General features: G+C 40.2%; 2 protein-coding genes and 3 long non-coding RNA genes across 10 annotated transcripts; 4 read left to right on the forward strand and 1 right to left on the reverse strand.

Moving 5' to 3' along the window:
• The first annotated feature begins 423 nt into the window (after positions 1-423).
• LOC131002815 (histone H3.2-like) lies at positions 424-955 on the forward strand. The gene has a single exon (XM_057929282.1). It carries the CDS (start codon positions 476-478, stop codon positions 884-886), a length of 411 nt encoding a protein of 136 aa, XP_057785265.1. The 5' UTR covers positions 424-475; the 3' UTR covers positions 887-955.
• Positions 956-23,003: 22,048 nt separating this feature from the next.
• LOC131002831 (uncharacterized) lies at positions 23,004-24,608 on the forward strand. Its single transcript, XR_009094434.1, has 3 exons — positions 23,004-23,679; positions 24,393-24,462; positions 24,547-24,608. It is a non-coding gene; the product is annotated as an uncharacterized LOC131002831 (long non-coding RNA).
• A 264-nt stretch (positions 24,609-24,872) lies between these two features.
• On the forward strand, positions 24,873-26,668 carry LOC131002813 (uncharacterized). Of its 3 annotated transcripts, none has more exons than XR_009094419.1 (3): positions 24,873-25,170; positions 26,220-26,426; positions 26,506-26,668. It is a non-coding gene; the product is annotated as an uncharacterized LOC131002813 (long non-coding RNA). The 3 variants fall into 3 exon arrangements; XR_009094418.1 differs by having other exon boundaries at positions 26,251-26,426; positions 26,506-26,665; XR_009094420.1 differs by having other exon boundaries at positions 26,258-26,426; positions 26,506-26,664.
• Positions 26,669-40,355: 13,687 nt separating this feature from the next.
• Positions 40,356-42,836, reverse strand: LOC131002818 (probable calcium-binding protein CML21). Of its 4 annotated transcripts, none has more exons than XM_057929287.1 (6): positions 42,598-42,836; positions 41,804-42,027; positions 41,289-41,491; positions 40,914-40,935; positions 40,770-40,808; positions 40,356-40,623 (listed from the first exon to the last, which is right to left on the reverse strand). In XM_057929287.1, the coding sequence occupies exons 2-6, from the start codon at positions 41,997-41,999 to the stop codon at positions 40,487-40,489; spliced, it is 597 nt and encodes a 198-aa protein (XP_057785270.1). In that variant the 5' UTR covers positions 42,000-42,027; positions 42,598-42,836; the 3' UTR covers positions 40,356-40,486. The 4 variants fall into 4 exon arrangements, with proteins under 4 accessions (XP_057785270.1, XP_057785269.1, XP_057785268.1 ...); XM_057929286.1 differs by having other exon boundaries at positions 40,914-40,944; XM_057929285.1 differs by having other exon boundaries at positions 40,770-40,935; positions 42,598-42,835.
• A 24,258-nt stretch (positions 42,837-67,094) lies between these two features.
• LOC131002821 (uncharacterized) lies at positions 67,095-70,112 on the forward strand. The gene is made up of 2 exons (XR_009094425.1): positions 67,095-69,361; positions 69,874-70,112. It is a non-coding gene; the product is annotated as an uncharacterized LOC131002821 (long non-coding RNA).
• Positions 70,113-72,089: the final 1,977 nt, after the last annotated feature.

A 72,089-nucleotide genomic window follows, 5' to 3' on the forward strand; every position in this document is an offset into this window, starting at 1 on the left:
GAATGATCGTATGACCTGAATGACCTAGTTGGTCTTGATTTATATTGGGGTTAAGTATCAATTTGGCCCCTAACGTAGAGGCCCATATAGCTATTAACACCCTATGGGCAGGGATGTGTAAACTAAGCCCCTGAAGTACCTAATTTCCGCCCCTCCGACTTAACGGACGGTTAACACAGTTAACAATTTTAATTTTTTAAATTTTTTTATTTTATTGGTGGTGGGACCCACACCATCTTCTTCACCAAGCTCGCCGGAAACCTAATCCACCCCTTCCCCGAAACTCCGGCGTCGCAGCCGTTACTAAAATTTCAAAATCCGAGCGCTCCAATTTTCCCTCCGTCCCGCCACTTTAAATTTTGAAGAATCCTTGCTATAAATCTCCACTGAGAATCCATCATTCTTCATCCACTAAATCAAATCTCAAATCCTTCCAAAGCAGTCGCGCAACTTCCCTCTCTCAGAAACCCTAGAAATGGCACGCACAAAGCAGACAGCCAGCAAGTTCACCTGTGGCAAGGCGCCCCGCAAGCAGCTGGCCACCAAGGCCGCCAGGAAATCGGCTCCGGCCACCGGTGGAGTGAAGAAGCCTCACCATTTTCGTCCCGGCATCGTCGCTCTCCGTGAGATTCGCAAGTACCAGAAGTCCACGGAGCTGCTGATCCGCAAACTTCCGTTTCAGAGGCTTGTTCGGGAGATTGCGCAGGACTTTAAGACCGATCTAAGGTTCCGGAGCTCCGTTGTCGCGGCGCTGCAGGAGGCGGCGAAGGCGTACCTTGTTGGACTCTTTAAGGATACGAATCTGTGCGCTATTCACGCTAAGAGGGTTACAATTATGCCCAAGGATATCCAGTTGGCTAGGAGGATTAGGGGTGAGAGGGCATAATTCTAATTTGAGGATTTTGTTGCTGTGATGGTGCTAGAGTGATGATTAGGCTAGTTAGTTTAGTTTGATGTTATTGTTGTTGAATCTATGGTTAGTTAGTTTAGTTTGATGTTATTGTTGTTGTGAGAGGGCATAATTCTAAACAAAGCTACTATATATGCATCTCTACTCAGTACTAACATATCAATACCATATCCACCCATGACCTCTACCACCATCTCTGCTACCCTCGTCGCTCTCATCCCCCATAGCATCATCACCGTCATCCTCTCGAGCATCACCCAAACGAGGTGTACGAGGCACGCCGTCTCACTGTCAGAGTCGGCACGGCGGAATGGGTCGAAGGCGGCTCTCTCTCGAATCGGATCCCCTCAGGGAACATCTGTCTCGAAGGCTAGACCCATGCTATGAAGGTCTAAGGGCTGTGAGGTGAGAGTCCCAACAATCGGGACTGCTCCAGTATCGACCTCTGTGTCTCTAGCCATCTCGCGGGGTCGTGAAGGCCCTGGCGCGAATGGATCAACATCAGTCACAACAATCTCACCCTCCCCAACAGTAGGGAGAGGAGGAACAGGGAGGGTATCACGGATGGGGCTCATCAAATGCTCAGTAGTATCGATGGCCTCAGTAGTGTCGATGGTCATCGAAGTAACAAAGGATAAATATCCGAAAGTCGGGGAGTACATCCCGGGAGAATACATGGGGTAATGGGGGTCCAAGACATCAATAGAAGGAAACTCCTCTTCGGGCAGAGCGCCCTGAGGAAGTGAAGAAAGAGGGTCAGAAATCGGCTGGGAGCTAAAGAGGTCTAGTCCCAATGCCACAAAAGGATCCTCAGTCTCAGGAAGACCCTGAGGCTGACTCTCTGCCTCACCCTCTCGGGTGTCACTCTCTGTCAGATAATAGTATGGCGGGTTTGCATTAACCATGAAACGGCTCATCAAAATGGCTACGTACTCTGGAAATCGCACCTCGAAACCTCCTGTCGCCAACGGGTCATAGAAGTCAGGGGCTATGAAATGACACCAAGCCTGCCAGTGGGATGGCATCCTATGTGGCAGGATCTGCATGGCCTGCTGAGCAGTGACGCCGTGCTCTACGGCATCAATCCACCTGTGGTGGAAGCGAGCCAAGAACTCTCCTATAGTCTCGTGGTGCTCCAAACTACAGTCATAGAAGGCCTGCACTATGGCGAATCCGTCTGCCATGCTATAAACAAAAATAACAACTCGTGTTACTCAAACTAAGTCAAGAATGACTTACTCGTTTATTACTCAATAACATACTCGTTTGTCGGTGTTCCTCTAGGATTCTCGTAATGCATTGGTATCAACATTGATTCCAACAAAAATTCCACCATCTCACTTATCCAATGAACCAAAACAAGATATCAATAAAATTGCATTATGCACTAATCATGCTTCTTTCTCAACTTATAAATATTGCTTTCTTGTCAACTTAATCAATTGCATGTAAATAACTCATGCTCATAAGTAACTTCAAACTTTAACTTTTGCTTACCTCATCAAGCTGGCGGAGATGGGGTGTTGGCTCTTGTCAGTGACATAACTCTTTTAGTCTAAGACTCTAGCTTAGACTCAATCAAAAAGAGACTCTATAAGAGATTATACTCAGAGCAGACGAGCTGCTCTGATACCACTCTGTCGCAGCCCGATATAGCCAGTGATAGCATATACCAAGTATCGTACGACTAATAAAAGAAATAGTGAAAGAAATAGAAATACATCTTGTTTTAGCGGAAGCAATTTCAAACTTTACTCATTTTAAAGAAGGATTTCAAGACTAAAATATTTTCTTACTTGGGTAAAACATAAATAAGCAATTGTAGACTTAGCAAGGGTTTGAACAGTATTTTCCCTTATGGGATATTACAGGCATAAGCAAATTAAATAAAGAGTTTCATCAGAGTTATGCAGCGAGATACGTTACTATATGTGTGAAGACATATAGCAGGGAGTTCAAATTCTTATAGAGTCAAAGCTTATAAAGATAAGTGTGAGACATAGGGAAGACACAACCAACTGACAATTCCAACAGCCTTCACCCATCCTCGCGCCTAGCTAGACCTGCACATTTAGAAATACATGCAGGGCTGAGTACCAAAAAGCACTCAGTGGACTCATGCCGGAAATAATTGAAATGTTGCTCTTAGAGCTATATGTCAATCTTGCCCTTTTCAATGCATCAACAGGATTTAGTGAGATTAAAAATACCTGTTCATGTTTTTCTGTCATAAACTCATTTGCATCATCATAATAATATCATTAGTCTGCAGACATTATATTCAGGGTATGTGCCAACTATGAGAACTCATATAACATATATATACTAGGTGAAGAGAAGGAGGCCTCCTTCAAACCACCGTGACCGGCCGACTAGAGACGGCTCACGTTCACCTCTGCGCACAAAACCTTTACTGTCATATAAATCAGTTAAAGGTCGATATCTTGCATCATGATCATAGTCATGTCTTTCATAGAGGCAACATACCACATCTCATTCTCATCAATAATAAATATGGCAAGTTGACAATTTTCATAATACTCATAAATAATACTTCAACATGCTTCATTTTCATAAGATTTTGCATTTGCACTCATTATCATGGTAGCTAGCCATAATAGAGTTAGAATAAAGCCCACCTGTCTCAAGGGTCGATGACGTAACGCTCAGAGTCGTACTAACGCCGGCCGTCACTCGAACCTTTGGTGGCGCACGTGGTTTAGATTGCCATGTGACAAAATAAACTCTTGTCAGTGACATAACTCTCAATCCTAGGTAAATAGCATTCATATAAATCACATAGTCATTCATACTTCAAATTAATCAATTTTCCACATAATACATTTTCACAATTTATCACAAAAGTCAAATGACTTGAAAATCATTCTCAAATATTCATGTAAGCTACGGAATATATATAAAATTTTCTAGTAGTATTTTCATGACATAACATGGTGTATTGCTCCACCAAAACTTAAAAATCCTTAATACAAAATCAAAGTAGAATTTTCGGACACCTACAGCTTACCACTCTGCTCTGCCTCAACTTTAAAGAATAAACTGTTTTAACTCAGAAATCTCCTGGATTCGTGACTTACACCTTTGAAAACCTCTTTGAGTCTAGTTTTGTTTAAAAAAAAGTAGAGTGAAAAAATCCACTTGGTTTAAGAGATATGGGTGTTTTCCCACAGTCTACCAGATTCGGCAGTTTTGCACGACTGAAAGCTAGGATTTTTAAGAATTAGTAAACGTTGGCCAAATGGTTTGAAATTTGACGTGCATCTGTATAACACATGTATATGTCTACCATAAAAATTTGAGAGGCTGAATGTTTTGGAAAGTTACTGAAAAGTGTGACTCTAAAGACTGTCCTTCCAAATTTCCGGTGGAATTTCGCAGTAGAAGTTTTATATTTTAAAAAGGTAGTAAAAGAAGTCCAAATGACTTGAAATTTTATCAGAATTTTCAAGACACGTATATCTACACACCATAAACATTTGAAGATTTTTAGACGAGGGAAACCTCATCAACTCATCAGTCCAGAACGTAAGAAAATTTTCCAAAATGGTTGAAATTATAACCTTTACACATATCATCTTAGATCTACAATTTCACCACCATTCTCATGCTTTTTCACACTAAGAACTCATCATTCTTCAATTATCATAACATATAACCCTTTTAAGGGTTTTCAAGAAATATATCTTCCCTTCTCATGCATCTAACATGTAGAGGTGTATAAGCATATGAAAAGTAGTGAAAGTTTGAAGGAGTTCATAGTACTCTCTTTCACAAAATTTTCGAAAATCACATAAGTAGAGAAGGAACTATCATGCTTCAATATGCTTCAATATACATGCTTATTCATCATGAAAATATATACATAACATAAGAGGAGGATTTGAAGGTTACTACCAACAAGATCAAAGGAGGTGGAGTAGAGGATGGTGCTTAGGATTCTCGAAGCTTGAACTTGAAGATTGGAGTCTCTTGATGGCCTTAGTGTGAATGTAGAACACTTTTGGCTTCCTTAACTCTTTCTATAAATGGTGAAACAAAAGAAGAAGTGTGGTGGAGTGAGGAGGGGAGGGGCTGCCGAAAATAAAGAAGAAGAAGAAGGGGGAGTTTGTCTTGAAGTGAGGTGATGTGAGGGTGTGATCTTTCCCCATTAATGCATATCTTGTAGGTAGTATAGGGAGTTAATGTGTGAGTATGTCATGAACTTAAGTGTGCAGGAGAGTGAGAAGAGAGAGAGAGATCGAGCAAGGGGGGGGAGGGGGGGAGGGAGAGAAGGGTGTGCATGTGCATGTGTGAGCTTGAAATGGGGAGTGTGTTGGCTAGATAGGTTAGGCTTTTTAGAGGCTTCTTAATGTGTGCATGTGGGTTTCATTTAAGGGGGAGAAAGAGAAGGAATGTGGGAGAGGGGAGGGAAGCCGGTGGAAGTAAGAGAGGGAGAGAGAGTGAGAGAGAGCGAGAGAGATCGATAGGGAGAGAGTGAGAGAGATCGAAATATATATATATATATATACTTGAATAATTATATCACTTATTTTGTGTGTAGGAATATTTTATCTCAATTATGATATTACTAATATCATAATAACAATGCATCAATAAATCATATGTGAATATTCTACTAAGTAAAATATTTATATCACATAGATATTTCAATAAAAATATAGGGCGAAGATAGGTTTCTCTATAATAGAATTTATAAGACTCGAGAAAATAATATCGCCTCTTATTAAACTCTCAAAATTTCTTATCTCATTTATTCGCCCACGTGCATAATTACTCTAGCTACTAATTAATAACTTAATTTAAGTTCGAGCTAGGGCACAAATAGCTTCTCAAAATACGGGGTGTCACAATCATATTCAAGAAGGGACTCCTGATGGGGAGTTGTACATTGTACTTGAAATGATATCTAAGCAGCGACCACAATTTAACCTTGAGTATTAAATTCTTGAAATTGGCATACTCACTAGGACCATACCGCTTCCAATTTAACCTCTTGGTTATCTTATTTAAAATCCATCCTCTAAAGTACTTATGAAAATCATACGAGTAAGCCACGATAGGGTGGACGTTTACCGCATAACTCTCACTACTTAAATGGATTTAAATATTTTTAATAGAAATCTCAACTTAACAAACTTGTGAAATCAAATATGAGGTAAGCCACGATAGGGTGAACGTTTACCATATTCTCAACCACTTTGTCTTGAGACCGCATGTGGAGGTTTAAAAATAATTTTTAAAAACATAAAAATTATTAAAACAGCTTAGTCTTTTTTATTCAAAAGGTTTGTTCATGCTCAAGCACATAGTCCTAAACATGCTCTTCTAGAACGCAACATGTAAAACATGCTCAAGAAAACGATAAACCTACTATCATGCTTGTCTAAGCGCAGTTAATAAAAATATATTAACAAGCAAAGACAAAGAAAAGCAGGTAAAGAGCATAAGGGATAAACACCACGACATGCAAAGAACAGAATTAAAAACAATAAAGTTCTTCGTGACCCATTCGTGGAACCCCATAATTCTAATCTATTACAAATAACAGAAAAGAAAAGCCCAAAAAAAAACTAAACACTTGGCCCGAACAGCTCCATCAGGCCCGTATTTGGAAATTAGGGTTTGGGCCCCCTAGGGTTTGAGGAAACAGCCACCTAGGGTTTGGAAACCCTAGGCACCGCCGCCCCCTTTCTTTACAGCCGCTGCACAGCGCCGTCGCCGCAGATCCCGGCGTGCGCCGCAGCAGCAGCCCGGCACGGGCAGCTCAGCGGCAGCAGCCTCGGCGCGTCGGCAGCAGCATCCTCGGCGTCCAGCAGCAGGTCCCGGCGTAGGCAGCAACAGCGGCAGCGCGTCGCCCGCTGGGCGCGCAGCGCGCAGGCGCGGCCCCGGGCGCGCACAGCCCCCGCCGCCCACCTAACCTTGCTCGCCTGACCCGCAGCCACCAGCAGCGTGAGCAGCAGCAGCCTCGCATCGGCGCCTGACCAGGCGTGCGGCGCACAGCGCGCAAGCGCTCGTGCGCGCGCTGCCCTCGGCGCCGATAGCCTTGCTCGCTCCGCACCCGGCACGCCTCAGGTACTCCAACTCCAAACTCTGTTCATCCGTTGTTGATTCGTCGTCGTCCTCATCTCGTTCCACAGTTTTACGGATTACAAAGGAAAAGCAAATACAAATTGAAATCCTAATCTAACCACGGATTTTCTCGCGGTGAAAAACGATTACAACGTCAAAACGACGTATTCCACGAATCAACAGACCACGAAGAACAACAACAATAAATTCAACGCACATTATTAATCGTACATAAATTAATAATAGAGCCAAGAAATTAATCCTGAGCTCTGATACCAATTGAAGGAATATTAAACTAAATTAATGCTCCGTTTGCCCGATGATCGTTTCTTGGATTATTATTAATTTATCATACAATGATTAATCCTAACATGCTCCTATGAATTAACAGCTGCACATTGGTGTTAGGAATACTTACTTGAAAAGTGTATGCAGAGACTGTCGATGATCGAATCGAATGACTCCAGTTCTGATATTCTGAACTGTATCCCGCTCAGATTTCACCGTTGGATGGACAACGAACTGTGAAAGTCTCAAGGCAGAAAGCTCCCACACATTTTTCTGCGCCTCTCTGCTCTCTCAAAAACCTAAATGATTAGTGTGTATATTTCCTGAGAGCAGACAGCTGTATTTAAATAATTAAATACGTGTAAGGGGCACAGAATAGGTGTAAGGGGCGACTTCTGCTCCTTCTAGGGCTAGGAGACTTTTGGGCCAGTCCAGAGACCAAATACAAGGAATAAAGATGGGCCTCAAATAAATTAATTATCCATGGTCAGCCCAGACCATAATTAATTTATAAATATTAGTTCATTCCACTAGAGAACCAATATTGACTTACCCCTTTATTGCCGGTGATGAGTCGGGGCTTGTATTTAGACTTATTAAATCCCCGTATTTAAAATATCCGACATCCATTAATTAATTAGAGCTCTGACAGCTTAAATTAATTAATCTCTTTGTAATCCTTAAGCAGTATCACTCAAACCTTATTATTGCGCCTGAACTTAATCAACCAGCAGGGGATGTCATTATCCTATATCGGATATGGGTACTAATACAGATAATCAAATATCATATATTAACCGCTATCACCCAAGATACGGAGTACTCAAGTTACTATATAACTCTCACTCATAGTAAATCAAAGTGATATACGAATTAACATATATATATGAAATCTTATTAGTATTAAGATCTTATAAGTCACCGAGTATTTGATTCTTCACTTAAGTCAGATAGAAGAATACATCTCACTGTGGTCCTATCAATACGTTATGACGTACCAGTATAGACAAGTAGTCAAGACAAACTACTTCCATCCATACCGCAGCCTAAACCGATGACTCATCCTAAGGTCATCTCGGCTGTGATCATATTATATCTCTTAAGGTTATTCCAATTATATGGTCTTCTGTGATCTACAACACACCATATAATCTACTTATATAGAGATAGAGAACATACATATGCAATCATGAACACAAACAAATAGGAGATTAAAACAGTGAACATAGGAATCATTGTATACAAGCATAAAAGGTTCTTGCTTTCAGTATACAAATCCAACAGTGAGTACATAATACTCAGTGGGCAAACGCCGAAAAACAAGAAAGGCGCTCTTAGCGCTATAGGTTTGAAACTTGCCACATCTCAGCAATACACAGGAATAAATTTAGCGTAAATGAACCTGTGTAAGCAGTTTTAATAAACATCATAAAGAAATGAACGAATGACAGCTGTCAAAGATCTTAACATGCATGCACCACATCTACAACTCATCATCATCAAAGGTACTGAGAAGTAGGCCTCCTTCTCAAGTACCGTGACCGGCCGACCCGAAGACGGCTCACAATCACCTCTGTGTACACAACCCCGCTTGTAGCAGGATCCGAATTCGTCTCATCTCATCAGTAGAGGGTAACATACAAGCTCAACATCAAAAATTGGCAAGTCAAACAGTTCTCAAACATCATTTATCTCATAACATTTGATAAACTCATAACATCATCAAATCATTTTAGAAAGCTCGAATGATATATGTATACTCAAAATATTGTCCACCTGGAGTCCTTCGCTAATCTTGGAAAGAAATCAGACGACTTACTTCTTCGTCTCGCTCGGGCCTTCAAATATCATCATCATCGTCATCGAAGGTTCATGTGATAAAACAAACCTTAGTCAGAAACTCATTTACTAAAACCAATCTCATCTCAAACTATAACTTCTCACTCAACGTCTATTTACCCAATAAAACTCAATCCCTAAGTATATTTAACTTCTAAGGATTCACACGCCCTAATCTCGACTTAACTCTCAACTCGGATCAAACTCATAGCAATCAACCACATAAACAAGCATAAACACTTGAGCATATGAAATTCACACATAGACAAGTCAAAAACAACCTTCACACTGCACTGACTCGATTTCAAAATCTCACTAGACTCGGTACAGAACTCCACTGGAGTCGTAACCTATACCAAAAGAAACCTCTTTGAGTCTAGTTTCATTTAAAAAAACGTAGGATCAAAAACTCCAAGTATTTTAGGAGATATGACTGTTTTACTACAGTCTACCATATTCGGCAGTTTTTGGCAATCGAAAGCTTTGATTTTTGAAAAATAGTAAACGTTGTCAAAAATGTCTGAAATTTAGTGGGTACATAGCTAAGACACACATGTCTTAACAATAAAAATTTGGTTTAAAAAACGTTAGGGAAATATACTGGAAAAGGTGACTCGATTGGCTACTCACCGAACATTTCGGCAGAACGTAGCAGTTTTGGTTTTACATTTTATAAAAATAGTAAAAGAAGTCCAAATGACTTTTTACCGGCATGCTCAAAACTCTCAAATATACTTACCATAAAATTTTCATGGTGTTTAGGTAACAAAAACCCCTCGAAAACAGTAGGTCAGTGCATCACGAAAATGACTCCGAACTCAATCACACAAGCAAACATTCTCAACTCAACATTCTTTCAAAGCAAAATCATCAAAGCTCATTTTAAACACTTATAGAACTAAAAAACATTCAAGTACAATATAATACTCATCATACTCAATCTCAACTCTTCTCTTACATCTTAAACTCAAATCTCAAGGAAAACGTTTCAACGAACGCATCATTTCAATTCTCTTCTCATTTTCATGCTCAAAATTACTCAAATACTCAAACATGATCTCATACATCATGTAACTCATTATGCACACATAGATTCCCTTTTTATCATGCAACTAAACCCTAACAAAAACTCACGTATCAACGTAAATTCTTAATAAAGCATGACAAACGTTCATATAATGGTCATAAAGCAATTAGACCTCATTATATCATTCATCAACTTCTCAAAATATGAAAACTCAAAAACTCATATAAACTAAACTAAGTCAAAATTTTACTTAGCCAACAAAAGACCTAATCAAACACAATTAGACACTAATATCATGCTCAATTACATATATCCTAAAATTTGGAAAACAAAGGAGGGGGTGATTTCTTGCTTCAATCTTCCAAAAATACTCACATTAATGATCTTCAAGGATCTTCTTGGATTCAAGTAGATAGGAGGTGTTTAGGTAAGATTTTGAAGGAGATTTATGTGTTTGGCATAATTTTGTGAAGCTTCGAAGGTTTGATTAATGGTTGACAATGGTGGAAATGTGAGAGATGAGGGAGAGAGGTGGTGGTCGAAAATGGTGTGTAGGAGAAGTGAGAGAAAAATTTGCAAGATATGAAATGGATTTGGAGATCTTAGGGAATATTAGCAAATCTTAGCAAATATTTGGCATTAAATGCCTTGTTCTCTCTCTCTCTCTCTCTCTAATCTCTACACTCTCAATTAATCCACTTGGCAAGTGGGTAATTAGGCACATGCTCAAAGGAATAAAATAATAATGTGAGAAGGGTGATTGAATAATAACCATAATAATTATGGAAATGTTACTCATTAATAAAATATCATAGCATAATTATTCATGTGACCAAGTAAAATAATTATAGCACTAATATTAGTGCACTCGCTCAATTATAATATTCCTCTTCATAGGAAAAATAATTTAAAAATATTATGCTAGCAAAAATTTTCATAAACCGGCATCATTCGATTTCTCGGTAAAAATAAACCGCACTTGCTTTGGAAACTTAATCAAAATTCCAAGTGCTAAAGTCCTCAAATAAAAATCATAATAACTTGCTCATAAAGACACACGTAACAAAAATCACATAGTCAATCAGTCACGTAAATTCACATAATATCACGTCAAAGCAGTCGGCAAACACAGACAAACTAAACGTCTCTCTGACCGACTCTTTTCATCAAGGGTTCTCACTATTTCTTTCTCAACTCTATGTCAAACTCATTATTCCTATTTTCTTAATAGGACAGTCAATCTCTGATAACTCGGTATCCGGTAATTCTATTCTCGGTAGTCGGAAATAAAATAAAATCTCAACTCAATTCAATCAGCATCTCTAACTCAACTCAATTATCAAATCTCATCACTCTAACTCTATCATTGGTTTGTCCACTCGTATTTCTATTTAAAAGACAATCTGTCTTATCTGGTCATAAAAAAATAATAATCTCACATCTCGACATCCCAGTACTCTCAATAGTGTTAAGACACTATCTCACAACATAAGGAAAAGTACGGGGTGTTACATCCTACCCCCCTTAAAAAAAAATTCGTCCCGAAATTTGAGTTATTCACCTTCGGGAAAAAGCTCAGGATACTTCTCTTTCATCTTCTCTTCAAGTTCCCATGTTGATTCTTCTTGACCGTGATGTCTCCATTGGATTTTCACCAAAGGAATCGACTTGTTCCTCAATTGTTGGATCTTCCGGTCCAGAATAGCATCAGGTCTCTCTTCGTAGCTCAAATATGGTTCCAGGGACACTTCTTCTTGGTGGATGACGTGTTTTGGATCACACACCTACTTTCTCAGTTGAGAAACATGGAAAACGTCATGGACGTTCGCGAAGCTCGGAGGCAACGCTAGTTTATAGGCTACAGGGCCTACCTTCTCTAATATATCATAAGGTCCTATATATCTTGGTTTAAGTTTTCCTTTCACTCCAAAACGGTGAACTCCTCTAGATGGGGAAACTTTTAGAAAAACTTTGTCTCCCACTTCAAAATGAATCTCCGTCCTTCTGGTGTCTGCATAAGATTTCTGACGATCTTGTGCCTCTTTTATTCTCTGTCGAATCTGTCTCACAATCGCGTCAGGTCCAAGTACCTTTCTTTCTCCAACTTCATCCCAATACAGCGGAGATCTACACTTCATTCCATACAAGGCTTCGTATGGAGCCATGTTGATAGTCGACTGAAAACTGTTATTATAAGCAAATTCAATCAGGGGCAAAACTTGCTCCCACTGATTTCCTCTATCAAGCACAACAGTTCGGATCATGTCTTCCAAAACCTGAATAATCCTCTCGGACTGTCCATCTGTTTGCGGATGAAACACTGTACTAAAATTCAATTTAGTACCCAACTCTTTCTGCATGCTCATCCAAAATCGTGAAGTAAACTTCGAGTCCCGATCAGATGTGATCGTCATCAGTACTCCATGCAATCGCACTATCTCTCGGATCTAAATCTGAGCTAACTTGTCAGATCCATAAGTAATTTGAATCGGTATAAAATGTGCACTCTTCATCAATCGATCGATGATTACCCAAATAGCGGTATTTTCTCTTTTTGACTTTGGCAATCCTGTCACAAAGTCCATGGCTATATCACTCCATTTCCACTCTGGAATTTCCAATGGCTGTAACTTGCCATAGGGTCGTTGGTGTAACGCTTTCACTTCCTGACATGCTAAACATCTTTCAACGAAAGACGCTATCTCACGTTTCATTCCTTCCCACCAAAACTTCGTTTTCACGTCTTGGTACATCTTTGTACTTCCTGGGTGTGCAGTATAAGGGGTGTCATGAGCTTCACTCATGATTTCATTCTTCAGTTCTTCTTTATCAGGCACACACAGTCTCCCTTTAAACAAAATGGCATTATCTGCCGCTTCTTGATAATTCTCTACTTTTTCGGTTCGAATCTTCATTCGCAACCTTTCCATCTTCTCATCCTCTCTCTGAGCTATGACTACTCTCGATCGTAAGTCAAGTGTAATGCTCAGTGCAGAAATTACTATTTCTATCGTTTGTGGTGGTATTACTACCTCCAAATTCATCTTCTCGAACTCCTTGATCAGGTTTTCTTCTCGAGTAAGGAGAAATCCCAACTCTCCTTGATTCTTTCTGCTTAACGCGTCAGCTACTACGTTAGCCTTTCCGAGATGATAATTTATCCCGCAATCGTAATCCTTCACCAACTCTAGCCATCTTCTTTGTCGCATGTTCAGATCTTTTTGCTCAAAGAAATATTTGAGACTTTTATGATCGGTGTATATCTCACACCGTGCTCCATAGAGATGGTGTCTCCAGATCTTCAAAGCATGCACTACGGCTGCTAATTCTAAATCATGCGTTGGATAATTCATCTCATGCGGTCTCAGTTGTCGCGAAGCATACGCTATAACCTTTCCCTCTTGCATCAGCACACAACCTAGACCATGCTTCGATGCATCAGTGTACACTGCATACTCTTTATCCGCTTTCGGAACAGCTAACACTGGGGCAATAGTGAGCCTCTTTTTCAGCTCTTGAAAACTTCGCTCACATTCGTTCGTCCAAACGAACTTGACTTCTTTCTTTAGCAGGTGCGTCAATGGCTTAGAGATTTTTGAAAAGCCCTCAATAAAACGTCGATAATACCCTGCTAATCCCAGAAAACTACGAATCTCGTGCGGTGTGGTTGGCGATCTCCACTCCTGTACCGCTTGAACTTTCGCTGGGTCTACTTCAATTCCTCTCGCGGAAACGATATGGCCAAGAAAATTGATTTCTTTAAGCCAAAACTCGCATTTGCTAAACTTCGCATACAACTTTTCAGCTCGCAATCTCTCCAACACGATTCTTAAATGCTCTTCGTGTTCTTGTTTACTCTTCGAGTAAATCAGGATATCGTCTATGAAGACTAACAGGAACTTGTCCAAGTATTCATGAAAAACGCGATTCATGAGATCCATGAACACTGCCGGGGCATTCGTCAAACCGAAAGGCATTACTATAAACTCATAGTGTTCGTATCTCGTACAAAATGCCGTCTTCGGAATATCTTCCAATCGTATCTTCAGCTGATGGTATCCCGTTCTCAAGTCAATCTTTGAAAAAGTGCTCGCTCCTTGTAGTTGATCGAACAGATCATCGATTCGAGGTAACGAATACTTATTCTTTAACGTCACTTTGTTCAACTCTCGATAATCGATACACAACCTCAAGCTTCCATCCTTCTTTTTAACAAAAAGAACTGGTGCTCCCCACGGGAAAACACTGGGTCGAATGAAGCCCATATCTAGAAGTTCTTGGAGTTGCAGCTTCAACTCTTGCAACTCAGCAGGGGCCATTCTGTACGGCGCTTTCGACATCAGTGCTGCGCCGGGCTCTAAATCAATCGTAAACTCGAGCTGTCGATCTGGGGGTAATCCCGGTAAAGTCTCAGGAAAAACGTCTTTATACTCTCACATGACGGGTACGTCATCAACGTTAGCCTTGGATTCCTCCCTCTAGTTCAGATATACAACGTACGCGGTTGTATCTTTTCTTCGCAAGAGTTTTCTTTCTTGCAGTGCCGAGATGATCGGCGTCTTCTTTTATTTTCCCTCAATACCAATGAAGGAAGTAGGTTTTTGGCCAGGTGGCTGAAAAGATATCCGTCTCTCCTTGCATTATATCTTCGCACGATTCTCCTCTAACCAATCCATTCCCAAAATTATATCCAAGTGCCACATAGGCATCAATCTCAGGTTTCTAGCCTCGAGCTTAATCGATTCTAACTTAAATTCTAAGTTAGGGCACACGTGCGAAACCGTAGTAGTTCTGCCTATGGGTGTGGTTACTCTTAGAGATTGTGGAGTAGGCTCTACGTTCAATTATAAGGTATCGACACAAGTACGAGAGATAAAAGAATGCGAAGCTCCAGTGTCGAACAAAATTACTATGGGCACACCTTTCAACTCGCCTATACCTGTCAAATTTCCTTGATTCTTATCTGGTGCTTTCTGCTCAAGTGCGAACACTCTCTGGTGATGCGGTTGACTAGCCTGCGGGGCTGGTGGTTGCCTTCTTGACTGATGTAGTCGATAGGCTGGCTGTTGTCGCTGTGGTGGAGGTAGCGGTAGGATTCCCTCCATTGCTTTGAGTTGCGGCCGAAACTGACTCGGTCGTCCTCCGCTTCCACTTTGTTGGCGATTCAGACACTGGTTCGAGTAGTGCCCGACCTTTCCGCAGGTGTAACAGGTATTCTGTCCCATTTTACACTCTCCCAAATGTAGTTTATTGCACTTCGGGCAAGGCGGTAACCCTCGCGGTCCTTGAAAAACTGCTGCTGGGGCAGCTGGGCCAACATAAGGCCGTTTATCTCTGTTCTGATATTGCGGTGGCGCATTCTGGCTCTGCCACGGCTTCTTGGGACCTTGACTTCGGTCGTCCCATTTTCTCTTGCCCTTTTGGCCTTGTCCAGCAAAAGGATGATTTCCCGATTGAAAATTCGGGTTTGATTGTGGCATCGGGCCTTGACTCGGTCTCTCTGGCTGCATTGCCAGTTCCATGTCTAACGCTCGGTTTAAAGCCTCAGCGTAGGTTAGCACACTCTGACTCACTAAAACGACTCGTATCTCTTGCTTTAATCCGGAGCAAAATAGTTTCAACATCTTTTCATCTGTATCTACTCGATATGGAGCATATCGAGCCAAATCGCAAAACTGTCGGTCATACTCAGCTACCGTCTTATTCCCTTGCTTCAAATTTACAAACTCCATCTCTTTCCTCTTTCGATAGCTTCAGGGTATGTATTTCTCGCAAAGAGCTTCTTTGAACTGCTCCCAAGTAAGAGCTGCTATCTGCTCCTCATTCATCGTTTTCTGTTTCGCTTCCCACCAGAAATCTGCGGATCCCTTAAGTTGATACGACATACACATGAGACGCTCAGTGTCGTTACATCTAAGGAATCTGAAAATTCTTTCCATACTCCGAATCCACTCCTTAGTTTCAGCGGGATCTCCTGATCCATTGAATGTTGGTGGATTTTGTCGCAGAAAAAGTTCCTTTATCCTCCTCTCTTGATGTGGGGGAGGTGGTGGTGTGGGATCTCTCTGGTCTTCTTCTTCATCTTATTCTCGATCTATGTTCCTTCTGTTCCCTCTTCTTCTCGGAGGCATACTATACAGAAAAAAAAGAAACATATAACTATCGGCCTCGAAACTAGCCGTTCGTCATTTCAGAATACAAATTCTCTTTTTCTCATCTCACTTTTATATCTCATATGTGATCTCAAAATTCTCGTCTACTCTATTTCTCGTCTATCATCGTTCATAATTCTCATCAATCTCTATTTCTCATTTATCAATATGCATCAGCATCATCATTCTCAAAGCTCTGATAAGGAAAGTGAAACTCACTAATCATCAACATCTCTGTATATATATATATATATATATATATATATATATATATATATATATAAGGAAAATTGCCTCTCTCTCGAGGTCTTTTACAAAAGTAGGATCCTATGTACAAAGGTCCTAACACTAAAATGATGCTCTAGCTATACAAGCATCATAGGTACTAAGCACCTATAGATATATACTATCTACACATACACACTATACTATGCCTCTCTACCTATATATATACATATACCAACTATGCATCTATACATATGTACGAGCCTAGTGGATAACCGTGATCCCTAGCCATTGTCTCCTGAAATCCTGTTCGTCGCATCGTCGACCTCCATATCCTCACTCGGCTCCGTCTCCTCGCTCGGCTCTGACTCCTGACTCTCGTACTCGTCGATCAGTCGGTAGACGCTATCGTCGCTCGATTCATCCTCGACGTTGGTGTCCACCATCGGACCATAAACCGGCACCTCGGGAACAGGTACCCATGTCTCGACTCCGTCGGCAGTAGTATGTCGCTGCAATGGCTGGATCCGTCCGTAGCCGACCGTCATCTCTGGAGTCTCCTCATCCGGGTCCTCCTCATCACTGTCAAGGTGTGCTGGCCGAGATCCTCCCTCCTGGGCGTCTCGGGACGGTGGATATAAAATCGAGTGCATATACGTCTGAAAAGCCAAAGTGCCAGGCTCAGGCAACGGGGCAACCCTCAGATAAGGATCAAAGGAAATATGCTGTATCTGAGGCTCAGTAGAAACAATCGACTGCGCCGACTCAACGGGTGGCAATGGCAAAGATGCCGTCGCCGGTGTCAAATCCCAAGGTGGTAACTCAGCGCTGGGAAAAGGAATAAGTGATAGAAACGCAAACGGATCATGCTCTACCACTGGGGAGTACGTCTCAAAGACCATCGGCTCTGAAACAACAGGCTCCGATAAAACTGGCATCGGATCAGCTGGGGGTGGAGGTGCAATCGGAAACGGCTCCTCGGGAAGTGGGGGCACAACAACTTGTTGGATTTGTATACTGAAAGCAAGAACTTTATGCTTGTATACAATGATTCCTGTTATTCACTATTCTTATCTCCTATCTGATTGTGTTCATGATTGCATATGTATGTTCTTTATCTCTGTATAAGTAGATTATATGGTGTGTTGTAGATCACAGAAGACCATATAATTGGAATAACCTTAAGAGATATAATATGATCACAGCCGAAATAACTCTAGGACAAGTTATTGGTTTAGGCTGCAGTATAGATGGAAGTAGTTTGTCTTGGCTACTTGTCTATACTGGTACGTCATTACGTATTGATAGGACCAACAGTTGAGATATATTCTTCTATCTGACTTAAGTGAAGAATCAAGATCTCGGTGACTCATAAATCTTAATACTAATAAGTATTCAGATATATATGTTAATTCGTATATCACTTTGACTTACTATGGGCGAGAGTTAAATACTAACTCGAGTACTCTGTATCTTGGGTGATAGCGGTTAATATATGATATTTGATTATCTGTATTAGTACCCGTATCCGGTATAGGATAATGACATCCCCTTAAGGAGCTCAATAAGGTTTATTACGCTAAACCCTGCAGGTTGATTAAGTTCAGGCGTAATAATAAAGATTGAGTGGTACTGCTTAAGGAATTATTAAGAGATTAATTAATTTAAGCTGTCAGAGCTCTAATTAATTAATGGATGTCGAATATTTTAAATACGGAGATTTAATAAGTCTAAATACAAGCCCCGACTCATCACCGGCAATAAAGGGGTAAGTCAGTATCGGTTCTCTAGTGGAATGAACTGATATTTATAAATTAATTATGGTCTGGGCTGACCATAGATAAGTTAATTTATTTGAGGCCCATCTTTATTCCTTGTATCTGGTCCCTGGGCTGGCCCAATGTCTCCTAGCCCAAGAAGACAGATTTTCGGCCCTAGCACTTCAATTGGCGCCTCCTCTCTCTTTTCTGTATTATTAAATACAGCTGTCAGCTCTCAGGAAAAATACACTGATAAAATATTAGGGTTTTGAGAGCAGAGAGAGGCGCAGGAACGTGATTGGCCTTTCTGTCTTGGGAGTTCTCATAGCTCGTTGTCCATCCAACGTTGGGAATTGAGCGGGATACAGTCGAGAAGATCAGAGCTGGAGTCTGAATCATTCGACGCGATCATCAATCATCTGTGCATCCAATTCTCAAGTAAGTATTTCCTAACATCTAAGTGCAGCTGTTAAATTCATAGGAGCATGTTAGGAATTAATCGTTGTATGATGAATTAATAATAATCCAAGAAACGATCATCGGGCAATCGAGTATTAATTCAATTTAATATTCCTTCAATTGGTATCAGAGCCCAGGATTAATTTCTTGGCTCTATTATTAATTTGTGTACGATTAATAATGTGCGTTGTTTTTAACTGCTGTTGTTCTTCGTGATTCGTTGATTCGTGGAATACGTCGTTTTGATGTTGTAATCGTTTTCACCACGAGAAAATCCGTGGTTAGATTAGGATTTCAATTGTATTTGTTTTTCCGTTGTAAATCTGTAAAACCGAGGAACGAAACGAGGATGACGACGAATCAACGACGAGGAAGGTGTAAGGAGGGCGGGACTGCACGGCGCGACACGGGCTGCCGGCGCCGAGGGCGGCGCGCGCACGAGCGCTTGCGCGCTGTGCCGCGCGCGCCTGGTCGGGCTGCCGAGGAGCGCCGGGTGCCGCAGATGCCGAGGGCGGTTGCTGCTGCTGCTGTTGCGTGCGAGGCGTGGCGAGGCGAGGCAGACCGAGGCGGGCTCGGCTAGGGCTGGGCGAACGGCTGGAAGCAGCGGGCAGGGGCGGTGTGCGCCCGGGGCTGCGTCTGCGCGCTCTGCGCGCTGCGCGCCCGGCGGGCGGCGCGCTGCCGCTGCTGCCGCTGCTGTTGACGTCCGCTGGAGCAGCTGCCGCCGAGATCGCCGAGGGCCTGATGCTGCTGCCGCTGTGCGCGCGCTGGAGGCGCGCGGAGGCTGCTGCCGACTGTTGCTGTTCGCCCGGTGCCGCGCAGAGGCTGCTGCCGCTGGGCTGCTCGCTCGCCGGGCTGCTGGTGCGGCATACGCCGGTCTGCCGCGCGCACCGGGGCGGCTGTGCAGAGAGGCGGCGGCGCCTAGGGTTCCAAACCCTAGGTGGCTGCGTTTCAAACCCTAGGGGGCCCAAACCTAGCTTGACGGGCCCATGTGTTCGGGCCGAGTTTTATTTTCAGTTTTGGGCTTGTTTTTCTATTTTATTTTGTAATAGAATAGATGTTGGGTTTCCACGAATGGGTCACGAAGAATTTTAATTCTTTTATTACTGTTCTTTGCATGTCGTGGTTGTTAATCCCTTATGCTCTTTACCTGCCTTTTTGCACGTCTTTGCTTGTTAATATTTGTTTATTAATTGCGCTTAGACGAGCATGTTAGTAGGTTTGCCGTTTTCTTAAGCATGTTTTAGAATTCTGCGAGCATGATTTACATGTTGCGTTCTAGAGAAGCATGTTTAGGTTTATGTGCTTGAGCATAACAAACCTTTTGAAAGAAAAAGACTAAGCAGTTTAATAATTTTTATAGTAATTAAAAATTATTTTAGACCTCCACATGCGGTCTCTAGACAAAGTGATTAGCAATATGAGTAAACGTCCACCCAACGTGGCTTACTTCATATTTGTTTTTCATAAGTTTGTCAGAAGAGGTTTCTATAAAAAATATTTAAACCATTAAAGTAGTGGGAGTTATGCAGTAAACGTCCACCCAACGTGGCTTACTTGTGTAATTTTCACAAGTACTTTGGAGAATGGAATTAAATAAGATAACCAAGAAAATTAAATTGAAAGCGGCATGGTCCTAGTGAGTATGCTAATTTCGAGAATTTAATTTTCAAGGTTAAAATGTGGTCATTGCTTAGATATCATATCAAGTACAATGTACAACTCCCAAAGGAGTCCCTTCTTGATGATGATATGGTCTAGTTAAGGTGCCAACTATTAATTTCCTTTGTCGAAAGGTTAAGTTGACATGGATGGAAATTAAATGACTAGGTAAATAGTCTGGTTGAGGAGTTCATGTGTAAACGTCCACCCAACGTGGCTTGCACATGGGATTCTTTGAGCCGTTGGAGGTTTCATTAATATTGTTTTATCAAAAGGTTACAATATTACTGTTACGAACTATATGTTTTTTCATGTTCTTACATGTTTATTTGTTTACTTTCAGATATGTCTATGTCTCCGATTATTAACATTCTAGCAAACAATCCTCTCACCGGTCCAAATTACACCGAATGGAAACGCCATATTATGTATATTCTTGACGCTGATGAGCACAGTTTTGTGCTTACCACTCCACGTCCCGCGGCCTTAACTGATGAGTCGACTGATGCGGAACGTGAGGCGCATAAAAGGTGGCACAAGTCGAATAATATGGCCAAGTGCTATATTATGATGACTATGTCGCAAAATTTGCAACTCCAGCATCAGGTCATGGATGACGCAGCGACCATCATGTTAAACCTCAGCGAGGTTTATGGGGAGTCCGAGAGGTCTGCTCGTTTTAACTTGATGAGAGAAATCTTATCTTGTAAAATGAGCGAGGGCAGCTCGGTGCACGATCATGTCATGCATATGACAAATCTGTTTGACAGGCTTGATCTGCTAGGAGGGGGTATCGAAGGCGAAGCCAAGGTCGATATCATCCTCAATACTCTCCCCAAGACTTTTGAGCATTTCCGTCTCAATGTCGTTATGAGCAAGGCCAACTATACTCTTAATGAGTTATTGAATGCTCTAGTTTCGGCAGAGGGGGTCATGGGCACGCGCAATGGGAAAGAGGTCCTTGTTGCTGCCAAGGGATCTACTTCTTCGTCGAAAGGCGGGAAAAAGAAGTGGAAAGGTCCAAAGGGCAAGCATGACCATGAGGCTAGTGGGAGCGGTAAAGCCAAAGTTGATGGCCCTAGCGGCGGCGTGAACAAGCCGACAGCCAAGGGAAAGTGCTTCAAGTGCGGCAAGGTTGGGCATTGGAAGAAAGATTGTCCAGTGCTCAAGGCAAAGGGACAAGGTACGTCACAAGTTTTAGTAACAGAAACATGTTTAGCTTCGTTTTCTACTCATTCGTGGGTAGTGGATACGGGGGCAACTGACCATGTTTGTTACACCTTTCAGGGGTTCAACCCAACAAGGGAGCTGGCAAGTGATGAGATTACCATCTCCATGGGCAATGCGTCGAAGGTCGCAGCTGTTGCTATTGGAGATTTATCTTTATGTTTTGGTGATGGCATTTTAGTTTTGAGAGATATTTTATATGTGCCGGAGTTTCGGCGGAACATAATTTCTGTTTCAAAGTTGTTTTTGAATGGATATTCTGTTACTTTTGATGGGGGTGTCTCTATCATGAGAGATAACAAGATTATTTGTTCTGGAATTTTGAACAACTCTCTCTATACTATTACATGTCCAATGAATAACTCTGTCCATGTTGCATCTACATCACAAATTCTTCCAAATCCAAATAAGAGAAAATATTATTCTCATGAACAATATACACATACTTGGCACCTAAGATTAGGCCACATCAATCTAAATAGGATCCAAAGGCTCGTTTCAAATGGAATCTTGAAAGATTTTCAAGCTGTGCCATTTAGAACCTGCGAGTCCTGTATAGAGGGAAAGATGACGGCAAGGCCTTTTAAGGCAAAGGGGAATAAGGCCTCGGATGTGTTAGAATTGGTTCACTCTGACTTGTGTGGACCTATGTCCACTAGAGCTCGTGGAGGGTATGAGTACTTCGTTACTTTCATTGACGATTACTCAAGATATGGGTATATTTACCTACTTCAACGCAAGTCTGAATGCTTTGAGAAATTCAAAGAATTCAAGGCGGAAGTGGAGAAGAGAACGGGTAAATCTATCAAGTCATTGCGGTCTGATCGCGGTGGCGAATACCTCGGGAATGAGTTTCTGCAATACTTGTCAGATCTTGGGATTACATCCCAATTGACTGCACCGGGTACTCCCCAACAGAACGGTGTAGCAGAGAGAAGAAACAGGACTCTTATGGAAATGGTACGATCTATGATGAGCCACTACTACAAAATTACACATACATAACACTTCATACATAACGGTTTTTTTAGAAAACCGTTATGTATGAGCGCATTTTTTGAAAAGATAACGGTTTTGACAAAAAACCGTTATCTATGTACTGTTGTCCATGGAAATAGATAACGGTTTTAGTGAATCCGTTATGTATGAGCGTTATCTATTAGTTGCATACATAACGGTATTATCGAACCGTTAAGACAACTGTTATCTATTAGCGTCTTTTTATAACGGTTGTTTTAACCGTTATATATGAGCGCCTCAAAACTGTTATGTATTATTATTATTATTTTTAAATAGCACTTAAATAAATTAAAGTAAATAATTGTTGGTATAAATTTTTTCCTCTATTTCCCTCATCTTAAGCTCTCCCGCCCCTCTCACTCTCGTTCTTCCTTCTCAGGCAGTTTCGCCGGTTCTCACCGCCTCCGGCGCGGTGGTTACGTTCGTCTCTCTCTCCTATCACCTCTCTGCCCAGACCCCCTAGCCCCTACCCCTCGCCTCTCCCTCTCTCTCATCACCTTTTACCCTCTCACCCACCCCCAAATCTATAGCCCTAATTCGTCGCCGCCACCCTCGCTCCTCCAATCGCCGCCACCATGCGTCGGAGCCCTACAAGGCAGGCCAGCTCTCTCCCTCTGCACATCTCTCCCTCGTCATCTGCCTCTTATTGCCTTTCTCTTCGGCCCTGCTAGTCGTCTCCGCCGTGAATTGTCGTCTTCGGCCCAGCCTCCGCGTCCGCCGCAATTCATCGCCTACTCCACGATTCACCGGAGATCCCGTCCACTTCTAAGTCTCCGCCGCCGCCGCCGCCTAATTCTCCGCTAGACACCGTCGCTGCTAGATTTTCTGTATTTTTTTCTTTCTATTTTCTGTATTTTTTTCTACATCTCCAGATTTCTGCAACTAGCTCATCTTAATATTCCCACCGATTCCTTCCTCCGCTCTGCCACCGTCGCCGACTTCCATGCTGCCCGCTTCCGTGACCCCGCCTGTATTTCCTTTTCCCATTACCTTCTCAATTACAAGGGTTTCTTCGCTTGCCAGGTATCGATACTTTCTATATAACCAATTTAACCTGTCTGATTGTTGTCTGGCCCTTAATTGGTTGTTGATAGAAACTTCCAGCTGATAGGAATCGTCTTATTTGATTTCTTTGCTTAAAGATATTGAGTTGTGAGATTTGAAAGTTTGGTTTTTTGGTTAGTTACTGGATAATTTGTGGTGCTTTTGCAATGCATTAATGTCTACTTTTTGCTGATTTTTTCCCCCATTTCCCTAATTTATCTGAAGCTTATCTTGTTAGCTAAGTGGATAATAGTCGATGAAGCCTTTGCAAAGGTGGATATATTTCAATGAATGCTTGTGGGTAATGATTTTCCAATATGTGATGTGTGTTGGTTCAGTTTTCACTGTATTGAATTGATGATCATTGTGATTCTCATTGTGATTTGTACCTGATAAAATTGAATATAAAAATTGATGGTAATCAGGGAGTTTAGTTTGAAATTTCAGTTTATTGGCTTGCAGTTTAATTTGAAATTTCAGTCTGTTGGCTTTGCAGCTATCTTGTAAGTGATCATGTAAATAAGATTTTGCAGGGATCAATCAGTTAATCTTTATGCAGTTCACTAGAACATGATTCACTCTATGCATGCTCAAACAGGGGCTTGCAGTGAGCAACCTTGATATTTATCTGCATCTTCTGAACTTTACTTGTACATTTTAATTCTGCAACTTAATTGTGCTATTTTTGTTAGAGGGATTGTCCAAGAGAACATGAGTGTTGGACATCGTGATGCTTTACTTCTTTTCCTTACACTTTGTAAGGTTTGTGTTTCTATCATCTTATTATTTTGTAGTTCAGAGTTGTCTGTACCACCTGATTGACCAAATTATAAAAGGTGTTTGCAGATGGGTATGAGGGAGGATAATGATGAGCAAAACTCGCGTTCTATCTTTGGAGCTTCTGCAGGTCAGTTCTGCTAATCTTTCTGTACATTGATTATTGCATGCTTGTTCTGGTGGTTTGGAGAAAAGGAAAGGTCTTCTTGTTTTCACTCCATCTCAATGGTTGAGGATCTTGAATGATGCTAACTCTTTGAAACAATATTCTAGAGTACACACTAACAATTTGCCCTTGTTGACTATCCTCCACATAAAACAATGACTAATTACTCCACTATCTATAAAAGAAAAGAATAGGGCACTTAAGTGGTCAGAAGTGCCAAAGCATTTTTTTCACTTGTTGAGGGGTTGGTTTTATTTTTATAACGCTTAAGTTCTGAGTTTCACATCAGATGAATTTTTACAATGCTAATTGTTATGTTTATCAATTTTTTACGGTGCAGTTGTTACATATATCTCTATTCTATTATAATTTTGACTAAGCAGGTTATAATATTTATAAATTAAATGAATTAGGAAATGAACAATATACGACGCCTAACCCATACCAGTCACAACCCTCCCTTTAAGCCACTCAAGTTCGCACGCCGACGCTGGTCAGTGGAAAACAGCTAACATTTTCAGTTTCCGGTTAGTTTTTCATATTCATTTCCAATTGAATGTGTTCTCATCTATTTGTTTATTCACTGCTCTAAAAAATCTATCTATATATATAATCCTGAATCATGCATCATTATGTTCGATGCTATCTAACGCTGAAACTTGCTGAAATCTTTTACTCTAATCCTCCCACTTTAGTTGTTGCCTCATTTATGTTCTCCATAATTTATAGTTACTTGACTTCTGTATATTTCACATGCTTCGATTGTATTTGACAGCACCTACTCTGGATGAAATGCTGGCTGATGTTCTGTTTCCTTTGTTTAATATTGCAAAAAAACTTTTATAAACAACTTCTATACCTTCTTGGTTGGTGCATGTTTGTACATGCTGGGAAGGATATTCTTGGTTACCAAAAAGAGAAGTAGTGTACTTGAGTCATGGAGGGATAGTTGGATAATCCAGCATCTTATACTTCTAAATATTGGAAGCAGATTCTTGTGTTAAATAGACATGGAGGGATAGTTGGAACTGCCACTTGAGACATTTGAATGAACATCTGTTAAATAGACATGCAATTTTTGCTTTCTGCTTCTCTGTAGTTTTCATTTTGTAATAGTAGATTAGCATAGCATTGATTGAAACAATCGAAGTATTTAAGGTGAATGTTACCTTTGTGATCATATTGCCCTTTTCTTGGATTGTCTATTTTCTTCAAGCCAGGTTAGTCGAATAATTTTGGTTGTAATTTGTTTGGAGTCACTGGAAAGTTGTTGAGTTACTTTTTAAATTGTTAACTGAATGCATATGTATGTATATAACTGTGAATTCTTAGCTGAGTTAGATGTCGAAAGAGCTATTGTGTTGTGATTACCTCCATATATTGTATTTTTGAATTGTTGAATATACTATATAGAAGATTGTGTTATGACCTATAATAGCGTGTGCAAGTAAAATATGATGAAAACCATGATGAGGAAATAATACCTTCATTCTAAAAAAAATTATAGAATCGTATGTCTTACTCCGACCCTACTCGTATGTCTTACTCCGACCTTTGTGTTAATTGTTTATACAAGGTTTTATAGCAAATCGTATTGAACCGTGTAGTATCTAGATGGTACAGAGCTCCTGAGCTTCTGTTTGGCGCCAAACAATATGATCAAGATGGATGACCATGGCAATGAGACAAGGCAGGCAGCTGGGGAGAGGAGTGAGCACGCTCCAATGTCTTTGGATTTTTCAGTTTTTGGCATGAGGCCGCCAAATAGACCAACTATTAACAGGTAGGCTTTTTCTGTTTGCTTGATGACAATTCAGATTCCTTGAATGTTAAGTTGTTTGATTTTATGTTTTGGTATAAAGGAGCAGATGAGGGAGATATGCTCAAAAGTCATACCCACTATGTATGAAGGAGCAGCTGAAACTCATCAAAGTTGGAGCATGAAGGTGCTTCTGTGAAGTTTCTTTTTTTTTTTTTTTTTTTTTGAGTTAGGCTCAAAACATTATGTATGAAGGTTTTGGATGATAATGTATGAAGGTTTTGTGTTATATATAATTTATGTTATTGATGATTTTATCATTTTATTGTTTATAAATTATTTATTTATTTCTTGAGATAAATAACAGAAAATTGAAAAAAAATATTAAATATTAAATAATAAAGATAACGGTTAAAACCGTTATAAAAAGTACAAAAAACTGTTAACTATGATGAAAAAAAATAAATATATCTCTAATACATAACGGTAAAAATATTAAAACATAACGGTTCCTACCGTTATGTATTTCTTACAAAGATAACGGCTTAAATCGTTATAAAAAGTACAAAAAACTGTTAACTATGATGATAAAAAACAAAAAAAAAATTCTAATACATAACGGTAAAATCTTAATACATAACGGTGAAAAACCGTTATGTATAACTATTATAGATAACGGTTATGTACCGTTACGTATGAGCATCGTACCGTTATCTATACTATTATACATAACGGTAAAAAAACCGTTATGTATGACTGTATCATAGATATCACCACTATACTTATCGGTTTTTTGGGGTCATAGATAACGGATTTTATCCGTTATCTATGAGCGTTTTTGTAGTAGTGAGCTATGCATCATTGCCTATTTCGTTTTGGGGATATGCCTTGGAAACAACAGTTTATTTGCTGAATCGGGTACCGTCCAAATCGGTTCCTAAAACTCCTATTGAGTTATGGTCAGGGCGTAAGCCCAGCTTGAATCATATAAAGATATGGGGTTGTCCTGCATACGTGCTAGACAAGGAAGCGAGGAAATTGGAGCCGAGATGCGAACTAATGCTGTTTATAGGATACCCTAAGGAAACGAAAGGTGGTTACTTTTATAATCCAAAGGATCAGAAAGTGGTTGTTAGCACCAACGCACGATTCTTGGAACACGATTATGAAAGTAATCACAAGTCTAAGTCCGAGATTGTCCTTCAAGAAATCGAAGGCAATGGACAGGCGATTCCATCACCCCAGCCAAGTGTGCAAGTGAATGCACCACAAGACACTGCACAAACCATTGTCACAACTGTACCACCACAGCTTCGTCGTAGTGGGAGGGTTGTAGTTCAACCCGATCGATTTATGTTCTTGGGAGAATCTTCGGATCTTCTCCCTGTTGATGAACAAAAGGATATCGACCCTGACAACTTTAGACAAGCGATGAAAGATCAAGATGCAGATTCTTGGTACGAGGCCATGGTTTCTGAGATAGAATCCATGGGTGCTATGGATGTATACGAGAAGACCGAACTACCAGATGGCTTCTTAGCTATAGGTAGTAGGTGGGTATACAAGAGAAAGAGAGATTCGGATGGCGAAGTCGCAGCTTTTAAAGCTAGACTGGTGGCGAAAGGTTATACCCAGGAACAGGGTATAGATTATGATGAGACCTTCTCGCCGGTTGCCATGCTCAAATCTATCCGAATACTCCTTGCCATAGCAGCCCACATGAACCTTGAGATTTGGCAAATGGATGTCAAGACCGCTTTCCTAAACGGTTTCCTTGAAGAAGGAAGGGACATCTATATGCAGCAACCTGAAGGGTTTGTGAAGAAGGGCGAAGAGCATCTTGTGTGGAAGCTTAAGAAGTCCATTTATGGACTTAAGCAAGCTTCGAGGTCATGGAACAAACGTTTTGACGAGGTCATTAAATCCTACGGATTTACTCGTTGTGAGAACGAAAGTTGCGTGTACCGTTTAGACTGCCAATGGTGACGTGGTTTTCCTTGCACTTTATGTAGATGATATCCTCCTCATTGGCAACAATGTTGAGCTATTATCGGACATAAAGAAGTGGTTATCCGAACAGTTTCAAATGAAAGACTTAGGAGATGCAGCGTACATCCTGGGGATCAAGGTCGTTCGTGATCGCCAGAAAAGGATGTTGAGCTTATCTCAAGCGTCTTACATTGATACTAGTGATTGCTCGTTTTAGCATGCAAAATGCCAAGAAAGGCTTGCTACCTTTTAGACATGGCATTCCTCTGTCTAAGGACATGTGTCCTAAGACGCCTAGTGAGGTTGAGGAGATGAGGAAGATACCCTATGCTTCCGCCGTAGGTAGCCTCATGTATGCGATGCTATGCACGAGACCTGATATTTGCTATGTCGTTGGCATGGTTGCAAGATATCAGTCGAACCCTGGACCAGGACACTGGACTGCGGTAAAGCATATTCTCAAGTACCTGAAACGGACTCGAGATTATAGGCTAGTTTACCAGTCAGACAGTCTATTTCCTTTGGGTTACACCGATTCGGATTTCTAGGCTGACCGGGATGAGAAGAGATCTACCTCTGGTTATGTGTTTACCTTGGAAGGTGGAGCCGTATCGTGGCGGAGTGCAAAGCAGAAGTGCATTGCAGACTCCACCATGGAAGCCGAGTATATAGCTGCTTCGGAAGCTGCTAAGGAGGCTGTATGGTTCCGGAACTACCTCTTGGATCTAGGAGTGGTCCCTAATTTGCCTAAGAGTATCATAATTTATTGTGATAACTCGGGTGCAGTGGCAAATTCTAAGGAACCCAGGAGCCACAAGGCGTCAAAACACATAGAGAGAAAGTACCACATCATACGAGAAATCATAAACAGAGGAGATGTGCTAGTAGAAAAGATTGATACATTGGAGAACCTAGCTGATCCTTTCACGAAAAGCTTACCGCAAAAGACCTATAAGAAGCATGCTCGAGGGATGGGATTGCGGTTGATGCCACCCACTTAGAGAAAAACTTTCAGTATAAGTGGGAGAGATGAAGTGAAGTCTTGTAATAGCTAGTATTTAGACACATTGTATACTAAAAGTTTTGCTTTAGTATAAGTGGGAGATTGTTGGATTTGTATACTGAAAGCAAGAACTTTATGCTTGTATACAATGATTCCTGTTATTCACTATTCTTATCTCCTATCTGATTGTGTTCATGATTGCATATGTATGTTCTTTATCTCTGTATAAGTAGATTATATGGTGTGTTGTAGATCACAGAAGACCATATAATTGGAATAACCTTAAGAGATATAATATGATCACAGCCGAAATAACTCTAGGACAAGTTATTGGTTTAGGCTGCAGTATAGATGGAAGTAGTTTGTCTTGGCTACTTGTCTATACTGGTACGTCATTACGTATTGATAGGACCAACAGTTGAGATATATTCTTCTATCTGACTTAAGTGAAGAATCAAGATCTCGGTGACTCATAAATCTTAATACTAATAAGTATTCAGATATATATGTTAATTCGTATATCACTTTGACTTACTATGGGCGAGAGTTAAATACTAACTCGAGTACTCTGTATCTTGGGTGATAGCGGTTAATATATGATATTTGATTATCTGTATTAGTACCCGTATCCGGTATAGGATAATGACATCCCCTTAAGGAGCTCAATAAGGTTTATTACGCTAAACCCTGCAGGTTGATTAAGTTCAGGCGTAATAATAAAGATTGAGTGGTACTGCTTAAGGAATTATTAAGAGATTAATTAATTTAAGCTGTCAGATCTCTAATTAATTAATGGATGTCGGATATTTTAAATACGGAGATTTAATAAGTCTAAATACAAGCCCCGACTCATCACCGGCAATAAAGGGGTAAGTCAGTATCGGTTCTCTAGTGGAATGAACTGATATTTATAAATTAATTATGGTCTGGGCTGACCATAGATAAGTTAATTTATTTGAGGCCCATCTTTATTCCTTGTATCTGGTCCCTGGGCTGGCCCAATGTCTCCTAGCCCAAGAAGACAGATTTTCGGCCCTAGCACTTCAATTGGCGCCTCCTCTCTCTTTTCTGTATTATTAAATACAGCTGTCAGCTCTCAGGAAAAATACACTGATAAAATATTAGGGTTTTGAGAGCAGAGGGAGGCGCAGGAACGTGATTGGCCTTTCTGTCTTGGGAGTTCTCATAGCTCGTTGTCCATCCAACGTTGGGAATTGAGCGGGATACAGTCGAGAAGATCAGAGCTGGAGTCTGAATCATTCGACGCGATCATCAATCATCTGTGCATCCAATTCTCAAGTAAGTATTTCCTAACACCTAAGTGCAGCTGTTAAATTCATAGGAGCATGTTAGGAATTAATCGTTGTATGATGAATTAATAATAATCCAAGAAACGATCATCGGGCAATCGAGTATTAATTCAATTTAATATTCCTTCACAACTAGCTCCCTTCCCTGGGCGGGTCCCTCGGACTCTCCGTACGGCGGTGGAGGTGGTTCGTCAAAAGCAAAATAGCGGTGGCTCAAAGTCGCGATGAAGCTACGAAAATCGACGCTCACAAACCGCCCGAACTCTGTCCTCATGATATACTGCGGCACCAGCAAAGCCGCCCTAATCTTGCCACTCGGGTGGCAACTGTGGAATCAGGTGAGTGATAGCCTCAGCCTCATCTATCCCATGGACACTAGCCTCCAACCAACAACGGTGGTAGTGCGCTAGAAACTCCCCAAGAGTATCGCCCTCTCTCGGCCCAGTAGATCTGAACCAACGGCGCATCGCCTCTATATCGTCTCTGTATCGCTGCCTCTTCTCGACTCTGCATCCTATAATATAAAATATCATGTCCATTAGAAAATGGATACGAAACTTACTTGGTACATCTCAATCAACAACATACTCGCCCTCGTTTGGTACGGTGGGGCATTGGCTATACTAGCCTCAACATCTCTCCTCATATTCCACATTAACTGCCTCATATCAGAATCCATCATCTCAAACAATTCCATCATCAAAACAATACATAACTCATTAGTGAATCAAACTCAACTTTCAACAGGAAAGCAACAAGAAACAACATCAACCTCTTACCTCGTTAAGCCGGAGGAGATGGAGTGTTGGGGTTTCGTTTCGAACTGACTCTCTCAAACTAGCCTAAGAATTCAAGTTAGACTAGTGCTCAATTTTAAAAGAGTAGAAGCAATCAAAGGTTCAACTCAATCAGGCAATAGACTCAGAGCATATGACCTGCTCTGATACCACCCTGTCGCAGCCCGATCCCCGACGCTAGTGATAGCGTGGATCGAGTATCGATACGACTATTTTAAAAGAATAAAAGATAAGAAGAATAGATTGAACATCATGCGGAAGCTCGCATCAAAGTATGCTAAGGAAAATCATCATAAATTAACTCAAGGGTAAAAACGTCAACGTCATCATAACTTCATAAATATCAGGAATTTTACGAACAAAAACAAAACGGGTATAGCTCATTTTTCATAAGAAATAATAATATTCAGAGTATCGCAGCAAAAGGCGAACCGACTATATGTATGAAGACACATAACCATGAGTAAATTGCTTGATTTAAAAAAAAAGCAAAGTATCTCAATTGACAAGACTCTATTAACATAAAGGTAGTACGACAATATAACTACGTCGATTAAAACGTTCCCCCACCAGCACCAGACCAATCTCGCTCCCTACTTAGCCTGCACATTTATAAATATATGCAGGGCGTGAGTACATAATACTCAGTGGGCAAATGCCGAAAAACAAGAAAAGGCGCTCTTAGAGCTATAGGTTTGAAACTTGCCACATCTCGGCAATACACATGAATAAATTTAGCGTAAATGAACCTGTGTAAGCAGTTTTAATAAACATCATAAAGAAATGAACGAATGACAGCTGTCAAAGATCTTAACATGCATGCACCACATCTACAACTCATCATCATCAAAGGTACTGAGAAGTAGGCCTCCCTCTCAAGTACCGTGACCAGCCGACCTGAAGACGGCTCACAGTCACCTCTGTGTACACAACCCCGCTTGTAGCAGGATCCGAATTCGTCTCATCTCATCAGTAGAGGGTAACATACAAGCTCAACATCAAAAATTGGCAAGTCAAACAGTTCTCAAACATCATTTATCTCAAAACATTTGATAAACTCATAACATCATCAAATCATTTTAGAAAGCTCGAATGATATATGTATACTCAAAATATTGTCCACCTGGAGTCCTTCGCTAATCCTGGAAAGAAATCAGGCAACTTACTTCTTCGTCTCGCTCGGGCCTTCAGATATCATCATCATCGTCATCGAAGGTTCATGTGATAAAACAAACCTTAGTCAGAAACTCATTTACTAAAACCAATCTCATCTCAAACTATAACTTCTCACTCAACGTCTATTTACCCAATAAAACTCAATCCCTAGGTATACTTAACTTCTAAGGATTCACACGTCCTACTCTCGACTTAACTCTCAACTCGGATCAAACTCATAGCAATCAAGCACATAAACAAGCATAAACACTTAAGCATATGAAATTCACACATAGACAAGTCAAAAACAACCTTCACACTGCACTGACTCGATTTCAAAACCTCACCAGACTCGGTACAGAATTCCACTGGAGTCGTAACCTATACCAAAAGAAACCTCTTTGAGTCTAGTTTCATTTAAAAAAACGTAGGATCAAAAAATCCAAGTATTTTAGGAGATATGACTATTTTACTACAGTCTACCATATTCAGCAGTTTTTGGCAATCGAAAGCTTTGATTTTTGAAAAATAGTAAACGTTGTCAAAAATGTCTGAAATTTAGTGGGTACATAGCTAAGACACTCATGTATTAACAATAAAAATTTGGTTTCCAAAACGTTAGGGAAAGATACTGGAAAAGGTGACTCTATTGGCTACTCATTTATAAAATATTCCAAAACATTTTATAAAAATAGTAAAAGAAGTGCAAATGACTTGAAATTTTACCGGCATGCTCAAAACTCTCAAATATACTTACCATAATAGTTTCATGGTGTTTGGGTAATAAAAACCCCTCGAAAACAGTAGGTCAGTGCGTCACGAAATTGACTCCGAACTCAATCACACAAGCAAACATGCTCAACTCAACATTCCTTCAAAGCAAACTCATCAAAGCTCATTTTAAACACAACATAATACTCATCATACTCAATGTCAACTCTTCTCTTACATCTTAAACTCAAATCTCAAGGAAAACGTTTCAACGAACGCATCATTTCAATTCTCTTCTCATTTTCATGCTCAAAATTACTCAAATACTCAAACATGATCTCATACATCATATAACTCATTATGCACACATAGATTCCCTTTTTATCATGCAAACTAAACTCTAACAAAAACTCACGTATCAACGTAAATTCTTAATAAAGCATGACAAACGTTCACATAATGGTCATAAAGCAATTAGACCTCATTATATCATTCATCAACTTCTCAAAATATGAAAACTCAAAAACTCATATAAACTAAACTAAGTCAAAATTTTACTTAGCCAACAAAAGACCTAATCAAACACAATTAGACACTAATATCATGCTCAATTACATATATCCTAAACCAATTCACTTATTAACACATTGGCAAGAAAGTCCTAATTTTTATTAAACTAAACTCTTTGAAATTTTATAAACACACATGAAACCTTAATCTAATCATAGATCTATCAATTTTAACCATTTAATCTCACATATAAACCATCAATTTACAATTTAGGGCATAGATACACATATCCCTAATTTTATTAAACTAATTCACTTCAAATTCATCAATTAACATCATATACTCAATCTACTCCATCAATCATAATCATAAACATCTCATAGACTCATTCTCATCATCAATTCATCACTTAATACATCAACTCGCAAATTCCCAAATTTTGGGTAAACTAAACTCATCCAACTTTCACATCTCAGGGCATAGCCTTTCACAACACACATCAATCATCACCAAACATCACATAGATCTCATTTTTCACCCCAAATCAAGGAAAGAAAAAGAAATTTTTTTGAAGGGTTGAGACCCATTTTTTTCGAAAATTTGGAAAACAAAGGAGGTGGTGATTTCTTGCTTCAATCTTCCAAAAATACTCACATATAACATCATACAAGTTATATCTATGGATTTAAAGATCACTTACCCAAACTTACACCAAAACTCACACTTTCTCTTTCTAACTTTGAAACCAATCTTCAAGGATCTTCTTGGATTCAAGTAGATAGGAGGTGTTTAGGTAAGATTTTGAAGGTGATTTATGTGTTTGGCATAATTTTGTGAAGCTTCGAAGGTTTCATTAATGGTTGACAATGGTGGAAATGTGAGAGATGAGGGAGAGAGGTGGTGGTCGAAAATGGTGTGTAGGAGAAGTGAGAGAAAAATTTGCAAGATATGAAATGGATTTGGAGATCTTAGGGAATATTAGCAAATCTTAGCAAATATTTGGCATTAAATGCCTTGTTATCTCTCTCTCTAATCTCTACACTCTTAATTAATCCACTTGGCAAGTGGGTAATTAGGCACATTCTCAAAGGAATAAAATAATAATGTGAGAAGGGTGATTGAATAATAACCATAATAATTATGGAAATGTTACTCATTAATAAAATACCATAGCATAATTATTCATATGACCAAGTAAAATAATTATAGCACTAATATTAGTGCACTCGCTTAATTATAATATTCCTCTTCATAGGAAAAATAATTTGAAAATATTATGCTAGGAAAAATTTTCATAAACCGGCATCATTCGATTTCTCGGTAAAAATAAACCGCACTTGCTTTGGAAACTTAATCAAAATTCCAAGTGCTAAAGTCCTGTGATGCCCCGCTCTTTTAAATACATATTAGATTGAATATGTGCATTAGTTATAAAATTCTTTTAATTATTTATGGTGATTATTTTGTTCAGATAATATTATTTCAGCAAAAGTCTGCATAAGAGATACAGAGCTGCGATTTAATATTCAGTCATGAATGAAACCAATAATTAAATTTATTGGTTTAACTATACGTTTGAGACTTTGTTTTACCAGTTTATTGATTTAATCAATATTATTAGAAAATTTAGATTTATAACCGATTTTATAAATCGTGTTATTTAAATCAAATTGCTAGAATTATAACTTGAGATCATATGCATAATAATTCTATTATTTCGTGTTATATGTGTTAAGGTATTAAGTCGCGAATTAATTCCGACTTTCACGTATTAAATCTCAAGATTGAGGATTTAATTTATATAAATACGACGAGTATTTATTAAACGAGAATTGGAGAATTATTACAGGAACTGGGAGAAACTAGATCACGGCACTACACGTATGTCTCGATTTTTCATCCAACACATCAATTCCTACACTATTTCCTACACTATTCCCTACACTATTCCCTACACTATTCCACCTTCCCCTCCAACACCTCATTACTGCAACAATTTTTTTTTTAAAAGTTGCATTATCTTCATGCATGTGTAATTGCTCCATTTTACTCCATTTTCTTCCATCTTAAACTCTTCTGCAAAAAGTTCAGTTTATCACCAACTCTCTCCTACAACTATTCATCTTCAATTTTCAAAAGCTTCAGCACGCCGAGAAAGAAATTTCACGGCAAGATCACAATTGTCAAAGGATGCAAATTTCAACAATCAAATCTTCAAAAGTTGCAACTCCCGGTACCAAAATTTCCACCATTTTGATTCTGTTGTCTGCAGAAACTCCTCTATAAATTGAGGAGAGTTCTGCAGAAGGAAGAAGTGCAGCAAGAGGTATGAGGCAAGAGAGAGTTTAGGAGAATTTTTAAAATTTCTTACTTGCAAGAGCTCAAGTGAGCTCCCTTCACCGGGCCATTTCTTCGTCGACCGGCCACTAGGCTCTGAACCGAGAACGTGTACTCGTTCCTCCATCTTTAGGCTACCAAACCCAACAATCGAAAGGCCGAAACCTTCTCTATATTTTCCCGACCAAAGGCCACAATATCCTTCGGAGGCCAACGTCGAATTCCCGACTTAGCCACCGGCCAACTTACGGCCTTCGTTTCTCACTATCCTTACGACGAAAAAGGATCGAGAAACCACCGTTGTGTAGCCTGATCTATCTCGCACGAGGAAAACTAAGTCGTAGACCTTCGCGGCTAAACCCCATCGCGGAACGACGACCAGAAAAACCCCTGGCGAACAACTTCCATTAGTGCTCACTTGGACAAGGGTAAGTTGACGCCCTTATTTCGATGCATTCCCGTTTCTATTATATTATGGGAAATTTCTGGGGTATAGATGGGAGTGTGGTAAATATTCGTACAAAGTTTCATATCATTTGAACTTCGTTTACTACCCTTTTAAAATTCGAGAAGTCTACTGCCCGTATCTGCTAAAACTGTCGTGAGGCAGATGATTAGGTTAATTATTTCAGTAACCATATGTTGATATTTAGCTCTCAAATTTTTATTCTATGACTATATATGTGTTAGCTATCTACATATAAAATTTGAGCTCATTCAGGTAACGTTTGCTATTTTTCAAAAATCTGGACTTTCAGTTGGCAGAAACTGCCGAATCTGGTAGGCGATGGGAAAATCGCTATATCTCTTAAACTACTTGGAGTTTTTCAACATACTTTTTTTTTAATTAAACTAGACTCAAAGAGGTTTCGATTGATATAAAATTAGACTCCATACGAGTTCGGAGTAAAAGCAGTTTATTAGTTGAAGTTGAATATATACAGTTTTGTTGAGATGGAAATGATTCAAAATAATTCCTATTAAGGATTTTAAAGTTTTATTGTTGATAAAATATCACTTTTAGTTTATAAATGAGCTATTGAGATATATAAATATTTTGAGAAAGATTTCATGAGAACTTGTTGGTAAAATTATATTAGATGGAATAGTTGATAAATGAAATATTAAAGATTTATTAATTAAATGGTTAAAATATTAAAATTATTAGATCTTCTCGAAAATTTCTTTTATAGTTAACTCCTTTTATTATTTTAAAATATTTTTACAAATGTTCCTAAAATCTCACAATGAAATTTTCATCAGGAATTAATGTTTAGAATTTATTAATGACTTATTAGTTCTTTTAATAGTAGCAATATATATATATTGATTGGCATTATTAAATGGGGAAAAGGAAAATATTTTATGAATTATTCTTTATTTATAATGGATAAATAAATGAATAATATAAAATGGGCTTTCCTACATCCTCAAAGGTACATGAAGTATTTCGATAAAAGAAGAACGATTGTATATGAGTTAGATACAGTCGTTTAAGGAAATATGGGTAGTTAGAGAAATGAGTGAATAGTGATTCACTGCATTTGTTGTTATCTTTTCTATTATTCACTCGAACACATGTTTCGTGTTATCAAAGGTTCAAATAAACAAAAGCGCCTGAGTAACCTATCGCGCTAAGGAAAGAGAATCATTGTCTTAAGTAGCAAAACACTGCAATCAGGTAGGCATTACTTTCATATATATCAAATGAGTTTAACTGTTACGTTCAAGCAAGTTATTTCATGACAAAATCTTTGAATTGAAGTTATTTCAAGTATTGTCTTGCCATAAAATGTTTTAATTTCAGTATGATATCTATCTGATATGGCTTTGCCAGTTATCATGTAATCGAATTCGGGTCTTGAGCAGTTGATAGCTATCCTGCCTTGGCTAGTGTACACCAGTGACCGTGAGTCATCTAGCGGGTTGGCCGGTCAAGTGACCGTGAGAGGTGGCCACCTCTCCGGCACACAGATTCAGATATGATAGATTACAAAAGAACTTAGTCTGATCAGACGAACTTTAGAATCACAAATGAATTTAGTATGCTTAGGGCCTTTTTAAGTAAAAACCCTTGGTTATACTATTGAAATGGCATGACAATTTACAGTTATTATGTATGTATATGATTTTCGGCATATGTCTACTGAGTACCTTGTACTCAGCCCTGCATGTATTTCTAAATGTGCAGGTTGAGCAGTGATGAGTGATGATGGGGTGTCGTGCGGAGCTTTGTCATATTTACTAAATAAACTCTTGGCGATACATGTCTTCATACATGTATCACGTTCTCATTTCCGCTGCGAACACTCAGTTATGATGCAGTTTATCCTATTATGTTGGATTGTCAAATCAAGTTATTGTATAAACACTTAAATCGGATACTCATGACCGATTACTCGTTATTATCTATATATATGTGTGACTTATTCTCATATGATGTCTAAATCTTAATTTAATTCATTTATAATTATTTATCACCCCTTTCTGTCCCCTCTCCTAATTTCCCTTCCCTAGTCACGGTTTCCCGGCTTACCTATCCTTAGTTAAGTCCGGTCGTGACAGCTCAAATAAAAATCATAATAACTTGCTCATAAAGACACACGTAACAAAAATCACATAGTCAATCAGTCACGTAAATTCACATAATATCACGTCAAAACAGTCGGCAAACACAGACAAACTAAACGTATCTCTGACCGACTCTTTTCATCAAGGGTTCTCACTCTTTCTTTCTCAACTCTATGTCAAACTCATTATTCCTATTTTCTTAATAGGACAGTCATTCTCTGATAACTCGGTATCCAGTAATTCTATTCCCGGTAGTCGGAAATAAAATAAAATCTCAATTCAATTCAATCAGCATCTCTAACTCAACTCAATTCTCAAATCTCATCACTCTAACTCTATCATTGGTTTGTCCACTCGTATCTCTATTTAAAAGACAATCTGTCTTATCTGGTCATAAAAAAAAAATAATAATCTCACATCTCGACATCTCAGTACTTTCAATAGTGTTAAGACACTATCTCACAACATAAGGAAAAGTACGGGGTGTTACACAATCCTTGTTCTGGAGTCCTCATGCTCGTGCATACCCAGACCGCCACCGCTCCGTCGAATGTGTTATGCCGCTTTTTCTTTCTCTTTCCTGCTTTCTTTCCAAGTCAAATAACATGGATTCAGGCGGTGAATCAGAGCGAATCTGAGACATAATGCTCATCTTGTGGTTTTTGAGGGAAACTTATCAGCTAAATTAATTTGGTGTGAAAACATGAACTTGTACTTACTTGATGCAGTATTCAACATCGTCGGATAATTTTGGGAAAATATTGATTAATATAGGGGAATAGTTAGGTACTTTACACTTACGAATGGAAGAAGCAAAAACTATTACTGCTATGTTGTACGAGAAGAAGAAGAAAAAAATTGACCAAGAAAAATGCAGAAAACGAAAATGAAAAGAAGAATAACAAAATAGAGATAAAGAAGAAAATCAAATAAAAAAACTAGGAATCAAACTAAAATGAGAAGAAAAAGAGAAGCATTCGAAGCTGTTCCAAAAATTATGTGAATTGGGATACTTACGGTTATCAATTATTGTTTGCACTGTTATTTATCAAATCGGAAATTTGATAAAATAACAAAAATAGTTAGAAGGGCAAAATTGTCTGTTTATTTTAAAATTTATTAGAATTAGTATATTTTTATTTTTGTGGATATTATTAATTTTTTGTTAAGCAAAGTGGTTAGTTAGAGGTATTGACACAATAAAAATATCTCATTAATTCACATAGACCATGAAACGAAGGAAAGAAGATGAATCTCAAACAGTATTATATAATGATGATGATTATATAATATTTAGGCACAACTCAAAGTTTCCATTAGCATGTCTATCATAAACGGCTTGAGCTTAATTACCATTTTTTAAGTAGCAAAACGACAACTATTTTAGATTAGTCGGACAAAAACATAACCTACTATGTTTATAAAAAATAAAAAGCACAAAACATAACCTACTGGTATTATAACTGAACTTTTAACAAAACTTATTTACAACATAAATGTCGAGGAGGTCCATGACAAAATTCTCATTTCTGTCTCATTTTAACTACCAAATTATTTATAAAAAATGAAAAGCACAAAACAAAAGAAAGTTAAGATAAACAACGAATGTAAGCAAATATTTGACAGAAGCAACGTTGAAATCGAATAGTAAGATTTGCACGAACAAATTATATTTATAAAAGTAAAAAAAATAAAATTAGATCAAACATCTTCATCGTCTTTGTCAGTGTCTTGTTTGTCAGCTTCATCGTCGTTGTCTTCGATGCCAACCCAACGCGTGAAAGCAAAAAGAAACTCCTTGTAGTTTACCATTCCATTCTTGTCCCAATCCATCTCCTCTGCAAACAGAAATTGCAGCTTAGTAACTAGTGAAGCTTCCACATCATAAGATAGGCACTGTCTTTTATATCACTCATGCAAAAAATGATTGACAAACAACACATTTCATTATGCAAAAAGAGAGAGATAGAGAAAGAGTACTGACCAAACCTCTTCATGGCTATCCTCCCAGAAGACCGTTCTCCTGCAGTAGTTTCATTAATGGCCTCAACCATCTCATTTTTGCTCACATATCCATCCTTGTTCTTATCTAAAAACACGAACGCATCTACTAATGTTTCAAAAGTACCTTTGAGATTTTGCACTCCAATCTGAGATTTCTGTCAGTGTCAAAGACTAGAACAAGCAACATGTTGGCAGAGGAGAATACATGAACATTGTTAGGAATGATCATAGACATGCTTTGGCCAAATACAAATTCAAGAATATCTTGAACGGCATATTGGCAATGAAGGAGTGTGCACAAAGAAACAGATTGAACAAAGAGCTTTAGAATCTTCTTCAAAGTCCCACGTGCATGTAAATGTCAGTTTATGTTTATCCAAGTAATTTGCTCTATGAGATATCAAACATGAATTTAGAAGCAGACAAATGCATCAAACAAGAAGTCGTTTTCAAATATCAGACGAAAGCAGAATAAATAGAGGTGAAATATTTTGGATACACAGTTCTCAGCAGCAGGATCTTTCTGCAGAAGGTAGACGAGGCAAAGGAGAACAATAAATTCGTTGAATGTTATTCTCATGTCATCATTTATATCACATTCCTCAAAGAGGTCATCAATCTCCTCATCAGTGAAGTTGATCTGTAGTTTGTGGAAACAGTTTTTCAGCTCCTGTGGATCTATTGAACCATTTCCATCCTCATCTATTACAAAAAAAAAAAAAAAAGATTCTGGTTACAATTTCTTCAAGTGGATACCATAAACAATTAGCATGCAACTAGCAATTACCACCACGGTAATGCTAAATAGTGAAAGCAACTATGAAGAACAAACAATGGATTGGTGAAATTTCACAAAAATATGCAAGTTAGACTTGACACTCTTTATTTAATTGTTTGTTGTTCAAAGAAGCAAAGTTTTATCGTTTCTAACATATCCTCTTATAACATAGATATGCAATTCAAACAAAGAGATAGCAAAAAGATCAAACAAGTAACTCCCAAATAACATATTACCAAATTCTTCGAATGTTGATCTACACTTCCTAAAGCTCTCATCAATCTTTGGGAATTTTAAGATAATGCTGTTAAATGCTGTCATAGAACTCCCAAGAACTTCTCTTCTTTGCACTGCCTCAATAATTTTGGCCTCAACCTTTGTCTTCGGGGCTGAAGCCTCGGGAGTTCCATCCTTATCAAGCACACCTCCCATTTTTTTAAGTTAGAAGATTAAACTGGCTCTGCAAAAACAATATCAAAATCAAATGAGTGAGACGGATTGCCACTTGTTTTATTTACAATATTCAACCTATTCAATTAAATTAAATGGCATATCACAATTCAAAATCTCATAAAGCCGAGGCCTCATAAAAACCTCTCAAGATAAACTAAAAAAAAGTTATGAAAATATGTGAAGCATAGATCATTGATGTCAAATCCATTCAACATCCAATTCTTGATCCCTTTAAATCTCAATGTGAGGCCAATATGATGCATCAAACAGAATGACGGTATTGAATAAATGATGATCTTCAAATCTCATAGATACATTCTTAAAATTCTACATAATCTGCCCTTTCTAAGCAAATATTCATAATTCATCATAACTCGTGCATAGTTCACATTAAATTTCAAAATCTTGATCAACATTCCACACACAACAGATTTGAATATCTAATGTAAAATGGTGCCATCCTAACTCACATGAAATTCAAGATTCACTGAGAAAATTAAATAACATGAATCTTTCAATAGCAAGATAAGGAAATGAAACCCTGTTTAAGACATTAAAAGAGAGAGAGAGAGAGCACCTTAAATTCATACAAAGGAATCCAGATAGGATAGCTGAATATCTCTAAGCGTGATTAACAACAAGATTGGAATCAGCAACGGTAAAGAGGCTGGGATCTTTACGTTAAAAGTGAAAAACAAGATTTGCAGAGAAAATGGTGAAAAATGGTTCGGATCATAAATATTTTAGAGAAACAGAAATCAAATATAAATCGGGCAAGTAATCACTGATGTAGGAAATGTTGCAGTTTTTGTTTCCTTGGTGTATTTAATTTAATTTATTATTAACTAGTTTGTAATTGGCCGAGTTTTGTGAAAAAACATTTTATGTTGTAATTTGAAAGTTTTAAAAATAAGTTGTTAAGTAAAGTTCAATTATATAAAGTCGTGACTAATAACTTATTAACACACATTACAACTCGAAAATGCATAACAATTAAAAACTAAACATTGTCCTTATATAATTGTTAATATATACACGTCCACTCAGATAAAATTACAGCTCGCTCGGTGCCCAAGAGATGAGGGTGCCTCCAACGGCTTGAATTTTCGGTTTTTTGTTTTGGGAACTACTGTTGGAAACTTCAAGAACCAGGTGCAGCACAAAATTTGAGTAAGCCAAGTGCATTCTTGCACCAAGCTTCAACATGACACATGGGCCATTTTTTGCAATTTTAATAAAATTGTAATGTAATTGAATTTATTTTATTAAATTAGATAATGAAAATATAGAATTTTAAATTAATAATAAAACCAAAATATATAAATAATAATGAAATTAAAATTAATTGAGAAACACACACACACACATATAGAGTGTATATTACTGTGGGACTGAAAAAGTAAAAAATTGATTTATTGTTAGAGGAGATGTTAGAGAAAAAATTAGGTGAATTTCTAAAGCTGATGAGGCAGTGATGTGGCAATTTGAAACCCGAAAACTAGGTTTATTGTTAGAGACACCCTGAGTGCTATTACTGCACAAGTTTAAATTAAATTTAAGTAAGGCAATAATACGGGTAGGGGGCGAATCTGACAATTACGGAAGTGACGCCAGTCACGTCTGGATCGACGGGCACTAGCAACCTGAGACCACAAGCAACGTTAGAGCCCTCCGAAGAGCACCGGTGGGGGTGTCGATGGAAGGGCCTCCAATGCTCAAGTCAGTGAACTGATATAAGTATTAAACGTAAATAACGTAACGAAAATAAATAAATGATGAAGAGAAGACAATAGTAAGTGGTGTATCCGGAAGATCGGGGTGTCTCGGAAGTTGAACTATAGCTAATGAGTGATGTGGAATAAGGGCGACGGACGTCCGGGCTAGTGGGGCTAGTCGAGCGATCGGGACCCTTGAGAGTTGTGAGCGTGGAGGCGGAACGGAAGAGCGGGGAGAGCGGGAGATAACGAGAGTGAGAGATCATGTGTAAGTGCAAGAATGAATATGAGTGACTGCCGATACCATGATTGCGTTAGTGGATTACTATATATATAGGTAACGGGCCTACAGGGAGGCGACTAGGGTTAGGGTTTGCTGGAATGCTACTTGAAACCCTAGCGGTTCTGATTTCTTAGAAAACGATCTTCAGTGACTCCCGTCTGACCTAGTCACTAAGTAACTGTTGAGTTTAGGGTTTTTCCTAGTGAATTTACATATTTCCCGCATATGGGCCCACTTTGGACATTATGCTATGAATGTGGTATGGATCGCTTTACTGGGCTGGCCCGTTGGGCCATATAGTTTCGGCTTGTATGAATTTTACCCATTACAATGACAGGGTGCAGCATGCGCTATTGTGCGTGCCTCAAGGCTGCGCTGGGCAGTCGAGCGCTGCCGAGCAGGGCTGCGCTGACGTACGTGCCTCCGAGCTGCTCTGCTCTGGTCATCCGAGCTATCTGCTCTAGCTTTCGAGTTGCTCTGCTCTGCTCTGGTCATCTGAGCTGTCTGCTCTGGCTTCCGAGCTGCTATGCTCTGGTTTTCCATAGCTGCTCTGCTCTGGTCATCTGAGCTGTCTGCTCTGGCTTCCGAGCTGCTCTGCTCTGGTCATTTGAGCTGTCTGCTCTGGCTTCCGAGCTGCTCTACTCTGATCCTCTGAGCTCTTGCTGCTCTGTCTGCCGAGACGAGCTAGGCGCCTGGGGATGCGCGGATAGCTTTACCGAGCTGGCCCGTGGGGCTATATAATTTGAGCTTATACGAATTTTACCCATTACAGTTTGTCCCCCACTCCCTAGTTTGAATTTTTTCAATTAGGGAGTGCAATCTTATTTGCTAATGGTGTGATATATGCGTGTCGTCACGCTTGGTATTTCAACGTACAGGATGGAGGGCGTGTAGGATATCACGGGTGTTTCCACTGTTTACATAATTTGAAGGCTAGACGTCTCTTACGTCTCTTCATCCCACCTTTTCTTTTATTTCGATTTTGGAGTATAGCCCCCAGGAGCTCCCGCCGCCTACGGAGCTTACACTCTTTTAACTTTTGCAGATGGGGGATTTAAAAAGTTATATGCGGGGCTTACGGTTCTTCTGGAGTTAGGTAGAGTAGGAGTTATCGAGTCTTACGGGACTAACGGCTCTTCCATACTAAAACATAGTGGAAGTTGCTGTGTCTTATGGGACTGACAGCTTTTCCAGAGTGAAATAGAGTGGAAGGTGTTGGGTCTTACGGCTCTTAAGCCTCTCTTATTTTGATAAAATAAGTAAATGAAATAAATAAAAATTTACATTTCTTCTACGCCTGATACAAAGCTTACGTGATATGTTTTAAGTTGCAGAGAGTGATAGGGTGCCTTTTATGGTGAACAATTATAAGAAGTGACGACTTTTGTACTTTTGAACAGGAGCATGCCAATCTTGAGTTTTTGTGGACATGTGTTTTTTTATCATCTGTAGTATAGCGAAAATTTAAAATCCGCCATGCCTTCAGATTTTTACTCCCCTATATAGTAGGGAGCTTGTCCCCCATTCTTCCATACCAAATAATTTAGAGCTTTGGGAGCATTTGGATTTTGGAGTTTTTGAAAAAAGGAGTAGAGAGAAGATATTTGGAGAGCTTTAGAGGTTGGTTTTTTTTCTCTCTACCTTCTTCGAATGTTCTTTAAATATTCTAAGCATGAATACTTATAGTTTTTGTCGTATTGTGCTTTTGAATGACTTCGATTATTCGTTTGTAGAAATAGTGTTTGATCCATGCGAGCAATTCTATATACATTTTTGATGTTTGTAGAATCATGTAGAAAAAATTTTCTAAGTATAAATGATAGTGTAGAGCTTACTTATGCGGGTGCTTCAGGTTGATACGGTCGAATACTTAGTGCGTAGATGACGTTCCTTTGAATATTTATGTAACTCCTTCGTATCTTTGTGATGTTATGGGTGTCGTTCTTTTACATAAATTGCTTCAATATGCATATAGCTAAATGGGTGACTCGTGATCGGGTGAGTCGGCCTGTTGAACTTCATATTATTTATCTTTTGCAACTATGTCGTCAGGTGATCGGGGTAATATGTTTATTTGAACTTTAGAATTTATCCTTTTCTAGGATATCCACATGCTATGTTGGGTAATCGGGGAGGTTCGGTTGGTTCATCGAGTAGGGTTCAGCATCTGTCTGATGATATAGATTATATGAACGCGCGGACATCGCAGAGCGAGAGATAGAAGTTTGGCAAGGCAATCACGATAGTTATGGTGATGGTGGTGGTTTTGGAGTTCACATTGAGGGGCCTATCACGGGGGCAGTGCCTGTGATGGCGTTCCTTACTAATTGTAATCCCGAGTCATTTTTCAGAGACACGCGGCAACTACATGGCCTTCGGAAGTCCTACAGCATTCCGTATCATATCGCTCTTCATGCTCCAGGTAGATATTTGCGAGCAAATTTTCATGCTCCGGGATGGGTGTGCTTGTATCAAGCACCGTTCGAGCAGGGAATGCGGCTTCCTCTACCCTGCTTGGTTGTTGATTTTTACCATTATCATTGTCTCTCGCCTGGGAAACTTACGCCAAATTCTTGGCGGTTATTATTGAGTTTACAAGTGTTCAGTGAGTTACATATATAGCTTCGATATCTCCATCGCCGATGTAAAGAACACTTATGATCTTCTGAATGTTCCAAAGGACAAAGGTCGTTACAAGTTATGTAGGAAGAAAGGTTGTGAGCCTTTGATTACGGACATGGACGATGGTGAAAGGATTTGGATAAATAAATACTTTTTCGTTGAATACAGTGCTTTGTGTATTCCGGAAGGGAAGAGAGTTCCTTCTGTTTGGTCTAATCCTAGTGAGTGTTAGAATTGACGGAGTCTTTCATGCTTTTCATTCTCTTCTTCCTACTATTTTTCTAACACTTTGATTATCTTTGTGTGCAGGTTGTTTGAAAACTATTCCTGTAGTGCTGAATTTGGTTGAGAGGAACAACAGGTTTTTTCAATACCCTCCTCCATATCGGAGTTGGAGGGTTATTCTTCACGAACGGAACATTAAGCAGTCATCGATTTGGGCTTAAGTCCCTGCTCCCCCGGAAGGTACATTCATCCCTGAAACTCTTGCTGAAACTAGTGTCGTGGTAGGTCTCCGTTCTTTGGAAATTTTGCGGGTGAAACAGGCTTATAAAAATTTGACTGAACTGACCCCGGAGCAACGAGTATATGTAGACGATTGGATGGCTGAATTGAAATTCCACTATAATCCGAATGAGATTGATACTGACGCCTTTGTGGCTAGACAACTGAAGAGGAAGAAGAAGAAACATGCTTCAAGCTCGAGTGTGCTGGTAGAGCAGCCCATCCCGACTGACACTCCGCGAGTTGACATCCCTTCTGGTCCTCTTCACGGAAACAAATTTCCACGACTAACGATGATTGCTTATCCGATGGTTCTGTTCGTGTGGTTCTGCCCCCTGGCACCTCGGTTCATACCGAGTATAACGCATTGTCGGGGCAGCTCGAGAAGTTACTACTTGAGGAGGATCGAGCTATTTTGAACAACTATGGGGAAGATGAAGCCTATGATGTGTTCGCCTCTTTGGCCTTCGCGGTAATAAAACTCGTCTTTTGTTTTTATTTTCCCTTTGACATGTTATTCTTATTGATTAACTTGTGGTACTTTGATTTCTTTTTGTAGCACTATCAGCATGATATCTTCATGAAGCAGGTTAGGCTTGAGCACAAACGGCAATTACAGGATGTTCATGCTGATAAGGCTAGGATAGAGAATGAGCTTGTGGAAGCCCAGAAGTTGGTCAAGCAGGCCAGGCGGACCTGGAGTCTTTGGAAGCGTCTCTTCAGGCTCAGTTAGCTTCGAAGGATGGGGAAATCGGCCATCTGAAGGCTGAACTGGCTGAGATAGAGGTGAATCGGGAGCTAGAGCTTTTCGATGCTTGCCATGAAGCTGTGCTCAAGTCCCGGGCTGATATGAGAAATCAGGTCTTGGATGGGTCCTACAAGACTTGGGACAATGTTGAGAACATTCGACAGTGGAAAGCATATCAAGACAAACTTTTTGGGGTGGCCATTCAAGGCAATGTCGATGGCGACGATTGATGTTATCACATTCCTTATTTCTGCTTCGGTTGGGCGTATGTGCCCTTGATATTTTATGGGTAATCAGGCATTCGTCCCTTGGATTCCCCTAGTTTAGGTCTACGCCATTGGGCTGGATTTAAACTTTTTATTGTATTCATGAGTATGACTTTTCCGGCGGGTCTGGATCGTGGCGGGGGGGTTCACCCCCTGGATCGGCTATATAAAACTATTTTATATTTGAGCGTTTGTATATTTTTCCCCCCTATAGACTTAGTTGTTAAACTAAGACTAAAGATGTGGTGTAACTCAGGGTTGCACTGTTGCGCGTGCCTCAGAGCTGCGCTGCATGATGGCATCTGAATTGCTCTACTTTGGCCGCTGAGCTGTGCTGCTCTGGCCGATGAGCTGCTCTGCTCTGGTCATCCGAGCTGTCTGCTCTAGGCTTCCGAGATGCTCTGCTCTGGTCTTCCAGAGCTGCTCTGCTCTGATCATCCGAGCTGTCTGCTCTGGCTTCCGAGCTGCTCTGCTCTGGTCTTCCAGAGCTGCTCTGCTCTGGTCATCTGAGCTGTCTGCTCTGGCTTCCGAGCGGCTCTGCTCTGGTCCTCCGAGCTGCTCTGCTCTGGCCTCCGAGGTACTCAGCTCTTGGCATTCGAACTGTGCTGGCTGAGCTGGGCAGTCGAGCGCTTCAGGGCAGGGCTGCTCTGAGCATGAGCATTTTCCCCCTATTTAGACTTAGTTGTTTAACTAAGACTAAATTTACGCTATTCGGGTTGAGACGAGCTTGCGCCTTTTACATGAAAAATTTTCCCCCCATTTAGACTTAGTTGTTAAGCTAAGGCTAAACTTATGATATTCGGGTTGAGACGGGCTTGCGCCTTTTATATGAAAATTTTTCCCTCCATTTAGACTTAGTTGTTAAACTAAGGCTAAATTTATGATATTCTGGGTAAGACGAGCTTGCGCCTTTTACATAAAATTTTTTCCACATCTTTAGACTTAGTTGTTAAACTAAGGCTAAATTTATGATATTCGGGTTGAGACGGGCTTGCGCCTTTTGCATGAAAATTTTTCTCTCCATTTAAACTTAGTTGTTAACTTAAGGCTAAATTCATGATATGCGGGGTAAGACGGGCTTGCGCCTTTTACATGAAATTTTCCCCCCATTTAGACTAAGTTGTTAAACTTAGACTAAAGATGTGGTGCAAACTCTCTCAATTTGTCCTAGTCGGACGGGTGTGGAGGGAAAAGGGGGTTGCGCTCCTTAGATGTAACACCCCGTACTTTTCCTTATTAGAAATAGTGTCTTAACACTATTGAGAGTACCGAGATTTTGGAGATATTAGATTTTGGTTATCATAGACGAGACAGAGTTTCCTTATAGATAGAGATATGAGTTGTTAGAACCGATGACGGAGTTAGAAAGTGAATAGCTTTGAGGAAACGAGTTGGGATAGAGATGCTGATTGAATTGAGTTGAGATTTTATTTATTTCCGACTACCGGGAATAGAATTATCGGATATAGAACTACCGGTGAGACTGACTGTCCTATTATGTTAATAGGAACAATGAGTTAGAAATGGAGTTGAGAAAAAGAGCGAGAACCCCTATAGAGAAGAGTCGATGTGAGAGATGTTTGTTTGTCGTTGAATATGATTTGTCTTGATGTGATGTTATGTGAGACTATTTGTTTGACTGTTTATGTGACTTTTGTTACGTGCGCATTTATGAGCAAGTTATTATGATTTTCTTTGAGAATGATGGCACGTGAGTTTTATTTTGAACTTTCAAAGCAAACGAGATTTATTTTACCGAAAAATCAAAAATGCCGATTTATAAATTTTTTCAAAATATGTTTTCAAATTATTTTTCCTAAAATGAGGAATTTTATAAATTGAGTAAGTGTACTAAATATTAGTGCTATATTTATTTTAATTTTGGTCACAAGAGTTTTGAGCTATAGCATATCATTAATTAGTGACTAATTTTTCCATGACTTAAGTTCCTACACTAGATATAATTCCCAATGAGATTAATTCTTTTAAGACATGTGCTTTTACATGTGGCAAGTGGAGGGGGGGCGTGTGGAGTGGATTGGATGAGAGAGTGTAGAGATTAGTGTGTAGAGCTTATGGGAGACCAAGCATTAATGATGAATAGTACCTTGTCCCTAATTATCCTTCCTTAGAGCATCCGCAATGGGGTTCCTTGATAGCCTACTTGATAGTGGTTGTGTTATTGAGTAGGTAGTGCTGCATTGGGGTTCCTTGACAGCCTACTTGATAACATTAGTTTTGATTTTTATGTTTTTCCTTTAAATTTATTTGCATAATTTAAATTTTTGAAGAGAAATGGAGGAGATGAAAATTAGAGGAGAAGAAGAGGTGTGAAGATGGTGGGGAGAAGTTGGGGTTTTTTAAAGAGGAGAAGAAGAAAAAAAAATAAAAAATGGAAAACGGTAGGTCAAAAGTGCGCAAATCGAGGAGGTGCAGTCAAAATTCGAATAAAATTCGAATTTATCAATTTTTCCTTTTTTTTAATTAGGGCGCGTGCATTGCACGCGCCATCCCTCTCCCCCCTTCGAGCATACTCGAAGACTCGAGTATGCCTCGAGTACCTCCCCCCCGCAACGGCTTACCCGAGTGCAACGCACTACTCGAGGAGGCCCTCGAGTAGCTGCGTTACAGGTGCTCTTAGCAAGTCAAGGCTTCTCTCACTTCTCCCTCACTCTACCATTTCGTCCCTCACTTTCTCTCTATCTCTCCCGATTTTTCCTCCATGAACACCATTGATGAAGACCTCCAAAGCTTCCTAGATTCATACCAAGAGCAAAATCCTCCTCTAAAACTAGCCTATACACATTCTATTTCCTAAAATTCAAGAGATCCTTGGAAGTTTAGTCTTGAAGTTTGAGAGAGGAAAACTTGTTCTTTGTTTGATCTTGGGTAAGTGATTTTTATTTGCATAGATCTAGCTTCTATGATGTTCTATGTGAGTTTATATGGAAGATTGAAGCATGAAAACAACCCCTACTAATTTTCCTCTAATTTTCGAAAATTGGGAGTTCATACCCTTCAAAGATCTGTCTTGTTCTTTTCTTAAATTGGGGTGAGAAATATGTTCTATGTGATGTTTAATGATGATTGATGTGTGTTTTGCAAAGCATGGTCTTGAGATGCAAATTTTTGCATAGTTTAGTTTGATCTAAAATTGGGAAATCCTTGAGTTTATGTCTTAAATGAGGAATTGATGATGAACATGAGATTATGATGTGTTTTGATGATGATTGATAGTCTATATTGAGGCTATGATGTAATTTTAGGATGTTGATGTGAGTTAGTTTGATGAAAAATGTGGTATATGTGTTTCTATGCCTAAAATTGTTAATTGATGTGTTTGTTCTGCTCTACCGAGCTATGTTTGTTCTACTCTGCCGGGCTATTTTTGTTCTGCTCTGCCGAGCTATGTTTGTTCTGCTCTGCCGAGCTATTTTTGTTCTGTCTGGCGAGCTATTCTATTCAGCTCTGCTCTGCTGAGTCATTTAGCTCTGCTCTGACCAAGTCATTCAGCTCTGCTCTGCTGAGTCATTCAGCTCTGCTCTGACCGAGTCATTCAGCTCTGCTCTGCTGTGTCATTCAGCTCTGCTCTGACCGAGTCATTCAGCTCTGCTCTGCTGAGTCATTCAGCTCTGCTCTGATCGAGTCATTCAGCTCTGCTCTGCTGAGTCATTCAGCTCTGCTCTGCTGAGTAATTTAGCTCTGCTCTGACCGAGTCATTCAGCTCTGCTCTGTTGAGTCAGTTAGCTCTGCTCTGACCGAGTCATTGAGCTCTGCTATGCTGAGTCATTTTGCTCTGCTCTGACCGAGTCGTTTTAGCCCTGCTCTGCTGAGTCATTCAGCTTTGCTCTGTCGAGCTTCTGGCCACTGAGCCGAGTCTAATGAATCAAATATTTTTGCTTTGATGTTCTTGAGCGTTATAAGAGTTTAATATGAGTTGTGCAGAGTTTGCTTTAAAGAAGTACGGAGTTTGAGCATGATATTAGAGTTTAATAATGTTTGGTTTGGTCAAGCTTTGACTATATAATTTTTGATTGAGTTTAGTTTGCATAATAAGGGAGAGTCTATGCAAATGTATTGAGTTATGTGATGCATGAGGCCATTTGTGAGTAATTGATGAATGTGGAGTCATTTTGCACCTACTGTTTCGTGAAGTTATTGTTACCCAAACACCATGAAAATGTTATGAGAAGTATATATGAGAGTATTGAGCATACTGGTAAAATTTCAATCCTTTTCGGCAACGTTTACTATTTTGCAAAAATCGAAACTTTCAATTGCTCAAAACTGCCAAATATGGTAGACTGTAGAAAAACAGTCATATCTCCTAAATTACTTGGAATTTTTCATCCTACTTTTTTTTGAATGAAACTAGACTCAAAGAGGTTTCTAATGATATAAGTTTCGAATCCAATGGAGTTCTGTACCGAGTCTGGTGAGGTCTTTAATCTATAAAAATGCAGAATGATGTTTATTTGTGACATGTCTAAGTGTGAAGTTATATGCTTTTTGTGCTTACGCATGTCTATGTGCTTGTTTGCTATGAGTTTAATCCGAGTTGAGTGTTAAGTCGAGAGTAAGACTTATGAATCCTTAGGAGTTAAGTATACCTAGGGATTGAGATTTATTTGGGTAAATAGAAGACGAGAGATAAGTTATAGTTTGAGACGAGATTGGATTTTAGTAATGAGTTTCTAACTGAGGTTTATTTTATCACATGAACCTTCGATGACAACGATGATGATATATGAAGGCCCGAGCGAGATGAAGAACTAAGTCGCCTGTTTTCTTTCCGAGCTTAAGCGAAGGACTTCAGGTGGGCAATATTTTGAGTATACATATATCATACGAGCTTTCCAAACTGTTTTGATGATGTTATGAGTTTATCAAATGTTTTGAGATAAATGATGTTGGAGAACTGTTTGACTTGCCAAATTTTTTATGTTGAGCCTGTATGTTACCCTCTACTGATGAGATGAGACGAATTCGGTCCTGCCATAAGCGAGATTTTGTGCACAGAGGTGACTGTGAGCCGTCTTCGGGTCTACTTCTCAGTACCTTTGATGACGATGAGTTGTAGATGTGGTGCATACATGTTGAGATCTTTAACTGTAGTCGTTTCTTTATGATGTCATGATTATTAAAACTGCTTACACAGGTTCATTAACTCTAAATTTATTCCTGTGTATTGCTGAGATGTGGCAAGTATCAAACCTATAGCTCTAAGAGCACCTTTATTGTTTTTCGGCGTTTGCCCACTGAGTATTATGTACTCACGCTCTGCATGTATTTCTCAATGTGCAGGTTAAGCGTTGGATCGATATTGGACTGGTGCTGGCGGGGATTGTTTTGTTGATGAATTTTCTTTGCTGCTTTCCTTTTGTTGATAGAGTCCAAACGATGATACGCCTTGCTTTCCTTTTGAATGTTGATAAAACCTTAATGATGAGATACTTTGTTTTCTTTTTAATCAAGCAATATACTCATGGTTATATGTCTTCATACATATAATCGATTCACCTTTTGCTCCAATACTCTGAATAATAAGCTTCCTTATGAAAAATGAGCTATACCTGCTTTGTTTTTGTTCTTGAAAATCCTTATATTTATGGAGATATGATGATATTGACGTTTATACCCTTGAGTTGATTTATGATGCCTTGCCTTAGCATGCTTTGATGTGAGCTTCCGCATGATGTTCAATCTAGTTCTTCTTGTCTTTTATTCTTTTATTATAATCGTATCGGTACTCGGACTCCGCTATTACTAGTGTTGAGATCGGGCTGCGACATTAGATCTGCCCATATACCCAATTAAGGGATCAAGCCCGAATGTAGTTCTGACCTGCATGCAAAGGTCAGTAAATGTGCAGTAGATTGAGTTAGTCTCGAAAGACCATATGAAATAAAGTAGAAGCGTAGAGTTCATGCGTGATACTGTTTGAGATGTATGGCGTTCCAACTGTTGTTGATGTCACGTCCGTCTGTCGATTGCAATTTGTATGCTCCATGTCCAACCACTTTGGTGATCAGGTATGGTCCCTCCCAATTCGGGGCTAATTTACCTGCACCTATTTCCTTGGTGTTCTAGAACACCTTTCGTAACACCTAGTCACCTGGCTTGAACGTCCGGGTACGGATATACTTATTGTAGTGTCTGGCGATGCTTTATTGATATGAGGCTAATCGGATATTGGCTTTATTTCGTTTCTCATCGAGGAGATCTAATTCATGGCACATAGCCCCCCTTGATTCTCGTCGTTTGTCGTGAGCTCATATCTGGCGGTGGGTACTTCACTTTCCGTTGGGATTACTACTTCCATCCCATAAGCAAGAGAGCATGCTTTGATGTGAGCTTCCGCATGATGTTCAATCTAGTTCTTCTTGTCTTTTATTCTTTTATTATAGTCGTTCGATACTTGATGCGTCTTCGACTTTTGGGCCATTTGGCCCTCTTTGTTCTCTTTATTTGTGTCAATTCAGGTCTGTCCAGGGGAGAATAAAGTTGTTGAGGAAGGAAGGTCCAGTAGAGCGAAAACAAAAGGAATGTGGTTGGAATGGGCATTACCAGGCCCAGATTGCAATGTCATGTTTACCAGCATGGAGCTTCGGCTGCAGTACCTCTCCAGTCTAACCTGGGGCATGGGAACCTGAAGCAACCTACCTGGTATGAATCAAACCAAAGGAAGCAATCTGTCTGACCACTACAATGAGAAGTAGACAGCCAAAGCCAGGAAATGAAAGTAAATCTCGGGGATTTGGAGAAAGCGAATAGAAGAAGGAAGAAGAAGCTAGAAGAATCTGAAGAAAGGGAAAGGTTGACCACAGCAAGCAGCTGGAAGCTATCTTCAATCGGATCAATCAAGGATTGAGCTAAAGAAGGAAAGAAGATCTCGATGAAGATATGAAGCTGGCGCAGCTAGGGTTAGACCTTCACCATTCGACAGTATAAAAGGAAGATGATGTGCAGCGTGAAAGAACTTCTTGGCACTTTTGAACTCTTGTTTTATTTAGTTTTACTACTCTAATTCCGCCGCGTGTGGCATCCAAAACAATTTATATTCCAGTACTGTTTCCTATTTCCGTTGTGTTTTTATTCAAACAAGATTCAAGGCTTGAGGCCGTAGGTATCATTTCTATTAATCAAGCATTTTCCTTTTGTTACATGATGTGTTTTATTCATTTCGCATTTATGAATTCTGTTATGTGTGAGTAGTTCCCTAGGTGAGGTTTTAGGGGTGGAAATAATTGTTGTCAACATGTAAACATTCGTGAGGCATTTGTTCTTTCGGTTGAGTCTCGTGGTTCCAGACAGATCTGTGCCAAACCATGGACAGTAGGGGCCTATAGGGTGATCTCCGTTCGGTAAAACGCTGTCCGTGTCAAGCAAAGGCCAGGGTATACCAGGGCTTGACAACCGGTATACCCAAGATCGAGTAGCTGAGTTGCGTCAACAAAATGCGTTGTAGATCCAGAAGGTGGGAAAAGGATTGATGGGATACACTGTCCTTCCTCAGTCTTGGGCTTCTCTAGAAAATATCCATCAACTGTGACGAGGCATCAAGCCATGGTTATTGATTTATGCTTAATTGTTCTAAATTTTGGGGTTTGAATGCGCATATTTTAAGTTAATCTTCTGGAAATTGGTGCGTTTTATGGTTTATTTTATGCTTTGCAGGAGATTTAGATTTTATAGATGGAAGAGTGCAATTGTGGATGAAATTGGCGTTTTTTAGGTGTTTTGGTTTGCAGAGCAGAGCTGGCCAGAGCTGAAGGCCCGCTCGCCAGAGCAGAGCTAATTTCCAGAGCAGAGCTGACTCTTCAGCTCTGTACGCCAGAGTAAAACGCCAGAGTCAACCGACAGAGCTGACTTTTCAGTTCTGTACGCCAGAGTCAACTGCCAGAGTCAACGCCAGCTATGCCAGAGCTGAATTTCCAGAGTCAACGATACAGAGCTGAATTTCCAGAGTCAACGCTCCAGAGCTGAATTTCCAGAGTCAACGCTCCATCGCTAAAATTCCAGAGTAAACACTCCAGAGTTGACTTTTCAGCGCACGCGACGCCAGAGCTGAATTTTCAGCTCTGGACTTTTCAGCTCTGCCCTTTCTCGCCAGAGCTGACTTTTCAGCTCTGCCCATCTCGCCAGAGCTGACTACCTTTCCCGAGCTGACGCACCAGAGTTCGCCTTCCGGAGCTGAGTTACTCTCGCTAGAGCTAATTTCCAGAGCTGACTTCCAGCTCTGCCTTGACTGCCAGAGCTGACTATCAGCTCTGCACTGCCCTTTTCAGAGCTGCGAATTCGGCAAAGAATGAGTGTTTTCCAGAGCGCGCAGCCAGATGGAGAGTTGCCTTATCTTGCACGATTTTGTTGCCATTAGAGTTCTACTTTGTATGGCAACTTCCATGGTGATCAAGAGGAATTTGAGGTCTATAAATAGGGTTTTGTTTTTATTGTAAATACACCTTTTGCCCTAGTTTTAGATGCCATCTTTGAGATCTGTTGGCATCCGAAACTTAGGATTTACTTGCTTTCATAGTTGTCGATTTTCATTGTTTTTAATTAGGTTTCAATTTAGTTTTGTTTAGCTTTTATTCTTGGATTGTGATTGCGTGACACACGTTCAAGACGTTTGCGGTATTTCGTATTTCAATTCAATTTATTTTGTTTAATCATGTTTACGTTTTTCATTTATGTTCATGCTTTCTTTTTAATTATGCAATTTAAATTATGCACTTTAGTTTCACGCCTAGATTAGTTAGTTTTTAATTTACAAGTATTTAATTTAAGTTAGGTTTAATTTAAGTTATTTAAAATCTTGCCTAGGTTTAATAGTTTAATTCGTCTAGTAATTTTACAATTCGGTTTTAATTCAGTTTTTAAGTTTCAGTTTTAGTTTAATAATCAAACTCTTTACTGCTTTCTTTATTGCTTTTTCCTTTGATACTACTAGAAGCCCTTAAAGACTTTCCTTGAGAGATGACACTGAGTCAACTTACCATCACTAGGATGTTCTTGTTCTATTGCAGGTCAAACTAGAGGTGTTCTAGGTTGAGTCAAATTTTGGCGCCGTTGCCGGGGAAAGTTTTAGGCGTTTTAGTTGTGTCGTTTTTACTTGCTTTATTTAATTTCCAGTTTTTCTCGTTTTTGTTTTTTACGTTTCTTCCACTCGGTGCGTTTAATCCGTTTGTTTAGTGTTGTGCATGCAGGGACGTCGTAGTCTTAAAGGCAAACTTGTGTCCCCGTTGCATAGTACGAGCGAAGGGATTTTCAGGAAGTATAGCTGCAAAGGAGTGTTCGCTGAAGACAGCGCTGCCAACTCTGCCAATTCCAGCTCTGACTCTGAACCTGAAGTTACAGAGCAGACCGTAGAAGAGGAGAAAGCCAGCTCTGCCAAGTCTAACTCTGATTCCGAACTACCAGAGCAGATCGCAGGAGAGGAGGAACTAGATTCGCCAGCCAGCTCTGACTCTGAGTCTTCAGAGCAGCCAACAAAAGAGGACGCCAGCTCTGCCGATATAGAGTAGAATACAGACACGGCAGAGCATAAAGTAAAAAAGAAGGAGGACGCCACCGGCTCTGAATCTGACCAAGCAGAGCAGAATACATACGAGGATAAAGAAGTCATGGCGCAGAACATGGAATACATGGGAGACTACAGCAGGTCGGTGATCGGAGATACCAACACGTCGGCAATCGTGCTCCCCACTACTGTGAGAAACTACAATCTCAAACCCAATGACTTAAATTTGCTGCCGGTGTTTCACGGGATGCCAAGTGAGGATGCCCTGCAATTCATTCGGGATTTTGGCACCCAAGTGCAAACCATACCACTGCTTAGCCTCACGGAGGACCAACTCAAGCTCAAGTGCTTCCCCTATGCACTTAAAGACCGGGCGAGGACGTGGATGCTATCTCTACCGCCCAACTCTATCACTACGTGGGGAGATGCTTGTGAAAAATTCATGCTGAAATACTACCCAAGCCACAAGACACAGGAGCTGAGAACAAAAATAATGGAGTTCACCCAAGGAGCGGACGAGCCTTTGCATGAAGCTTGGGAGAGATATGAAGAACTCCTCCGTCAATGCCCTCAACATCAATTCACTAATGTTATGTTGATGCAGTTCTTCTACGATGGGTTAGTGCAAACTGCCCAATTTATGGTGGATAGCACGGCAGGAGGTAACATAGCTCGGAAGATGGTATCTGAGTTAAAAGGGATTTTCAAAACTTTAGCCGAGAGCTCCCAACAAAAATCCATCCGTGGAAGAAGAGTTGAAGCCAGCGCGGTGACGAACCAATTTGAGATACAGCAGCAATTGGCTTCAATCATGCGGGACGTATAACAGCTGAAGATGGGCAAGATGGATACACCTTCCGTTCAGGTGCAGAATTCAGCTCTGCAGAATGCAGCGCTGCCGATGCCAGCTCTGCAGAATGCAGAGTTGCCGATGTTAGCTCTGCCGAACCCAGCTATGCAGAATATGGAGCCGTGTGGTATATGTGGAGATTTCAGCCATGGAGCTAATGATTGCCATAGAATGGGGGAGTTTACTCCGGAAGGACAAGCTGAGGTCTATGCGGCACAAGGATTTCAAAGTTACAATCAAGGGCCAAGCAGACCATATGGGCAGAATATGAATCAAGGTCAACAGAATGTCGTTGGAGGATGGAGAGGTCAGCCGAATGCTAGTTGGGGAAATCAAAATTTTGGGGGGAATCAATACCGTCGACCACCCCAAATGGGCTACCAACAGCAACCACAATACTTTCCTCCGCAGCAAGGCTCCTCTCAACCATATAGACCGCAATACCAACACCAACAATCAGCCCCGCAGCAAAGTGCACAGCCCATGCCACCACAGAAAACGTCGCTAGAAGATACTTTGCAAGCTTTCATGGAGATTAGTAAGCAAAATATGGAGATGACTAAGCAGAATATAGAGTCCCAAGCATCTACCATAAAAAGGCTTGAAACAACTGTTGGCCAACTTTCCGGTACTTTGAATCAAATCCAACAACAACAACAGCCCGGAAAATTCCATGGCCAGCCCTTGCAAACTCATCAAGCTCAAGCTGTCACTGTTCTGTGCAGTGGTAAGATGGTGGATAACAAAGTGGAAGTGCCAGCGCTGCCCAGGCCAGCCCTGCCGAGCTCCGCACCCTTCAGCGCTGCCCAGTCAGCTCTGCCACCCTTCAGCGCTGACCAGTCAGCTCTGCCGAGCTCCACACCCTTCAGCGCTGACCAGTCAGCTCTGCCGAGCTCCGCACCCTTCAGCGCTGCCTAGTCAGCTCTGCCACCCTTCAGCGCTGACCAGTCAGCTCTGCCGAGCTCCGCGCCCTTCAGCGCTGACTAGTCAGCCCTGCCGAGCTCAGCCCAGCCCAGACTAGAGCTGCCGAGCTCAGCCTAGACCAGACCAGAGCTGCCGAGCTCAGCTCTGACCAGCCCGACCGATGGAGATAAGGTAGACCAACAAAGAGATGGAGAGATGGAGGAAGGAAAGGAGAATAAACTTCACAAATCTACCACACCTTATCGACCTCCGATCCCTTTTCCGAGCAGATTGAGGAATGAAAAGCTGGATAAACAGTTCGCTGACTTCTACAACATGCTTGCCAAGGTGAACGTGAATCTGCCCCTCCTTGATGTGATCAGAAAAGTCCCGGCGTATGTGAATTTTTTCAAGGAGTTGATCTCAAACAAGCGGAAGTTCGAAGACAATGAGAAGATTCTAGTCTCGGAAATTGTAAACTCTATCATACAGCAACCCTTGCCACCAAAGCAGCGCGATCCAGGTAGCTTTGTGATTAAAATTGCTTTAGGAAATGGTAAGGAAGCCTCTGGTATGTTAGATTTGGGTGCCGGAATTAACTTGATGCCTTACTCTATTTTTAAACTATTAGAGTTAGGTGATTTGAAACCCACCCGCATGTGTATGCAGCTAGCCAATAGGTCCGTTAGATACCCCTGTAGGATAGTAGAGGATGTGTTGGTGAATGTTGGGGGCTTGATTATTCCCGTTGATTTTGTGGCTCTTGAAATTGGGGAGGTGCATGAAAATGGTGTAGAGCACACACTACTGTTAGGAAGACCGTTTATGGCAACCACTAACACCTTGATTGACGTTAAGGATGGAAATATTAAAATGACCGTGTTAGGGGAGTCAGTGTCTTTCTCTATGCATGATAGTCGTGCAATGCCTTCTACAAATTTTATCAACGAATGCTCATTTATAGATCCTATTGATGGCTTGGTCGAGACGGTATTTGTGCAGGAAAAAGAATGTGTGGATGTTTTTGCAGGATCGGCAGACACGGAAGAACTAGCTCGGGAAGATGAAGAGTTCAGCGCTGCACTTGCCGGTTCTGCACCCTTCAGCCCTGCACTTCTTTTCCCAACTCTGACGAGCCCAGCGCTGCCCATCCAGCCTGTTATGATGAGCACTTGCCAGAATTTTACTAAGGAGAAATTGATGATTAGATGCCCGGAAGAAGGAAAGGAAAAGTCGGTGTTTAGATCGGCAGAGCTGTCTCGAGAGCAAGAAGGTGCGGTGCTAACGGATGTGTTTGACCCTGGTGCAGTCGAGTTGTACATGGAGAATGCGAAGGAGAATTTCAAAGTCAAAGGTCATCGCATGAAATCCTACTATGGGCGGAGTACTCCGATGAAGGTGGAGTCTCAAGCCCTGCACGATCCTCATTGATGAATTAAAACTGAAGTCGGGCTGGCGACTCTAAATCTAGCGCTTGGTGGGAGGCAACCCACCGTTGGTTTGTTTATGTTTTTCTTGTTTTGTTTTTCTTGTTCTTTCTTTGTTTTTAGTTGTTTTCTTGTGTTTTTCCTAAGTTTTGGTTGCTATGTGGATACATTGATGTTGGTGTTCATGTTTTGACTTCAGCGCTGCAGTTCTAACTATGCCGCCAGCGCTGCAGAACGCCAGCACTGCCGAATGCCAGCGCTGCCCAGCGCCTTCGCTCCCTAGATTCAGCGCTGCAGAACGCCAGCGCTGAACTGCCCAGCTCTGCAATAGCCAGAGCTAAATTCCTACTCTGCAGAAAGACAGCGCTGCATTTTCTACTCTGACTCTGCCGTGCAGAGTCAGAGCTGACTTTCTACCCTGCAGCCAGCGCTGCCCTTCTCAGCGCTATCCTGATCCAGCGCTGCCACTCTCTACTCCGCTTAGACTGCAAATTCCCTTCTTCACCGCCTCTCACGATGCTTCAGTTTTTTAATGCCGATAATCAGGGACGCTTTCTAAACTCCTTTTATTTCTTTTGTGCCCTGAGGACATGGCATGCTTTAAGTGTGGGGGGTGGTGTTTTGTTGTGCTTATGCTTTCAATTGGGCGAGATTAGTCTTTCTATGCTTAGTTTTTGGTCTCGAATCTTGCTAATTTTTATGAATTTGTGGAAGAGAAGATGGTTTTCGATGTGCATTTCGGGTATGTGAATGAATGGTAGTTATTCTTGTTTTACTTTTGATATATGTTTCTTGATTGTGCAAAGAATTATGAGTTTTGTTGCAACACGATTGTAAGTAAGTAAAACGTGATTTGTCCGGTAGATGCTAGAAGGAGTGTTGTCATTGTGATTGCCTACGATCGTATCTTATATGTGAAAAACTCTGGAAACCAGCTCTAATTTTTGCCAGCTCTGAAACATCTGGCCTGTTCTGAAACGTGACAGCTCTGGGTCTCTGCTCCTCTAGTCTAACTATGAGCATGGGAAACCACGTGAAAAGACTTTGGATTACATTCAAATGGTTTTTATTTCACGAACTATGGCTCAACTGTCGAAAATTTAAGCACACAAAGTGTGAAAATGGTGATATTGATTATAAAGGCGATCACATTAGGGAATTCACTTCTAGCAGAGAATTGGGTCTGATCGAATTGCTTACATTACTATTTTGTTGCTTCTTAAACTTTGAGTTAATTGCATGATCGAGAGATGTGTGTTGATTGTAAAATTTTGAATCGACTTTGCGAATGTTTGGATGGAAATTAGCATTGTTGAAATCAATCTCTTCCTAGGATTCATATGGATTTTGCTTGAGGACAAGCAAAAGGCTAAGTGGGGGGGTTGATTTATGCTTTATTGTTCTAAATTTTGGGGTTTGAATGCGCATATTTTAAGTTAATCTTTTGGAAATTGGTGCGTTTTATGGTTTATTTTATGCTTTGCAGGAGATTTAGATTTTATAGATGGAAGAGTGCAATTGTGGATGAAATTAGCGTTTTTTAGGTGTTTTGGTGTGCAGAGCAGAGCTGGCCAGAGCTGAAGGCCCGTGACGGAGCTGTCGTTTGAGCTTCGTGCAAATAAAATATCCTGTGCCCACAACTAGACTAGCTAGTGGTAAGTCCAGAGTCGAATCCACAGGGAACTGAGCAGTAACTCCTCCTGCAAGGGTGTCACTAAAAAGGGTTTGTATTCTGCAGTGTTCTGCCCACAACGAGCTTATGGGCAGAACGGGGTTTCCAACTTAAACTGAAATAACAAAGGTAAATAAATCAAATAACAAAACAATTCTGACTTGGGTTTGAATCACTAAACATGAACTAGACACTCGATCATAGGTGCAAAGATTAATCACTATACTCGCATACCAGTGGTTATAGGCATAAGAATTGTAAAAATCCGTCCTTCCCTTCTACCTCTCCTCTCATGGTTCACAGCTATGTGGTATTTATAGGCATGAGTTAGGGCTACACAGACTGGGCCCAAAATGAGTGGGCTGGAATTAGGGCTCTTCCTGCCCGAGATTGTATCCTGATCTGGAGGCTGATTTGTTCTTATCCAAACCTCAAGAGATAAGGTTTTGGATATCTTTCTACATCCTCTGCACTCTTCTTCTCTGCCCCGTCTGTACATTCTTCCCAGCTGATTCCGCTGCTCGGATGACTCCTCTGTTCGGAGGATCCCTCTGGTCGAAGCTGACTCATCTGGAAGCTTGACTTCTCTGCCCTGGCCGACTCCTCTGCCCTGGCAGACTCCTCTGCCCTGGCACCTTGATTCCTCTGGCAGCTTGACTTCTCTGCCCTGGCCGACTCCTCTGCCTTGGCAGACTCCTCTGCCCTGGCACCTTGATTCCTTTGGCAGCTTGACTTCTCTGCCCTGGCCGACTCCTCTGCCCTGGTAGACTCCTCTGCCGTGGCAGACTCCTCTGCCCTGTCTGTACCTTCTGCCCACGATCTTCTTCTGGTGCAACTGGGTCCCACATGGTACTTATGGGCAAAAGGTCGGTTTGCCCTTGAGCAACTCCAAAATTCATCTAAACTTTTGTAACATGCTGCTTCAATCTCCAATTGGCTCTGTAGTGTGCTCATGCTTCTTCCCCGAACTGAAGTCACATTATGCCCAGAACCCTCTTCCAATGCAACTGGATCCCGCGTGGTACTTATGGGCAAAAGGGTCGGTTTGCCCAACATCCTGCTTCTCGGACTTTTGGTCTTCAAAACAAGCTTTTGAGTGTCCCAAACTCCTCTGCTTCAAACTCATGCGTCTTTTGCGGAATGCAGCAGCATTATGCCTTGAAAGCACCTTCTGCCCAAAGAACGGGCCTGCCCTGGAACAACGCCTTTCCAGGTGACTGACTCTAGCAAAACAAAGGAAAAGGACTCTATCTAGACCTAAAACACACAAGAAAAACGAACACAAACATGGGCTCATCAGCCCGCGCCAGAGCTGAAGGCCCGCTCGCCAGAGCAGAGCTAAAATCCAGAGCATAGCTGACTTTTCAGCTCTGTACGCCAGAGTAAAACGCCAGAGTCAACCGACAGAGCTGACTTTTCAGCACTGTACGCCAGAGTAAAACGCCAGAGTCAACCGACAGAGCTGACTTTTCAGCTCTGTACGCCAGAGTCAACTGCCAGAGTCGACGCCAGCTATGCCAGAGCTGAATTTCCAGAGTCAACAATACAGAGCTGAATTTCCAGAGTCAACGCTCCAGAGCTGAATTTCCAGAGTCAACGCTCCATCGCTAAAATTCCAGAGTAAACACTCAAGAGCTGACTTTTCAGCGCACGCGACGCCAGAGCTGACTTTTCAGCTCTGGACTTCAGCTCTGTCCCTTTCTCGCCAGAGCTGACTACCTTTCCCGAGCTGACGCACCAGAGTTTGCCTTCCAGAGCTGAGTTACTCTCGCCAGAGCTAATTTCCAGACCTGACTTCCAGCTCTGCCTTGACTGCCAGAGCTGACTATCAGCTCTGCACTGCCCTTTTCAGAGCTGCGAATTCGGTAAATAATGAGTGTTTTCCAGAGCGCGCACCCAGATGGAGAGTTGCCTTATCTTGCACGATTTTGTTGCCATTAGAGTTCTACTTTGTATGGCAACTTCCATGGTGATCAAGAGGAATTTGAGGTCTATAAATAAGGTTTTGTTTTTATTGTAAATACACCTTTTGCCCTAGTTTTAGACGCCATCTTTGAGATCTGTTGGCATCCGAAACTTAGGATTTACTTGCTTTCATAGTTGTCGATTTTCATTGTTTTTAATTAGGTTCAATTTAGTTTTGTTTAGCTTTTATTCTTGGATTGTGATTGCGTGACACAATTACACGTTCAAGACGTTTACGGTATTTTGTATTTCAATTCAATTTATTTTGTTTAATCATGTTTATGTTTTTCATTCATGTTCATGCTTTCTTTTTAATTATGCAATTTAAATTATGCACTTTAGTTTCACGCCTAGATTAGTTAGTTTTTAATTTACAAGTATTTAATTTCTTAAGTTAGGTTTAATTTAAGTTATTTAAAATCTTGCCTAGGTTTAATAGTTTAATTCGCCTAGTAATTTTACAATTCGGTTTTAATTCAGTTTTTAAGTCTCAGTTTTAGTTTAATAATCAAACTCTTTACTGTTTTCTTTATTGCTTTTTCCTTTGATACTACTAGAAGCCCTTAAAGACTTTCCTTGAGAGATGACATTGGGTCAACTTACCATCACTAGGATGTTCTTATTCTATTGCAAGTCAAACTAGAGGTGTTCTAGGTTGAGTCAGTTATCAAACGAGAAAGGTAACTTCTGCGCCGTAGCATGTCTATGACTGGTCGGCTAACAAGCCGGAAATGGTTGTGTCCAGGAGGCATGTGTCACTCAAAGTGCAGAGTTGGGGACTTCGAGAGAGAAGGTTGGTGAGGGTCATACTTGGTGAGTAACGGGTATGACTACTATCTAAGGAAGAGTGAAGACTGCCTTGTGACCGGGGAATGTGTGACCTTCGGACCAAGTGACTTCAATGAGCTCAACCATCCCAAGTGTGAAGTATAGACCCTTGAAACGCCCCAATGTCTTTGGGCCACGCCTCGGTTTTATATGGACCATGGACGGATCATCAGTATGCCTATGACCGAAACGAATGTTGACAACAGTTATAACCTAACTGAATAACCTCACCCATTTGTTATTATTGATCTTGCTATTTTCTTGTGCAGAGTATACAGATTGAGACCTGTGACACCTCAGTTTGTCGTTGGAGAACAAAGTAGTTCCTCACTCCCTGTGGGATTCGACCCTACACTTGCCGCTAAGACTTGATTCTTGTTGTGAGACGTAGGAGCGTGTATTGTCTGTATCGGGCATACACAAGTATTTTGCCCGCACCGCACGACGGGTACGTGTCAATACTCGGACTCTGCTATTACTAGCGTTGAGATTGGGTTGCGACAGAGTGGTATCAGAGCAGTTCGTCTGCTCTGAGTCTATTGCTTGATTGAGTTGAACCTTTCATTGCTCTCATCTTTGAGTTGAGTACTAGTCTAACTTGAATTTCTAGGCTAGTTTGAGAGTCAGTTCGAAACAAAACCCCAGCACCCCATCTTCTCCGGCTTAACGATGTAAGAAGTTGATGTGTTTCTTGTTGCTTTCCTGTTGAGAGTTGAGTTTGAGACACTAATGAGTTATGAACTGTTTTGATGGCGGAATTGTTGAGGTGATGGATTTTGAGATGAGGCAGTTGTTGTGGAATATGAGGAGAGATGTTGAGGCTAGTATAGTCGATGCCCCACCTGTAACACCCCGTATTTTTTCCTTATGTTGTGAGATAGTGTCTTAACACTATTGAGAGTACTGAGATATCGAGATGCGAGATTACTTTTTTTTTATGACCAGATAAGACAGATTGTCTTTTAAATAGAGATATGAGTGGACAAACCAATGATAGAGTTAGAGTGAAGAGATTTGAGAATTGAGATGAGTTAGAGATGCTGATTCAATTGAGTTGAGATTTTATTTTATTTCCGACTACCGGGAATAGAGTTACCGGATACCGAGTTATCAGAGAGATTGACTATCCTATTAAGAAAATAGGAATAATGAGTTGGAAATAGAGTCGAGAAAGAGTGAGAACCCTTGATGAAAAGAGTCGGTCTAAGAGACGTTTAGTTCGTCCGTGTTTTGCCGATTGCTTTGATGTGATGTTATGTGAATTTACGTGACTGATTGATTATGTGATTTTGGTTACGTGTGCCATTATGAGCAAGTTATTATGATTTTTATTTGAGAACTTTAGCACTTAGAATTTTAATTAAGTTTCCAAAGCAAGAGCGGCTTATTTTTACCGAGAAATCAAAGAATGCCGGTTTATAGAATTCTCTCCAAACAAAATATTTTTAAATTATTTTTCCTATGATGAGGAATATTATAATTAAGTGAGTGCACTAATATTAGTGCTATAATTATTTTATTTTGGTCACATGAATAATTATGCTATGACATTTTATTATTGAGTAACATTTCCATGATTATTATTGTTATTATTCAATCACCTCTCTCACATTATTATTTTAAGCATGTGCCTAAATACCAAAAATTGCCAAGTGTATGAGAAGCATTAAATGAGCATTTAATTAAGGGTGTATAGATTAGGGAATCATGGCATTAAATGCCAAATCTCCTCAAAGATTACAAATTAATCTTCTCAAAGATTTGAGAGATCATCCAAATTAAAACAAATCTTGAAAATTTCTCTCACTCCCTCACCCTCACCAATCGACACACTCTCTCTCTCTCTCCCTCATCTCTCTCTTTTCCTCCATTAACAACCATAGATGAAGACCTTCGAAGCTTCATAAATTCATATCAAAAGCAAATCCACCTCTAGATCTATCCAAAACATGCACCCTCTATCTCCTAGAATTCAAGAAAATCCTTGGAGTTTAGATTCAAAGTTAGAAAGAGAAAGTTTGATTTTTGGGTGTAAGCTTGGGTAAGTGGTCTTTAAATTCATAGATCTAGCTTGTATGATGTTATATGTGAGTTTATTTGGAGGATTGAAAGCAAGAAATCACCCCCTCCCTTTTTCTTTGAAATTTTCGAAAATTGTGGGTCTTTACCCTTCAAAAAATTTTCTTTTTCTTTCCTTAAATTGGGGTGAGAAATGTGATCTATGATATGTTTGACGATGATTGATGTGTGAATTGAAAAGCTATGTCTTGAGATGCAAAGTTTGGTTGAGTTTAGTTTACCCAAAATTGGGAATTTGTGAGTTGATGTTTGAAATGATGAATTGATGATGAGCATGAGATTATGAGATGTCTAAGATGATAATTGATGGATTAAATTGAGGATATGATGTTAATTGATGACTTTGATGTGAGTTAGTTTGATAAAATTAGGGATATGTGTATCTATGCCCTAAATTGTTAATTGATGGTTTATATGTGAGATTAAATGGTTAAAATTGATAGATCTGTGATTGGATTAAAGTTTCATATGTGTTTGTGAAATTTCAAAGAGTTTAGTGTAACCAAAATTAGGACTTTCATGCCTATGTGTTAAATAAGTAAATTGGCTTAGGATAAATGTAATTGAGCATGATATTAGAGTCTAATTATGCTTGGTTAGGTTAAATGTTAGCTATATAAAATTTTAACTTAGTTTAGTTTACACAAGTTTTAGGTTTTCATGTGTTATGAGGTCAATGATTGGTTTAATGAGGTTTAATTGATATACGATCATTATGTGGACGTTTGTCATGCTTTATTTAAGAGTCCACGTTGATATGTGAGTTTTCTCCGAGTTTAGTTTGCATGATAAAAGAGAGTCTATGTATGTGTAATGAGTTATGTGATGTATGAGGTCAATTATGAGTGATTGAGTACTTTTGAGCATGAAAATGAGATGAGTATTAAAACGATGCGTTCTTGAAACGTTTTCTTGAGATTTGAGTTTGAGATGTAAGAGAAGAGTCGAGCTTGAGTTGTGATGAGTAATATGTTCATACTTGAATGTTTTTAAGTGCTATAAGTGTTGAAGTTGAGTTTTAAGAAGTTTTTATTGATGAAGTGTAGAGTCGAGCATGTTTGCTTGAGTGTTTGAGTTGGGAGATGTTTTTCGTGACGCACTGACCTACTGATTTAGAAGGGTTTATGTTACCCAAAAACCTTGAAAATTTTATGACACGTTTATATGAGATTCTTAAGCATACCGGTAAAATTTAAAGTTATTTGGACTTTGTTTACTATATTTATAAAATGGAAAACCAAAACTGCTACGTTCTGCCGAAATGTTCGGTGAGTAGCCAAAAGCGTCGCCTTTTACAGTATCTTTCCCTAACGGTTTGGAGTCCAAATTTTTATTTTTGAGACATGAGTGTCTTATCTAAGTACCTACCAAATTTTAGACCTTTTCGGCAACGTTTACTATTTTTCAAAAATCAAAGTTTTTAATTGCTCAAAACTGCCGAATATGGTAGACTGTAGAAACATAGTCATATATCCTAAACTACTTGGATTTTTTTATCCTACTTTTTTTAAAATGAAACTAGACTCAAAGAGTTTTCAAATGGTATAGGTTACAACTCCATTGGAGTTCTGTACCGAGTCTGGTGAAGGTTTTAAATCGAGTCAGTGCAGAATGAAGTTTGTTTACGACATGTCTATGTGTGAATTGATATGCTTATGTGTTTATGCTTGTTTATGTGCTTGATTGCTATGAGTTTGATCCGAGTTGAGTGTTAAGTCGAGAATAGGACGTGTGAATCCTTAGAAGTTAAGTAAACCTAGGGATTGAGATTTATTGGGTAAATAGAAGATGAGTGAGAAGTATTAGTTTGAGACGAGATTGGTTTTAGTAACGAGTTCTAACTAAGGTTTGTTTTATCACATGAACCTTCGATGACGATGATGATGATATATGAAGGCCCGAGCGAGATGAAGAAGTAAGTCGCCTGTTTTCCTTTCCAAGTTGAGCGAAGGACTTCAGGTGGGCAATATTTTGAGTATACATATATCATACGAGCTTTCTAAACTGTTTTGATGATGTTATGAGTTTATCAAATGTTTTGAGATAAATGATGTTTGAGAACTGTTTGACTTGCCGATTTTTGTTGATAATGACTTGTGTGTTACACTCTACTGATGAGACGAATTTGGTCCTGCCTCAAGCGGGATTTTGTGCACAGAGGTGACTGCGAGCCGTCTTTGGGTCGGCCGGTCACGGTACTTGAGAGGGAGGCCTACTTCTCAGTACCTTTGATATTGATGAGTTGTGGTTGTGGTGCATACATGTTTTGATCTTTGACTGCAGTCGTTTCTTTATGATGTCATATTTATTAAAACTGCTTACACAAGTTCATTTACACTATTTTATTCCTGTGTATTGCTGAGATGTGGCAAGTTTCAAACCTATAGCTCTAAGAGCACCTTTCTTGTTTTTCGGCGTTTGCCCACTGAGTATTATGTACTCACGCCCCGCATGTATTTCTAAATGTGCAGGCTAAGCGAGGAGCGAGATTGGTCTGGTGCTGGTGGGGGATTGTTTAGTTGATGTATTTACTTTATCGCATTTCCATTTTGTCGATACAGTCTTGATGATTGAGTTACTTTGTTTTCTTTTGAATCAAGCAATGTACTCTCGGTTATGTGTCTTCATACATATAATCAGTTCGATTTTTGCTGCGATACTCTGAATTTTATGCTTCCTTATGAAAAATGAGCTATACCCGCTTTGTTTTTGTCCTTGAAATTCCTGATAATTACGAAGTTATGACGATGTTGACGTTTATACCCCTGGAGTTGATTTATGGAGTTTTCCTTAGCATTTTTTTCATGCGAGCTTCCGGTTGAAGTTCAACCTTTTCTTCTTGTCTTTTTATTCTTTTAAAATAGTCGTATCGATACTCGGTCCACGCTATCACTAGCGTCGGGGATCGGGCTGCGACACCACCGTACCAAACGAGGATGAGTATGTTGTTGATTGAGATGTACCAAGTAAGTTCGTTAACCATTTTCTAATGGACATGATAATTTTATATTACAGGATGCAGAGACGAGAAGAGGCAGCAATGCAGAGACGATATAGTGATACGATGCGCAGTTGGTTCAGATCTACTGGACCGAGAGAGGGCGATACGCTTGGAGAGTTTCTAGCACTCTACCACCGTCGTTGGTTGGAGGCTAGTACCCACGGGATCGATGGTGCGGAGGCCATTACGCTTTTGATTCCACAGCTACCACCCACGTGGCGAGACTGGGCGATATCTTTAGAGCCCCAGTATGTAGATACTACCTGGTTGGAAGGAATCAGGTACGGAGACCTTAGTGGCTTTATCGCGACTCTCAGCCACCGCTACTTTGCTTATGACAAGCCACCTTCACCGCCGTACGGAGAGTCTGAGGGACCAGCCCAGGGAGGGGAGCTAGTTGTTGTGCCCCCACTTCCCGAGGAGCCGTTTCCGATTGCACCGCCACCCCCTATTGATCTGATTCCAGTTTCATCTGAGCCTTTTGTCTCTGAGCCGATGGTCTTTGAGACGTACTCCCATGTGATAGAGTATGATCGGTCTGCATTCCTATCATTTATTCCTTTTCCCAGTGCTGATTTACCATCTTGGGATTTGACACCGGTGACGGCACCTTTGCCACTACCACCGTTTGAGTCGGCACCGCCGATTGTTTCTACAGAGCTGCAGATACAACACTTTCCCTATGATCCTTATCCGAGGGTTGCCCCGTTGCCCGAGCCAGGCACTTTGGCTTTCCAGTTGTATATGCATCCTATCTTATACCCACCGGCCCGAGACGCCTAGGAGGGAGGATCTCGGCCAGCACACTTTGACAGCGATGAGGAGGATCCGGACGAGAAGACTCTGGAGATGACGGTTGGCTATGGACAGACCCAGCCGCTGCAGCGTCATACTACTGCTGATGGAGTCGAGAGTTGGGTACCGGTTCCTGAGGTGCCGGTTTATGGTCCGATGGTGGACACCGACGTCGAGGATGAGCCGAGCGACGATAGCGTCTACCGATAGATCGACGAGTACGAGAGTCAGGAGACGGAGCCGAGTGAGGATATGGAGGTCGATGATGCGACGAGCAGGATCTCAGGAGACGATGGATAGTGATCACGCTTATCTCGTAGGCGCGTACATATGTATAGATGCATAGTTGATATATATATATATATATATATATATATATATATATATATATATATATATATATATATATATATAGGGGAGGGCTAAAATAAGAACGCTTCTTAAAATATAAATTAGGAACCATTTTCAGCCCTTAGATCATCAAGATCTACGGTTGATTCATCACCTTGTTGGATAAATTCATGGTCCTGAGTTCGAATCCCAAAGGTAGCAAAAAATTATTTTTCGCAATTCGTACTTTTATACAGTTTATTCATGCATGTTATACATAAAATTCATGCATTTTTGCTGGTTCGCAATTCTTAAAATAAGAGTGGTTTATTGAATAACCGCTCCCTATATATATATATATATATATATATATATATATATATATATCTTTAGATGCATAGTGCTTATGATGCTTGTATAGATAGAGCATCATTTTAGTGTTCGGGCCTTTGTACATAAAGCCCTACTTTTGTAAAAGACCTCGAGAGAGAGGTAATTTTCCTTATATATATACACATAGATGTTGATGATTAGCGAGTCCCTTTTACCTTATCAGAGCTT

Source organism: Salvia miltiorrhiza, unplaced genomic scaffold, assembly GCF_028751815.1.
Source record: "Salvia miltiorrhiza cultivar Shanhuang (shh) unplaced genomic scaffold, IMPLAD_Smil_shh fragScaff_scaffold_21, whole genome shotgun sequence".
Lineage (NCBI taxonomy): Eukaryota > Viridiplantae > Streptophyta > Magnoliopsida > Lamiales > Lamiaceae > Salvia > Salvia miltiorrhiza.

Bases quoted from the DNA above. Each gene is read 5' to 3' on its own strand.
- LOC131002818 (XM_057929284.1), bottom strand. From the start codon at position 41,999: ATGGGAGGTGTGCTTGATAAGGATGGAACTCCCGAGGCTTCAGCCCCG. The intron at 41,492-41,803 runs GTAATATGTTAT...TTTTTGTAATAG, and splicing joins ATCAACATTCGAAGAATTTG to ATGAGGATGGAAATGGTTCA. The intron at 40,945-41,288 runs GTATCCAAAATA...TGACACTGACAG, and splicing joins ATCCTGCTGCTGAGAACTGT to AAATCTCAGATTGGAGTGCA.
- LOC131002815 (XM_057929282.1), top strand. From the start codon at position 476: ATGGCACGCACAAAGCAGACAGCCAGCAAGTTCACCTGTGGCAAGGCG.